General features: G+C 51.6%; 6 protein-coding genes across 6 annotated transcripts; 3 read left to right on the top strand and 3 right to left on the bottom strand.

Moving 5' to 3' along the window:
* The first annotated feature begins 6290 nt into the window (after positions 1 to 6290).
* On the top strand, positions 6291 to 6878 carry LOC135577992 (olfactory receptor 14J1-like). The gene has a single exon (XM_065048147.1). The coding sequence runs from the start codon at positions 6291 to 6293 to the stop codon at positions 6876 to 6878; it is 588 nt and encodes a 195-aa protein (XP_064904219.1).
* A 12509-nt stretch (positions 6879 to 19387) lies between these two features.
* LOC135577991 (olfactory receptor 14A16-like) lies at positions 19388 to 20344 on the bottom strand. Its single transcript, XM_065048146.1, has one exon. It carries the CDS (start codon positions 20342 to 20344, stop codon positions 19388 to 19390), a length of 957 nt encoding a protein of 318 aa, XP_064904218.1.
* Positions 20345 to 32307: 11963 nt separating this feature from the next.
* LOC135577990 (olfactory receptor 14J1-like) lies at positions 32308 to 44330 on the top strand (the record flags this gene model as incomplete). Its single annotated transcript, XM_065048145.1, has 3 exons — positions 32308 to 32949; positions 43643 to 43696; positions 44211 to 44330. Coding segments are annotated over 3 exons (816 nt in total), but the record flags the coding sequence as incomplete, so codon positions are not given.
* An 867-nt stretch (positions 44331 to 45197) lies between these two features.
* Positions 45198 to 46130, bottom strand: LOC135577989 (olfactory receptor 14A16-like). Its single transcript, XM_065048144.1, has one exon. The coding sequence runs from the start codon at positions 46128 to 46130 to the stop codon at positions 45198 to 45200; it is 933 nt and encodes a 310-aa protein (XP_064904216.1).
* An 11769-nt stretch (positions 46131 to 57899) lies between these two features.
* LOC135577988 (olfactory receptor 14J1-like) lies at positions 57900 to 62755 on the top strand (the record flags this gene model as incomplete). Its single annotated transcript, XM_065048143.1, has 2 exons — positions 57900 to 58361; positions 62297 to 62755. Coding segments are annotated over 2 exons (921 nt in total), but the record flags the coding sequence as incomplete, so codon positions are not given.
* Positions 62756 to 66022: 3267 nt separating this feature from the next.
* Positions 66023 to 66904, bottom strand: LOC135577978 (olfactory receptor 14J1-like; the record flags this gene model as incomplete). The annotated part of the gene is made up of 1 exon (XM_065048133.1): positions 66023 to 66904. A coding segment is annotated over one exon (882 nt), but the record flags the coding sequence as incomplete, so codon positions are not given.
* Positions 66905 to 70037: the final 3133 nt, after the last annotated feature.

Genomic DNA, 70037 nt, shown 5'->3' with positions numbered 1-70037 from the left:
TGGCAAACGTCAGCCTTTGTGTCCCCAGGTGATGGACACTGCTCATGTGCCTCTGCAGAGAGTGGCAGGAGCTGGATCCCCTTCTCGGGATAGACTCCTTCCAGGAGAGACACAGACACAGGGGGAACTCATCAGGGCTTTACGGCGTTTCACTGGGCATCAGTTTTGACATATTGGGTGCTGTCCTGTGACTGCCCTTTCTGCACAAATTATCGTAAAAACACAACCAGTTAAAGCAACAGCACTCGACATAAAACCCACCCCCAAACACAAAACACCCACACTGACCACAGGAAAAGCCTTGAAAAACATTGGAGAAAGATCTACCAGGTCCCAGGGGTCAGGGCTCAGCCATTCTGGTGATGAACAAGCATCAAGGGCTGACATGGCATCAGAGCCACCTCCACATGGTCCTCACCACCTGGAACCAGTGTCTCCAAGTCTTTCCTTCAGCAGCCTCCAGGGACAGGGACCTGCACTGGTTGTTTCCTTCACAGCTGTGTCAGTGATGGCCCTTCATGGGGTCCAAACACCCTCAGAAACTTGGGGTTTGCTTCTGCCTTTCACTTCATTGGAGGTTTGTTCAGTTTCAGTAGCTGCAGTTCAGAATTACGACACCAGAGGGCTCACTAACATCTAATATGCTCTTACAAACCAAGGCTCTGTGCATCATTATCCTAAAGGCTTCAAGTCTGGTGTGGATGATTAGAGAGATTTCAGGAATAGGCAAACAGAGAGCATTTCCATAATAAATAGCAATACAGCCAAATTTATTCTATTTCCATCCCTGCTTGCCCTTCCCTCCCTTTCCAGAACAGGTGGTATGAGTAGCCTCCAGTTCATATCGATGTGTTGCATCTCCTGATGAAGATTGAGTATGTCAGAAAAGTATGTAACTAAATCACCATGTGAGTGAGGAGACAGGCCAGGACACCTCAAGAGGAGTCACACTCCTCTGGACCAAGAGGTGGGTGTTCCTGGCAATCTCAGGTGCCACAGCACAGAGACACTTCTGTTCAGGAGCTGGTCAAGTGACCCATCTCCTGTTCTGTAACAGTGTCTGAGTTTGCTCAGGTCACCCCTGACTTGAGCCCCATCCACTGCTGGGTGTTCTCCAGACTCCTGCCTTCAGGAACAAAGGCCCAGGAGACCTTGCTGGTGAAGATGGAGGCAAAGAAGCCATGAAGAACCTCAGTCCTGTGTGATTCTACTCTTACGAAGTTCAGCAGCAGGACAACGTTCACCCTGTCTATTCTCTTACTGCAAGTGAAGCTCTGTCAGCTCATCTTGCTGCCATTCCCGTGCAGGTATCAAGTCCAGGGCAGCTTTGTCATCATCCCCCCATCCATGGACAAGGTTTCTAAATTCCTCCTTTGCAGCTCCCCCTGCTTCCACCTCCTGTGTGCTGCCTTTGTGCCCTGGAGCTCCATCAGTTCAGAGGAGCAGCCTCATGAGATAAATGCTTCTGTTCATGGGTACTTGGAGAGATCATTCTAGTGCTTGGAGCAGGCTGTCCTGTAAGGATTATCAGATTTCCTGTGCTCCTTCATCCTTCAGATCTACTTCCATGGCACCACTTTGCTCACCATCCCCCAGTATGTCCAAGTCTTCTCCTCTGGAGCCCACCAGCCTGTGCTCTGCTGCTGGCCTTCCTCCCTCCCCTCTGGTGCCTGGGACCCCACTGTGTCCTGCTCATGACAGCCAAGGTGGACACTTATGTTCACATCCCTCACCAGGGTTTCATTGTTTTCCAGTTCCAGATCCAGGTGAGAATCACCCTTGTTGGCCAACCAGGCAGCCATGTCAAGCACTTGGCCCAAGATCCTCTGGACTGTTGGTACATGCAGCTCTGCCTGACCAGTGAATGTCAGAGCAATTACAGTTCCTCATAGGAACGTACTCATTGACTGGAAACTTCCTCAGGTTACTGACAGAAGATCTTTTCCATTTCTTCTCCATGATCAAGTAGTTTGTAACACTCTGTTACCCTGTACTGGGCTTACATGGCAAAGTCTTGGAACTGGGGGTGAGTGTGGCTGTGCTACAGTTGTCACCTCTCTGAGAAGACAACAGGAGTTTGACCAATGTCAGACAGAGCTGATTTCAGCTGCTCCAAGATGGACCCAGTCCTTGCCAAATCTGAGCCACTCAGTGATGCTGGCAGCACCTCTGGGATATTGTATTTGAGAAAGGGTAAAAAACGCTGCACAACAGCAGGTGGGAGAGAGGAGGGAGGAAATGGGAGAGAAAAGCACTGCAGACACCAAGGTCATATCCCATAGGACCCAAGCAGGTCCCTCAGCAGGCCAAATCCTGCTCTCCTGAAATCCTGCTCTTGGCCTTGTTCTCATCTCCCAGGAGCCTCAGCTCCACTTTCCATCCCTGACTGTTCCATCCTGACCAACTCTTTCTGGTTTGTAAGTGTGAAGTCCCACAGGGCACCTCACCCCACTGACTCCTCAGTCACCCGTGTCAAGAAGATGTTGTCAATGGGTTCCAAACCCTCCTGGATGGCTGGTACCTTGCCGATATTGGGATATCTCAGGTCTGCCACGAGGACATGGCCTGGAAACATGAGGCTTCTTTTATTTGTCTGAAGGAGGCCTCATCTCATTCCTCTTCCTCATCAGTGAGTGTATAGGTGTCCAGTCACCTCGACATTGCCCATGTTGTTCTACCCTCTCATGCTGACTCCTCAACCTTCAGCTGACATTGTCTGTCCCCAGGCAGAGCTTCACGCATTCCTGCTGGTCTCTCATATGAAGGGAAACTTCAAAGTCCAGACCTTTGGCACTATGAGTATCAGACGCCCAAGGCCCCACAGTTTCTCCAGAAGATGGTATTTGTAGTGCCCTTCAACTCCACATCCTGGTATCTTGGGAGAGACACCCTTATCAGGATAAGCCGTCTGCATGCAAACATTATGAGCTGAACAAATGGAGCTTCAGTCAAGGGAGAGTGCAGACCTTGAGAAAATCTGGTGTTCGCCCATCAAAAAACTCTAAAGATTTAAAAAGGGAAGTGACCAGTTCTGTATAGGGGCAGGAGAACAACCCCATCCATCAGGACAGAGCAGGACCTGACACGCTGAGCAGTGACCCTGAGGAGAAGGGCCTGGGCACTACAAGGTCCCCACACCAGCCCGTGGTGCACGCTCACCATGAACAAGGCAGCTGCACACGGGGCTGCATGAGGAGGAGCGTGGGGACCCAGACACCTGCAGTTCTCATCCCATTCGGTTCAGCACTGGTGTGACCCACACACACGGGTGTGTGCCAGTGTGCGGCTTCCCAGTTTGGAGCAGCAGGGAGGAACTGCAGAGTGCAGGGCTGTGCCAAGGCAGGTTCAGCACCTTGTGCACATGGTGTGGGGTGCTGAGGGACCTGGGCTGCTTTGGCCCAGCAGCACTGGGGAGGCTGCAGCAGTGCAGGAGTAGCCTGAGAGTGCTTGAAGGGCGGTTTCAGAGGTGGTGGAGGTTTTCTGCATAGGGGGAAAGTGCTTGAGAAAGAAATAATGGCCCAAAGTGCAGCTGGGGAGGTCCAGGCTGGACATGAGCAGAAAGGAATGTGATGGAAGGGCAGTGCTGTGGGGGAGCAGGTCAGCAGAGGGAGTCTGCATCAGCCCAAGGCTTTGTGCTTCAAGGACCAGCTGGGGAGGATGGAGAGATCTCAGCAAAGGAAGGAAGATGCTCAGACAGGAGCAAGGTGGGGCAGCAGGGGGGATGTCTCCAGCCTGCAGGGACAGAGGTGCAGGGGATGCCACAGCACAGGCTGTCGTGGAGATGATCAAGGGATGTAAAGAGGCTGAAAGCCCCACCAGACATGAGCTCCTTCTCCCCTTGGCTCTGGCTGTTGTCTGCACCTCTGATGCCTGTGAGGAGACACCTTGTCCTTGCAGCACAGGGGCCTCATGGCCTCCTTGTCCCCAGCCAGGAACCTGGGAGGGGTGGGACCATAGTCCTGCCCTTGGCCTTGCACAGCCCCACATCACACTGTCCCAGGAAGGGCCCTGGGCAACGTGGGAGGGACAGGATCTGTCTTCCTAGGGCTGGGGATCAGAGCTTGGCCCTTTGGTTAATGAAACACATCCAGGTTTACTGGTTATCAGAGAGAACTTCACCTTGCTTTTCCTGACCTGTCATTCTGCCTCCAGTTTTCTTCTCTAACCAGATCCTAGGAACAGTTTCTCAGTTGTGTCCCTCAGTGTGACCCGTTAACGCTACAAGAAACTTTGGAGTTTACATCTGACTTTGACTTCTTGAGAAGTTTCTTCAGCTTCCCCTCAGGGTCTGAGGTCCATGGACTCAGCACCAAACCCACCAGAGGGGTCATTAAAGCGCCTTGGGCTGCTCCTGTTCTGCTGAGCTGGGCTGGGCTCCTGGGACACAGGGAGCTCATGGCAGCGGCAGCGCTGCAGAGAGACAGCTCTGCCCAGGAGCAGCTCCTCTGCACACGCAGCAGGGCTGAGGGCTCTGCCTGGGGATCTCAGGAGACGAGCAAGGCAGAGAGAGATTAAAGGTGGTCAGGACTGGGAGGATGACTGAGAGCTCCCTGGAGGAGAAACCTTTGCAGCCCTTGCCATGGTAAGTCTCTGGGTGCGGGGCAGTGCAGCTGTAGCTCCTGGAGGCATCTCCTGAAACTGGCACAGGCACAGCTTGTGGGGTCTGTAGGGACGCGGCTCTTGTCAGGCCATGTTGAACAGCTGTGAAGGCGGGTGAGCACCCAGGGGTGCCCAGGGCTGTCCTGCAGAGCAGGGTCCCTGCACCCCAGGGCTGTGCCGGGCAGGGACTCTGCTGCCTGCCAGGGTCAGCGCTCAGCCTGCCCGGGAGATCCCATGGCAGCAGCTGTGGGTGGAAGGAGTGACCCCCGGCAGGGCAGGCAGGGAGCTTGTGGGGTTGAAGGGGGCTGTGTGGGTCAGGGCTGCTCAGAGCTCCAGATCCCCCCACAGACATGGCAGAGGGTCCTTCTGAACAACAACATCAACACATGAACAGCTGCAAGGGAAAGAGTCTGTGCTTTCAGTTTTCCACTCTTGGTTGGCTGGTTGTGCAGTGGGAGATGGGGATTTATTTCTCTCTTTGGAGCAGACACTGAGACCCCAGTTCTCGTTAGGACTGGTCTGAGCTGCTCCTGAGCCCCTGCACACACAGAGCTGCCCCTGGGCAGTGCCAGGAGGTGTGAGCAGGACAGAGCTGAGCACACAGCGGGTGGGACGGGGTCTGTGACACTGACAGGGAGCAGAGCAGGGACAGAGACACAGCTGCAGGCAGCACAGACATGGGCAGGGAGAAGGAGCTCCTACCAGATATGCCAGGGACGGGATTTAGGAAACCCCTGCCATCCTCTGCAGTGCAGACACATTTCCCAGTGCAACCCCTGGTCTCCTCTCCTCCCCAGCAGACCCTCTGCCCCAAAGCCATGGGGTCCAGGTCACGAGTCTCCACCTCAGCAGCTGGACCTCCAGGTGAAGGGTTCCTGGAACGTGGTACTCAAAAAAGGTGCTAAAAGTACTTGCTCTACAGTGTCATTATGTGAGTGGCAGCAGCACAGTCGGGTCAGGAGAATGTTCCACAGCATGCCCGTCTGCCTTTATGTCCTTGCTTTATTTTCTGGTAGCACTGCAGTGTTCTTCCCTGTTTCTCCACCTGTCCCTGGTGCTCTTGCTCTCTGGGGTTGGGGTGGGAGTGTGGGTCACTTCTTGTTCTGATACCAACCCAGGGGCTCTTGCCCCAGACTTGCGTCCATGGAAACCAGATGCCCAAGCTGCATTTTAAACTGTGATGAGCTTTTTTCTCAGCTGGTAGAAAGAGAGAATGAGATGAAACATCCTTCTATCAGGGAAGAGGTTTTCATTGCGAAACAGCATGTTTACTTTCCTCAGAGAAGTCCCTCTAACTTGTCACTGTCTTTTCTCCTTGCACAGGTCCTCATGCCCACAGGCAGCCAATGTCCAACAGCAGCTCCATCACCCAGTTCCTCCTCCTGCCGTTCACAGACACACGGGAGCTGCAGCTCTTGCACTTCTGGCTCTTCCTGGGCATCTACCTGGCTGCCCTCCTGGGCAACGGCCTCATCATCACCACCATAGCCTGGGACCAGCACCTCCACACCCCCATGTACTTCTTCCTGCTCAACCTCGCCCTCCTCGACCTGGGCTCCATCTCCACCATTGTCCCCAAGTCCATGGCCAACTCTCTGTGGGACTCCAGTGACATTTCCTATGCAGGATGTGCTGCACAGATCTTTCTGTTTGTCTTTTTAGCTTCAGCAGAGTTTTATCTTCTCACGGTCATGTCGTACGACCGCTACGTTGCCATCTGCAAACCCCTGCACTACGGGACCCTCCTGGGCAGCAGAGCTTGTGTCCACATGGCAGCAGCTGCCTGGGCCACTGGGTTTCTCAATGCTCTGCTGCACACGGCCAATACATTTTCACTGCCCCTGTGCAAGGGCAATGCCCTGGGCCAGTTCTTCTGTGAAATCCCCCAGATCCTCAAGCTCTCCTGCTCACACTCCTACCTCAGGGAACTTGGGCTTATTGTGGTCAACGTGTGTTTATTTTTCATGTGTTTTGTGCTCATTGTGGTGTCCTATGTGCAGATCTTGAGGGCCGTGCTGAGGATCCCCTCTGAGCAGGGACGGCACAAAGCCTTTTCCACCTGCCTCCCTCACCTGGCCGTGGTCTCCCTGTTTGTCAGCACTGCCATATTTGCCCACCTGAAGCCCCCCTCCATCTCCTCCCCATCCCTGGATCTGGTTGTGTCTGTTCTGTACTCAGTGGTTCCTCCAGCAGTGAACCCCCTCATCTACAGCATGAGGAACCAGGAGCTCAAGGATGCCTTGTGGAAACTCATATCTTACAATTTCCTGAAGTATTAAACTACCCATCTGCTTCTACGTAGGAGTTTTAGAGTAACTAATTACAGGCCCAGCCTGTCATCTGGATTTTCTGTTGTTGTTGGTAGTTTTTCTATTGTGATAATGTTGTTGTCATCCCATTTCTTAATTCACTGTCTGCTTTTCTTTTATAACCACTGGCTGTGTAAATGAGGAGCCGTGCTCTCCTTGTCTCTAAACAAAATAAAGGGTTCTTTAGTGACTTGTTTTTCACTATATCCTTCCTGAAAAGTCTTATGGAACTGCAGGGACAGTTCTTGTGTTCATGGGAGGAGGAAAAGAGTCCATCCTGGCAGCCCTGCCAGGGAGCAGCAGCGCTTGTTCTTCCAGAGCTGTTCTGGTTCCACTCCCACACTATCCTTCTCATCCCTGGTGTTGGTGCAAGGCCTGAGTGCTCTGGCAGCTTGGTCACCGTCCTGCTGTGTGTCAGTGCTGTGGGCGCAGGCAGGGACAGGCAATGGGCACTGCTGTGACAGAGCTGGACCCAGAACAGCCTTTCCAGATAGAAAGGTGATCTCCTATGGGCAGTACATGACGGTTTATGTCTTCAAGCATATGAGTACAAAAGTGTCCCACAGATTCAGACACCAGGGTACAGCTGAACAGTGTGTGTGTGCAGGGCTGGCACTCAGCAGTGTCCTCTCACAGCCAGGCTCCTGCCAGAGACCTGCAGGACCAGCAGAGCAGGGGCTGGGCTGTGCCCCTGTGCACTGGACACCCCAGGGAAGCTGCCCCAGGGCATCGTCATGGACGGGCCCCTCACAACCACCATTTCTAGCTCTGGCCTCTCTCCCGCACTCACATAGGTTGCTCTTCCCTCCACGGAGGGACACGGAATGAGTAGCTCAGAAGTCCATGTCTGCATTGTTCTGATGAGATGTGAGCATGCACATCATGGATGTGAGATGAGATGAACCCAGGTGAACACTAACAAGATCAGCTATTCCTGGGGGTTCCATGAAGGTCTGTGGGACAGTGTCTCAAGGTCACTTCACGATGGGAGTAACAGCCCATGGGAAACCACCCACTGGGATCTTCTTCCTTGAACCGAGGTCCCCGTGTCCATTCCTCATGATGTGGGACATTTCAGACGTGTGCAGAGCAGGGTGACCCACCACAGGGCTGAGGTGTCTCCCATCATTTGGGAGTGGCAACAGGAGGCCAGACAGACACTGTGACTCCTGCTTCTGTGTAAAAGGGAAAGACTCTGTCTCTGAGCATCCCTGGGTGCATAAGAATTCCTGAGACTGGCTCTGATGGAACCCTGGCATTTCTGTGTGTGACTCCAGGAACAACTCCAGTGGCCCAGTGAGATTCATCTCAGCTGCTGGGACGGCTCATTGCAAGTGCTCCTGTCTGCTACATCACCCTTGCCCATGATTCTGGATTGTGCTTTCAAAAGTGACAGCAGAATCAGAGAAGTTCTGAGGTCCTTGGGAAAGGAAGATGTCAAACCCATCTTCAAGAAGGGCCTGAAAGAGGATTTGAAGAATTAAGGGCTGGTCAGCCTACCTCTGTCCCTGGGAAGGGGATAGGCGGCATCTTCCTGCACCAGTTTCCGGGAACCTGAAGGACAAGGAAGGCATTGCTGAACCAAAATGAGCGGAAAACCCACTGAGTCCCAAGAAATGCTCTGGACCCATTCCAGAGCTTTAGGGCCCCAGGAAAGAGCTCAGTGACAGTGCAGCCCATCCAGTTGCATCTGTGTCCCTCACTGAGCAGCACAACCAGTGTGCAGTCACCCCATGGTCCTGCAGCCAACCTGCTCTGCAGAGCATCAGTGCCAGGCTGGGGCCCTGTGGGGAGCACAGGATGGGGCCAGGAGCACCAGAGCAGATCAGAGGAGGGATGGGGGAGATCAGAAAGGAGCTGACCTGGGCTGGAAATTGCCTTGGGGAGAAAACTGCTGGTGTTCAGCTGCCCCAAGATAACACCCAGAGTTAAGGGTGCAGGGCCAGAAGTCCTTGCTGTCCTGGTGCTTCACCAGGCCTGGGAAGTAGCTGGAGAAGGATTGGTGTCCCCCACATGCCATCTCTTAGTGCATTTTACCTCCTAAAGGGTGGCATGGAAAGCAAGTCTGGGACCCTGTGTCCGGACTTGCACTGAAGAAAGTATTCACCCAGAAGCCACACCATTTTGCTCTGGTACTTCAGTCCTGGTGCTCATCACATGTCCTTGAGACAAACTTATGCACCCCTCTTGTCAACCTTACCCCAAAAGTCACCCCTAGACAAGGTTCCTGAGCTGGGGCGGAGCTGGAGAACTGGGGTCCAGCTGTGACCAGAGGAAGGACAAGGCCTGTCCTGGGTCCTCTAAAGGGCTGGCAGCCTCTGTGATCTCCACCAGAAAAGGCAGCGTGCAGGAAACTATAGACGATCCCCATGCCCATTGGAGGCCCTTAGGAAGAGTTCCTCTCTCCAAATATCCAACCCAGCTTGCTGCTGCATGAACAACCAGGAGAAACTGCCCCTGGACCCTCATGCCAGACCCCATATCCTCCACCCATACAGGCAGTGCTCTCCCCCTTGTCACTGAGGTGGTTCCAGGGGACAAAATGGGAAGAGATGTTGGGTGGGGATATGGTGTCCTTCAGTGCTCCTCATGGTACCTCCTGCTGGGCTTTGTGCCACTGGTCACAACCCTCTGAGCCTGGATGTTCAGCCAAATCTCAGTGGTGCTAAACAGGAACATGCCCATGAGCACACTGGGCTGCACTGGGAGGAGCGTGGCCACCCAGACAAGGGCAGTTATTGCCCATCGTGACTCAGCACTGGTGTGGTCACATCTGGAGCCGTGTGTCCCAGTGTGAGGTTCCCCATTCTGGAGGAACGGGAGGAGCTGTCGTATGGCCAGAGAAAGTCTGGGTCATGTGTGGAGATGTTGAGAGACCCAAACTTCTTTAGCCTGGTGAAGGGGAGCCTGTGGAAACGTGCTGGTTTTACTGAAATTGAGTTAATTTTCTTCATGCATTTTGAACCTCTCTCCTTCACAGCCAGTACAGTCTTTTGTTTAGATTTACAATGAGAATAATGAGATAACGCTGCTTCTTCCCTGGGATAGAGTTCATTTTGTCTTTTAGCAGCTTTACAGTGTTTGCCATTTGCTATGAAAGGAATGCCAGAACTCACTGATATCTTGGCTGTTGTCAGGAAAACCAAGGACTTTTTTTGGCCATCCAGCTGCGGATGCAGATTGGCAGGAGAAGACACAGACAGGACAGCACCTGGATTGACATGCATGCTGATCAATGAAATATTCCCTATGATTAGCGCCATGCTCAGTCTAAAGCTGCAGCCAGCTTTTAGGGCTTGTTACATCTGTTACTTTGGGTTTTCCAGCTGGTTTGGTCAGTTCCATTCAGAAGTTTCATTCTGTCAGGAGTTCGATGTCCATTCGGCCTTTTGCCGTTCTGCCATTTTGCCGTTGGCCTTTGGGCCTTTCTGCCTGTTGCCCTTTTGCTCTCTCTTGCCGGGATGGGCTGTTCAGGACCAAGGTGCTCCCTTCTGCAGGACTGGCTGCTCCGTGTGACTGGAGTTACATGGGGCATTGCACTGAGTATATTTTCTTAATTTAATTTATCTATTGATATTTAATTAACCTGAACTATTGTCAGTGAAACCAAGGACTTCTTTGGAGTGCAGCTGCAGGATCAAATTGTCAGGAGAGGGCACAGACAGGACAGCACCTTTATTCCCTACCATTAGTGTCATGCTCAGTATAAAGCTGGAGATGCCTTTTCCAGCCAGTTAGTTTTGGTTTTCCGGCTACACTGGTTAGCTCTGTTCAGAAGTTCCATTGTATCGGGAGTTCAGTGTTAGTTCAGTTTTACGATGTTTTGCTGTTTTTCAGTTGGCCTTTGGGTCTCTCTGCCTTTGGCACTTGTACTTTTTCTTGCTGGGAGCAGCTGTTCAGGACCAGGGTGATCTCTTCTTTTGGGCTGTCTGTTCAGCACAACTGGAGTTATATGTGACATTGCACTGAGTATCATATATTTTATCATATATTTGTGTATTTTAGTATAAGCATATTAGCAGTAGTAGTATATTATTTTTATTATATTTATTGTCTTATTATTTTTTTCTAAAAACCCACAAGTTTCTCCCTTCCCTTTCAATTCTCTCCCTCATCGCACTTGGGGACTGGGAGCAGGATGTGAGTAAGTCTCAAGGTCTTAGTTGGTGGTTATGGTAAAAACATGACAAGAAAGAGCAGTAGTAGCTTCAGAAATCTTGAAAATCACTTTCCAAGAGCATGGCACTTTTTTTTTTTTTTTTTTTTGGGTAGTGGGAAACAGCATGAGAAAGGAAAACCATCAGAAACTGCAGCTCTGGATGTCCAGAGTGGAGCTCAGGATAAAGAAATGTCATTCTGAGCGCAGTGCTGTGGTCATTCAGAGGGACTCTGGATCAGCCATGACTTTGTGTTTCAAGGACAGCTGGTGAGGATGGAGAGACAGCAGCACAGGTGGGGACACACTGGGCTGAGAACAAGGTGGGGAAGTGCATGGGGTGTCTGCAGCCTGTGGGGAAACAGCCACAGGCCTGGGACAGTGCAGGATGGACTGTGATGGAGATGGCCAAGGGCACTGGCAAGGCTGGATGTCCCTGAAAGAGCCAAGGTCTTTGTCCCCTTGGCTATGGCTGATGTCACTGCCAGCGAGGCCAAAGAGGAGACACATAGCTGTCATGGCCATGGCACCCCATTGCCTCCTTGCACCCCTTAGGGAGTGTTACACTATTGTCCTGCACTGGGCATCGCACTCCCCACAGCCCCAGGAAGAACCTGAGCCACCTGTGAGGGACAGGATCTCCCTTCCCAGGGGCAGGGGCTCAAGGCTTGGCCATTGTCCTTCATCAGACAAACCAAGGGCTTTCTCAGCATCAGAGCTGCTGCACTTTGCCTTTGCCTGATGCAATCACTGCCTCCAATTATCTGCTCTAACGAGTCCCTGGGGAGGCTTTGTCAGGAACAGCCCTCAGTGGGGCCCATTAATGCTTCAAGGTACTTTGGAGATTGTTCTGACTTGGACTTCTTGAGCAGATTCTTCAGCCTGTCCTTGGTATCTGAGGTTCATGGACTCAGCACCAAATACACCATGGGGCTCATTAAAACACAGAAAGCCCTAACGAGCAATGCTTCTTTCTTTAATTTCATTCAAATCTTCCAGACTTGTAGAACTAACTGGAGAGGTTTCAATGGGACACTTGCTGATGAAGGTTTCAAAGAAGATTTCATAAAGGAGGGTTTTTTCTTTCCAGGGTGTTTTCTATCATTTTTCAGCATATGGAAGAAGTGACAGCAGCATTCCACACTGGACATTGATCCCGAGGGTCTCCTGAAGACATCTGGACAGGCAGGAGGACAGTCCTTGAGGCTGGACACTGTATGGACAACCTGGCTCCTCACCCCCACCCCCAGTCTGCCGGTTCCCTCATTGGCCACCACAGATTGCATCACTTTTCCTACATCAGTTTAATAAACAGCAAAACACTTTCCTCAGCTGTGTGTGTAAGCTGGATCTGATGAGGTCCAGCATCCACAAGGGACACCCACACAAGAACTGGTTTAGACAGAGAGATAGGAGAGGATAGAAATAAACACAGTGAACGTGTTGACTGCCATGTTAATTAGAGCTCTGAAGAATGGGGCAAGTTTGTAACTCCCTGAAGCTCAAAGCAGAAACCAGACAGTTGAGAGGCCACTGAATGACCAAAGAGCAAGTGGAGGAGAAACCTGAGAGCACTGGGAAGGGCAAACGTCCAGACAGTGCTGGAAAGTTGTCCTTGGGCAGGGACATTTAATCAGGAGAGGTGGGAAATCCTGAATGACGAGGGAGATGAAATACTAGAGTGTTGGTAATAGAAGTACAGGGGAAGACCAGTATTTCTTCTCCAATCCTTAGTACACTTCCAGACAGACATCAGTCATCAGCTGTCTCACCATAAACAGCCAGGGCCATTTTAGGGCCCCAGTGTACCTGAGGTGCTGGCCTGGGATTGGCATCTCTCACACAGGACCTGGGGAGACCAGAGCACCTTGCAGTGCAGGTGGAGCCTGGGCAGGGGTTCCCGGGGCATCTACACTGGCACCAGGTGTTTGTGTCCCTGGAGCTGAAGACATTTGTGTCCTAAACCGATGCCCTGTTCTGGAGAACTCTTTCCTTTCCAAAGAAAAGAAACTCCCCTACAAAGACGTTAGAATAAATAAATAAATAAATAAATAAATAAATAAATAAATAAATCGGTAAATCAGTAAATAAATAAATAAATCAGTAACTAACTAACTAACTAACTAACTAAATACTTAAATACATAAATACATACATGAATACATACATGAATAAATAGAAAGAAAGAAAGAAAGAAAGAAACAAACAAACAAACAAAGAAACAAAGAAACAAAGAAAGAAACAAAGAAAGAAAAAGAAGGTTGACACATTCCTTTGCTTTGGATCTTTGTCTTCAATTCTTCTTATTTTAATATCCATTGATATCAACTGGCATCTGATGGGCCTGCAGGCATGAACCAAGATCATGTTGTGTCTTGCACAGCGCCCCATGCCCTCTGAACCTTCCCTGCCCAGGACTCCTCACACGTTGCCCAGAGCGAGTCACACTGAGGGGTTGGCTGGTTCACTGGCTGAGATGTTGGTTTAGATGGTCACCTACAGCACAGGTGGATCCTGCCCCATCATCGCCTGCTCTGCTCCAGTCTGAAACAGAGCCCAACATCACAATGGGATCATGAGAGAACTGAGGTTGAAGGGACCTCAGGAGTCTGCAGTTCAACCTGTCACCAACTGGGTCACACCAAGGTGTTCAAGCCTTGATTAAATCAGAGCTTTAGCAGGACTAGAGAAGTGATCATCCCTTTGTACTGGGCACTGGTGAGGCTGCACCTTGAATCCTGGGGTCAGTTTTAGGCCCCTTATGACAAGGAAGACATTGAGGTGCTGGAGAGAGTTCAGAGGAGGTGACAAGGCTGGTGAAGGGTCTGGAGCACCACTCTGACGAGGAGCGGTTGAGGGAGCTGGGGCTGTTCAGCCTTGAGAACAGGAGGCTGAGGGGAGACCTTATTACTCTCTACAGCTGCCTGAAAGGAGGTTTTATCATGGTGGGTGTTGGTCTCTTCTACCAAGTAGCAAGTGATAGGACAAGAGGAAATGGCCTCAAGTTGCACATGGGGAGGTTTAGATTGGATATGAGGAAAAAATTCTTCAGGGAAAGGGTTTTGAAGCAATGGAGCAGACTGCCCAGTGAGGTTGTGGAGTCCCCATCACGGAAGGTGTTTGAAACACAGATAGATGGGGCTCTTAGGGACATGGTTTAGTGCCAGATTTAGGTTATAGTTGAACTCGATGATCTTAAGGGTCTCTTCCAACCACAATTATTCCATGATTCCATGATAAGTCAGTCATTTTTGCTATTTTCTTTCTCAGAGGACCATGCAGCCTCCCTGAGAGCCAGGACTTTTCTGAGGTGTTGGAGAGATGTCTCACGGTCACACCAGCCAGTTCCACCAGCACCTGTCTGTCCCTTCCCAGACCAAACCTTTTCTCCATATCCCAACCTTCCAGGCGAGTTTCTGGGACACAGCAAATGCTGTGCTGGTCTTCTGGGCTTGTTCAGAGAGAGCAGCTTGCCAACATGTTGATGGGCTCTCTGTGCACCTCAAAGCTTTCCTGACCATTTTTCTCCAAGCTCCAGTTGCACCCAACCTTTCTGGTCCTTAAGCTTTACATGATGGGATTGAGCAGGGATGTGGGGAAGGTGTAGAAAAAAGGCTTTGTCAAACTGTCTTGCGAGGGCTGTTCTGGGCATCCCACAGTCCAGGATGGGGCTGCTGTAGAAACCAGTGGCACAGGTGAGGTGAGAGGTCCAGGAGGAGAAGGCCTTGTGCCTGTCTACACTGGGGTAGAGCAGTGATGCATTCATGGGATGCCCATGTGAATAGGAAGGGGACAAATGGCTCTAGGGGACAAAATGCCTTCCAGCCAGTGCTTTACCCATCGCACATACACCATCCAGGCCATGAGCTGCAGCTTCTCCAGGAGATGCTGTGGGACACGGTGTCAAAGGCTTTACTGCAGTCTAAGGACACAACACCCACAGCCCGTGTGGCGGATTCACTGCCCACGACAGACTTTCCCTCATCTGCTCAGCCGGTCACCTTGTCACAGAAGAGATCAGGGTGGTCAAGCAGGACCTGCCTTTCATCCAGCCATGCTGATTGGGCCCGATTGCTCGTCTGGTCTGTGTGACCTCACAGTCTTTTCCCAGCCGTGTTCCTGCTGTTGGCCAATCCCCTGCAGAGGCAGAAGTGACCTCACAGTCCCCTCCACAGCCATTGGCTTCCTACTGGACTATGAGTTCCTGAGACACATGTGACCACATGACATCGTACTCACCATCACCCTCCTTGTGGTCCAGTGTGTGAGCAGATCAAACTAAGCTGCTTTCATAAAATGTATCCAATAGATTTCCTATCAAGGGTTTGAGTGGAGAAATGTTCCTCAGAGGAGCTGCTGTATTTACTCTGGGGCATTTTACATCTCTGCTTCTGCTTCTGATTTTTTCTTCTCCTTCCTCTGTCTATTCTGACGTGAAAGAGCTCTCCAAGGAAAAGATTCATGGAATCCTACAATAACGCAGGTTGGAAGAGACCCCTGAACACCATCTCTGTCCCACTGACCTTTATGGCACCCCAAGGAATAGCTGATGGCATTTGTGCTCATTTGGGTTCATCTCACCACATGCACACAGTGGACATGCACATGATGTGTATGTTTACAACTCATCTGCACAATGAAAACATGGACTTTTGACCTAGTATTTCATAGAATCATAGAATGTCCTGAGTTGGAAGGACCCACAGGATCATCGAGTCCAACTCCTGTCCCTGCACAGGACACCCCACAGGTCACCCCGTGTGTCTGAGGACGTTGTCCAGTCTCTTCTTGAACACTGTCAGGTTGGGGCCTTGACACCTCCCTGGGGAGCCTGTTCAGTGTCCAGCACCTCTGGGGAAGAACCGTTTCCTCATGTGCAACAGACCCTCCCCTGGCACATATTTCTTCTGTTCCCTTGGGTTCTCTCACTGGTCACCAGTGAGAAGAGATCAATAACTTCTCTTCCTTCTCCCTTTGTGAGGAAGCTGTAGCCACCATGAGGTCTCCTTTGAGTCATTTCTTCAGCTCTGATGCTCAGAAACCCCTTAGTTTGCTTTCTGAAGCAGAAAGGAGGAGCCATGAGCTCCAGGCAATGGGAAGGGGGATCCTGTCCCTCACACACGGCTCAGGGCTCTTCCTGGGACCGTGGGATGTGGGTGTGCAAGGCCCAGGGAAGGACAACACTGGGACAACAACTTCCAGCTTCCCCATGGGGCTGCAAGGAGGCACCGAGGCCCCAGTGCCATGAGGACAACATGTCTTGTCCTGGGCCTCAGTGGCAGAGACAACTGCCCTGGCCAAGGGGACACAGACCTGGGTTCTGTGGGTCCCTTCCAGCCTTACAGCGCCCTTTGCCATCTCCACCACAGGCTGTTCTACACGGTGCTACCCCTGCCCCTCTTTCCCTGCAGGCTGCAGACACCCATCTCGCTTCCCCACCTGCTCTCACCCAGCATTTCTGCACCTTCACTGATGTGTCTGCACCCTCACTGGCTGCTCTTTGGCACACAAACCATGGGTTGATCCAGCTCCCTCTGGGTCACCTCTTGCCCCACAGCACTGCTCTTACAGTGACATTTCTTCCTCCTGATAACCAGTCTCCACTTCCCCATCTGCACTTGGTGGCTTTGGTTTTTCTCTGATGCTTTTTCCCACTACTTGAGAAAGCTTCACCACCTCAGAAACTGCCCATCAAGCAGAGATCCCAACCTGTTACTCTTCTAGTCGTCTTGCAGTTGACCAGAGAGAAGTAACCTCACCATGATCTCCTAAATCCCATGAGTGCTGCTGGCCTTTCAGCTTCTCTGATACACACGACCATGTCCCTGCTGATGTCCCGTCATGTTCTCAGGTGGGATGGATGTGACAACCTGTCTCCAAGATCTCTTCCTGGGTAGGATCTGTCATACTTAGACTGAGGTTCTTTCCCAGCCAGGTCCCTGCTGCTGGGCTGTCACCTCCAGAGACAGAACTGACCTCACTGTCCCCTTCACAGTCACAGGATTCTGACTGGATTATGAGTGTCTGAGACACATGTAACCTCATAATACCACAACCATCCATTCCCCCTCCTTAGCACCCAGGACCTGACAAAGACAGAAGCACATTCCTATACCTGCCCCTCTTTCCCACAGGCTGTAGACACCCATCTCACTTCCTCACCTTGTTCAAATTTGTCAAATATATTTCCTACTCACAATGTAAGTGAAAAGCACTCCTCACTGGAACTGCTTTTTTTTTATGTTAACACCTTCTATATCTCTATACCTATTCTCTATCCTGAAACCTCTCCAAGGCAAAAATTCTGTCAAACCACAGAATAACTCAGGTTTGCAGAGAGCCCTTGTCTCACTCTTCTTGTCTCACTCTCCTGCTCAGGGTGAACCAGGTGAGGCTGCTCAAGGCCTCCACCCAGGTTTGCATCATCCTCAAAGGCACTGAAAGTGCTCTCTGATACATCATAGAAGGGGAGAATAAAGATGTTCAACAGTGTTGTCCAAGTGCTGGTCACTGAGAGATGACACCAGTATCTGGCTGCACGGAGGACTTTGTACCACTGGTGATATTTGGGCTTGATGGTTCAGCCAACTTCCCACCCAGCATCCACTTCGTGAGCCCCATCAGCACCACTCTGGCCAGAAGGAGACCATGGCTGAGCCTTGCAAACACCCGGTACACAACATGCCTTTCCTTCCCCTCTCCATTTGGGTTCAGCAATCCCTTCCTTGTCCTTCACATTCCTGGAAATGGCTGCAGGAGGCTTGTCCCATCCCCTTCCCAGGGAGGGAGGTAGGGTGGCCAGACTGTTATTCTCCCCATTCCTGTTTGTGCTCTTCTTGAAGATGGGACTGAGTTCTGCATTTTTTAAGGACCCCAGAACCTCTCTGGTTTCTAGGGCACTTTTGAGAGCACAATGTGGAATCAAGGGCAAGGGTGATGTAGCAGACAAGAGCACTTGCAGTGATCCTGTCCAAAGCAGCTGAGATGAATCTCACTGATCCAGGGGGGTTTGTTCCTGGAGTCACACACAGAAATGTCAGGGTTCTGTGAGGTGTCCACATCAGAGCTGGTCTCAGGACTCCTTATGCACCCAGGGATCTTCAGAGACAGAGTCTGTCCCTTTTACACACAGAGGCAGGAGTCACAGTGTCCCTCTGGCCTCCTGTTGCCACTCCAAAGAGACAGGAGACACCTCAGCCCTGTGGTGTGTCACCTGCTCTGCACTCATCTGAGATGTCCAACCCCATGAGAAATGGACACGGAGACCTCAGATCAAGGATGCATATCCCAGTGCTGCATTCAGGTGGTTTCCCAATGTGATGTGACCTCAAGCCACTCTCTGTGCCACAGACCTTCATGGAGCCCCAAGGAATAGTTGATGGTGTTTATGCTCGCTCACGTTCATGTCACCTCACGTACATGATGTGTGTGCTCGCATCTCATCTGTACAAAGCAAACAGGGACTGCTGAACTATTAATTGCATGTCCATCCATGGAGGGAAGAACAACCTCTGTGGGTGAGAAGCCAGTGCTGTGAATGGTAGTTGTGAAGGGCCAGTTGATGATGATTGACTTGAGGCTCCTTCTATGGGGTGTCCAGTGCACAGGGGCACAGCCCAGCCCCTGCTCTGCTGGTCCTGCAGGTCTCTGGCAGGAGCCTTGCTGTGAGAGGACACTGCTGTGTGCCAGCCCTGCACACACACAATATTCAACTGTAAACTATTGGTTGCATCTGCGGCCACTTTTGTGGGAATGTTCTTGAGATAAACTTTGTAAGAAGACATAAACCTCTGGACCTGCCCTGAGGAGATCACGTTTCTATCTGGAAAGGCTGTTGTGAGGCCAGCTCTGTCACAGCAGTGCCCATTGCCTGTCCCTGCCTGTGCCCACAGCACTGACACACAGCAGGACGGTGACCAAGCTGCCAGAGCACTCAGGCCTTGCACCAGCACCAGGGATGAGAAGGAGAGTGTGGGAGTGGAACCAGAACAGCTCTGGAAGAACAGGCGCTGCTGCTCCCTGGCAGGGCTGCCAGGATGGACTCTTCTCCCTCCTCCCATGCACACAGGAACTGTCCCTGCAGCTCCAAAAGGCCTTGGGGGAATAATATCAGTGAAAAAAATGTCACTGCAGAGCCCTTTTTTTTGTTTAAATAAACAGAGAGAATAGCTGCATAATTATACAGCCAGTGGGTTTGAAAAGAAAAGCAGACAATGAATTAGAAAGGGGATGACAAATATATCATGATTTATTAAAAAATAAATACCACCAACACACACACAGAATCTGGGCCTCTAATGAGTTACATTAAAGCTGTTATCTGTTAAAGGGTGGATGACGGACACTTTATTATTTTTGAAATGCCTCCAGTGATTAGTTTCCTCAGGGCATCCTTGACCTCCTTGTTCCTCATGCTGTAGATAAGGGGATTCAATGTTGGAGGTATCAGTGAGTATAGAACAGACACCACCAGGTCCAAGGACGGGAAGGAGATGAAGGGGGGCTTCAGGTAGGCAAAAAAAGAGGTGCTGACAAACAGAGTAACCACGGCCAGGTGAGGGAGGCAGGTGGAAAAGGCTTTGTGCCGTCCCTGCTCAGAGGGGATCCTCAACACAGCCCTGAAGATCTGCACATAGGACACCACAATGAAAATAAAACACATAAAAAATAAACAGCCACTAACCACAAGAAGCCCAAGTTCCCTGAGGTAGGAGTGTGAGCAGGAGAGCTTGAGGATCTGGGGGATTTCACAGAAGAACTGGCCCAGGGCATTGCCCTTGCACAGGGGCAGTGAAAATGTATTGGCCGTGTGCAGCAGAGAATAGAGGAACCCAGTGGCCCAGGCAGCTGCTGCCATGTGGACACAAGCTCTGCTGCCCAGGAGGGTCCCGTAGTGCAGGGGTTTGCAGATGGCAACATAGCGGTCGTACGACATGATGGTGAGGAGCCAATATTCTGCTGAAGCTAAAAAGAGAAACAGGAACACTTGGGCAGCACATCCTGTGTAGGAGATGGCCCTGGTGTTCCAGAGGGAATTGGCCATGGACTTGGGGACAATGGTGGAGATGGAGCCCAGGTCAAGGAGGGCGAGGTTGAGCAGGAAGAAGTACATGGGGGTGTGGAGGTGCTGGTCCCAGGCTATGGTGGTGATGATGAGGCCGTTGCCCAGGAGGGCAGCCAGGTAGATGCCCAGGAAGAGCCAGAAGTGCAAGAGCTGCAGCTCCCGTGTGTCTGTGAACGGCAGGAGGAGGAACTGGCTGATGGAGCTGCTGTTGGACATTTGCTGCCTCTGGGCATGAGGACCTGTCATAGGAGGAAAAGATAGTGAAGGTATAGATGAGGCTTCTCTGGGAATCATCAAAACCATTTCCCACAGACCCTCCCACCCTGACACACAAAGAGACACTTTTCTTTTTCCAGGAGAACGTCCTGGCTGAGCCCTCGTTGGTGCTTGATGAGTGTGCAATGAAGAGCAGGGTCTCTGCCCAGGGGCTCCTGAGGAGTCAGCCTGGCCCTGTGTGATCGGGTGGGCAGGGGCCAGTCCTGGGGTTCAGCTTTGTCAGCTGGAACCGCTCCTGGTGCAGAAGGGACTGTCAGCATCTGTACCCCCAGGCCTGAGAAACTGAGTTGGAGAGGTTTGGCGTTTCTACAGCTCCTTCTCCCCTCCCACCCTGGGGAGTGTTGTTGGGTGTCAGAAACCCTCAGCATTTCTGCTGCACTCAGGGAGAACAGAGCGAGTCCTGCGAGACCAGAGGGTGCCTGTGGGTCAGTGCAGAGTGAGGGCAGCTGCTCTGTCCCTCTGTCTTGCTCCAGCTGCCCTGGGCTGGCACCTTTCTGAGATGGAGGCTGATCACACTCCCATGTTACCCTGAAAAGCCACCAGGCACTGCTGAGAGCAGAGGGATCCACCTCAGACCATGACAGGTCTCACCCTTTCCTAAGGTCTCAGCACCCAACGTTTAGCCCCGGACACACACAGCTCATTCCCCAGCCCCACAGACTGCATTGCCCACAGCCCACAGGTCAGAGCAAAGCTGGGACACGTGTGCCCATGGACACACCTGCAGGAAAGGACCCACAAGCTCAGGCTGTGACTCTGCAGCTGAAACTGCCATCCCCAGAGAGCCTGACAGCAAGAACAAGATCCCAACAGCAGTGACCCAGAGCAGGGGAGCAAGAAGGACAATGCGGTGAGGGTGGGTGTGAGAGAGGCCAGGGCAGAGGCAGCCGGGCACTCAGACAGCGTCACCCTTCCCCAGCTGTGCAGCACCTCCCAGACACCAACACTGCCGGGCAGCTGCTCTCAGCCCCTGTGCTCTGCAGAGGAACTGGAGCTCTGGCTGCACAGGAGCTGCTTCATGCCTTGGAGCCCCCGGCCCTGAGGGCAGAGGCTTTGCTGGGTGGGACAGGAGGCCAGGGGGCTGCTCACAGGAGGATCTGCACTGCAGAGGGTCACAGGCACTTTTCTCTGTTCTGCCTCCCATAACCATTCCGGGTTTGGTTTCCTCTCATTTCTGATCATTTCCCTGCTGCCTGGAGATTCTCCCCTGGGAGGTGTTTCCCTGTCCATGTCTCTTCCCTGTCAGTGCTCACAGACCATCCCACCCTCTGTGCCCTCCCCCTGGCCCTACAGATCCTGCCTGTTCACAGGGCACTGCCTGGGGGCATCTTCCTGTCTGCAGGCTGGAAAACAGGACAGGTCAGACTAAGGCTGACGGGTCCAGCCAAGGTGATGCAGGTGCTGTGCACAGGCAGAGGGGTGGTGAAGGGATGTCATGAGCCTTCTGGCAGATGGACTGATCACTCAGAGCTGCAGTTCAGGAGTCTCAGTGACTTGTTTAAGCATGAGAGCTCATGTTCATTTTATCCTTTCCTGCACCCCCCACCCCTTGGGAGAGGAAACTGAAAAGACAGGCTCAGGAAAGCTCCTTATCTGTCTGGCAATCCTTGCATTGATCTTGTCATTGAGGCATCCACCTGGAAAAATGCTGAGGGTGATCTGGAGCTGTGAGCAACCCTGATCCACACAGCACCCTCTCCACAGCAGAAGGACCCTGTCATTTTGGGTGCCACTCCTTCCCCACACAGCTTCTCCCCACAGCACCGTGGGGCTCTCCCGGGCAGGCTGAGCGCTGACCCTGGCAGGCGGCAGAGTCCCTGCCCGGCACAGCCCTGGGGTGCAGGGACCCTGCTCTGCAGGACAGCCCTGGGCACCCCTGCCTGCACATCTACATTTACACCCCACAGCCATCCTGGGGAGAACGCAGCATTCACGTCTTGTCACTGAAAGTGCAGAAGGCAATCCCTGCTCTGCAGCACATCCTCCCCTCTGATCAGAGAACCTCTGAGAGCTGTACTTACATCTCTCGCAGGCTCTGCAATGTGACAGCTTTCTGAGATCCTACCAAGATTTGCAGATGCAATGCCCTGTAGCCACAGGCTTCATATCTGAGAGGATTTCATTTCCAGTGAACTCTCAGCATCCTCCACCCCAGACTGCGTTTCCCTCTCTGTGCCTGGCTCCTGTGCCCTCGGTGCTGCAGGCAGAGCCCTCAGCCCTGCTGCGTGTGCAGAGGAGCTGCTCCTGGGCAGAGCTGTCTCTCTGCAGCGCTGCCGCTGCCATGAGCTCCCTGTGTCCCAGGAGCCCAGCCCAGCCCAGCAGCACAGGAGCAGCCCTTGATGTCCCTTTCTCTGTCCCCTCTGGGCTCCTCCAGGTGTCCCTGGGGATCCAGGGGCACATCCTTTGAAACAACCTGAAGTAATCAGTGATGTTGATTCTCTCTCCTCTGAAGAGACACATCATTGTGTTCTTTGTATTAAACAATGAATTAGTATGAGAATCAACTTTTCTTGTCCCATCATTGGACAGGACACCAGGAATATTACAGCAAAGGATGTAATTCCTCCAAGCCAGGGGAGGAATATCTTCAGTTGAATGAGTTTAGGCATTTTATTCTGGTTTTATACTCCCAGGTATAGAGAGACACTCATCATTCTCTGGCCATGTCATGTCTGTGCTCTGATTCAAAGCCTTTGCACACATGGGCTCTTGGACACTTGGTACCAGGTTTCTTGTGGCAGGTCAGAGCTGGGCTGGTGCCACAGCTGGGGTGGCTCAGCCCAGATGTGAGGCAATGTCCTCAGCCAGGGACCTGACTGGGGGAGCTGGAGCTGTCAGTGCTGCAGACAGAGCTGTGACACGGATGGAATGAACTGCCAGGCAGGGTGGCAGGAGTGAGTTCATCTGGTCTGCAAGGACAGCAGCCTCCAAGCACAGCAACAGCCCAGGTCAGAACTCAGTCTTGACCTGTAAGGCAATTGAAGGGCCCCATAATGAGCTGTTACTACTGCAGGAACAGTTAAAGGAGAAACAAAGACACTGTGTGAACACTAATGAATATAATAAGAGGTGAGAATCCCTGTGTCCTCTCGTTCTCCCTCTTCACCAGCAAGGTCTCTGAGATCTCTGTGGCTGGAGTCAGAACAACCAGCAGTGGATGGGGATCAAGTCAGGGGTCACTGGAACTAACACAATCCTCTCCAGTCTATGGGACAGCAGGGGCAGCATCCCAGGAGCTGGGACAGCAGGACGATGTCACAGTGAGGCCACTCTCCCCCATCTTGGAAAGCTCATGGAGACTGGGGGCACTCCCTGACCACTGGCAGCTCTCACACAGTGTGTGCACTTTTCAAAATGGCCAATGGGTGAGCAGGGAACTAAGGGCTGTGCCCCAGAGCATGTCCACTGGGACCCCATTTCTGGGTGTCTGGAAGAGAAGGTGACGGGGTTTGCCCAGGGCAGGTTGTGCCTGTCCATCCTCTTTGCTTTCTGTGAGGAAAGGACAGGGTTGTGGACGTGGGGTAACAACAACGGTCTGATACGTGAATGTCAGCAAGGCATTCAGTGTCATCTCCTGTAGTATTCTTGTGTCCAAGGTAGGATATTATGGTCTGTGTTAGTGTGTAAGTAGATGGGTAAAAAGCCAACTGACCAAGATGTGTCTGGATCAAGCCTGAGTAATCTGGTCTGACCCTGCTTTGAGCAGGAGGTTGGTCAAGACACCTCCCGAGGTCCCTTTGAGCCTGAATGATGCTGTCCATTCATCCCCTTCATGTTTTCAAATTAGGGAGAACGCTCAAGTTCTCCCAGACCACAGAAGTAATTCACATGAGGTGCAGGGCTGCTTTACAGGTGCCCTCAAAGAGTCCTGACCACATCTTTTCCATCCTTTTTCTTTTGCCCTGAGCCAAGATCTTATTTTTTGTTGTCCTAATGCCTCTCCAGAAAGAACAGCCTGTGTTGTTAACCCTTTCAGAGCAGGTTGCTCAAGAGGTGTCAGCATCCATGTACAGAGTCTGCACATCAGCCAGGCACAAATCCATCATTATAGAAATGGAGACGAAGCACTTGACCAGCTCCTTGGACCGAGCAATTGGCACAACTTGTCTGCTGAGATTCCAGGGAACACCGGAACTTTAAGAACCGAGAAGTTTTAGTCCTCGCTGAGCATCCTGGTTCATCTCCTGACCCATGTGGTTCTTCAGGCTGTGAAGAGAATCATAACCAGCCATTGGACTGGGCTAGTTCCATTTTACATGGTGCCAAACAGGGCAGATGAAGGGGGCTTATAACTCCAATCTCTGCTGCACGGCTGGGACTTCAGAGATTAGAAATGTAGGGAACAATGTATTGTAAGTGCACACCACATAAAGATTCTGTCTTCCTTTGTGCCTTTTCACTAACCTGGGATCTGTTCCTTGGCTTTCATTGGCTAAAAAGGAAGCAACTTCCACATGCCACCTGTCTCTCACACCAGACAAAGAAAGGAGAAAATGGATGGAAGAGGGATGATTTGGGAGCAATTCTGACCAACAGGTCTATTCTTTCAATTATAAGAAAGGTGGAAGTGAGAGAAAGCACTGTTCCAAGAACTTCATACAAGAGGCCAACTACTGAGATGCAATAAGTATTTTGAGAAGTGAGAATGACTGCTGGGAGGGAAATTAAAGAGCTTTAATTCATCAACATAACCAAGAATACGGAGTATTCTGTTACTGTTACTAGTGACAGCACCACTGTTCACAAACATCCTTCAGAGCATCTCCATTATTCCTGGGCTCCAAAGCTCATCCTGCTCAGAGTTTGACAGGATTGCTGCAAACCCCTGTGACCCAAATATCTACAACTGTCTCTGCTCAACAGCCTTTTACCCCAGGAAGGGGAAAACTGCCAATGCAGACACCAACCCAGTGCCCAACCTGCCTGGAGAGCCAGGACAGTTGTGCCACACAACAGCAGCCTCTGAGGGAAGCTGGAGGTGATGGAGCTGAAATGGTTTCACCCAAATCATAGAATCATAGAATCATTTAGGCTGGAAAAGACCCTTAAGAACATGAAGTCTAACCATAAGTCAAACATCGCCAAGACCACCACTAAACCATGTCCCAAAGTGACACATCTGCACATCTTTTAAACACCTCCAGCAATGGAAGCTCCAATGCTGAGCTGGCAGGACACCACTGGCTGCAGTTGGACATAAGATACTGGTCATGGCTGTGAGTTCAGCCCTCGCTGGCAGAATGTCTCACACCCTCACTGAGGAGGGCAGGGGGCTGGGAGATGGGAGCACGTTTCAGTTTCCAGATCCCAGCACAGAGCCCAAACCATCCTGCTCTTGGACTGTGGATCCCACTTCCTGAGACGCAAAGCTGGTGGCCTTCTGAGGATAATCATGTTAAAAGGCATGAATAATCCTTCAGGTGTTTGTGTAATTTGTCTAGGAATGTCAGTCGTATATGCTTATATTTACAGATTTGTAAAATAGTACACTGCATCTCTGGTAGCCCCTCTGGCAATGACAATTAAATAGGTATTTGCACTATAAGGCTCCATACCCCATCCACAAGCACACATCTAAGTGGTTCAGATGACCGGTGGTCTGGCAAACGTCACCCTTTGTGTCCCCAGGTGATGGACACTGCTCATGTGCCTCTGCAGAGAGTGGCAGGAGCTGGATCCCCTTCTCGGGACAGACTCCTTCCAGGAGAGACACAGACACAGGGGGAACTCATCAGGGCTTTACGGCATTTCACTGGGCATCAGTTTTGACATATTGGGTGCTTTCCTGTGACTGCCCTTTCTGCACAAATGATCATACAAACACAACCATTTAGTGAGACATGGTCATAAAGGGGCTGTTATGGACAAGAAATGTAACCATGAACTCTGGAGAGAGTGAGGAAGTTCATAATAAGCACCAGGAAGAACCAAGAAGCTCGAGGCCTCTTCTGAAGAGCGGGAGGCCTGAGCAGCCGTGATTGGCCATTGTAGGTGTGGGAGAGGGTCAGGGCATGTCAGGGAGAAGCAATGAGATGGCTGATGGCTTCAGTGAACCCTTCCAGCCATGTCTGAGCCCAGAAATGGAAAGCAGTTGATGTCTGCAGGTGGAGGAGGAACAGGAGGAAGATCTTCCTGGGAATACGGAAGGAAGAAAGGCCTCTCTTGGGCTAATCATGTGTGGCAGTGCCATTTGCATGCTGTGGGCATGGCTGTGCCTGGGAGATGGGGAACGGCTGCTGCTGGGGTGGCTGTGCTCACTCATGGCCCATGAGCTGACCCTGCTCTGCTCCTCTCTTACACTGCCCACACTTGGATGGTCCTCAGGAATCATCCTGAGCCTGGTGGATCCATGAACCATGAGCCTGGTGGATCCATGGCTATGGATCCAAATAGGGGATTCAAGCAAGTGTGAGATAGGCACATTGAGGTGATTGGTGACCATTGCCAGGTGTATGAAAGAAGCTGGATGAGTTGTGAGGAGCTCACAGGCATTTCCAACTCCACAGAAAACCAGAACCTTGCAGTTAAAGCAACAGCACTTGACATAAAACCCACCCCAAAACACAAAACACTCACCCTGACCACAGGAAAAGCCTTGAAAAACATTGGAGAAAGATCTACCAGGTCCCAGGGGTCAGGGCTCAGCCATTCTGGTGATGAACAAGCATCAAGGGCTGACATGGCATCAGAGCCACCTCCACATGGCCCTCACCACCTGGAACCAGTGTCTCCAAGTCTTTCCTTCAGCAGCCTCCAGGGACAGGGACCTGCACTGGTTGTTTCCTTCACAGCTGTGTCAGTGATGGCCCTTCATGGGGTCCAAACACCCTCAGAAACTTGGGGTTTGCTTCTGCCTTTCACTTCACTAGAGGTTTGTTCATTCTTTCAGTATCTGCAGTTCAGGATCATGGCAGCAGAGGGCTCACTAACATCTAAAATGCTCTTACAAGCCAAGGCTCTGTGCATCATTATCCTAAAGGCTTCGAGTCTGGTGTGGATGATTAGAGAAATTTCAGGAATAGCCAAACAGAGAGCATTTCCATCATAAATAGCAATAAAGCCAAATTTATTCTATTTCCATCCCTGCTTGCCTTTCCCTCCCTTTCCAGAACAGGTGGTATCAGCAGCCTCCAGTTCATATTGATGTGTTGCATCTCCTGATAAAGATTGAATATGTCAGAAAAGTGCGTAACTAAATCACCATGTGAATCAGGAGACAGGCCAGGACACATCAGGAGAAGTCACACTCCTCTGGACCAAGAGGTGGGTGTTCCTGGCAATCTCAGGTGCCACAGCACAGCGATACTTGTGTTCAGGAGCTGGTTAAGCGACCCATCTCCTGTTCTGTAACGGTGTCTGAGTTTGCTCAGGTCACTCCTGACTTGAGCCCCATCCACTGCTGGGTGTTCTCCAGACTCCTGCCTTCAGGAACAAAGTCCCAGGAGACCTTGCTGGTGAAGATGGAGGCAAAGAAGCCATGAAGAACCTCAGTCCCGTCTGATTCTACTCTTACAAAGTTCAGCAGCAGGCCCACATTCTCCCTGTCTCTTCTTCTACTGCAAGAGAAGCTCCATCAGCTCATCTTGCTGCCCTTCAGGTACAGGTATCAAGTCCAGGGCAGCTTTGTCATCATCCCCACATCCATGGACAAGGTTTCTAAATTCCTCCTTTGCAGCTTCCCCTGCTCCCACCTCCTGTTTGCTGCCTTTGTGCCCTGCAGCTCCATGAGTTCAGGCAAATAGTCTCATGAGATGAATGGTTCTTTTCACAAGTATTTGAAGAGATCATTCTTGTGCTTGGAGCAGGCTGTCCTGTAAGGCTGATCAGATTTCCTGAGCTCCTTCACCCTTCTGATCTGCTTCCCATGGCACCACTTGAATCAGCACCCCCAGTTTGACAAAGTCTTCTCCTCTGGAGCCCACCAGCCTGTGCTCTGCTGCTGGCCTTCCTCCCTCCCCAGTGGTGCCTGGGACCCCACTGCTTCCTGGTCACAACAGCCAAAGTGGACACTGATGTTCACATCCCTCACCAGCCCTTCCTTGTTTCCCAGTTCCAGATCCTGGTGAGAAAAAGCACTGCAGACACCAAGGTCATATCCCATAGGACCCAAGCAGGTCCCTCAGCAGGCCAAATCCTGCTCTCCTGAAATCCTGCTCTTGGCCTTGTGATCATCTCCCAGGAGCCTCAGCTCTACTTTCCCATCCCTGACTGTTCCATCCTGACCAACTCTTTCTGGTTTTTAAGTGTGAAGTGCACCTCACCCCACTGACTCCTCAGTCACCGATGTCAAGAAGATGTTGTCAATGGGTTCCAAACCCTCCTGGATGGCCGGTACCTTGCCAATATTGGGATATCTCAGGTCTGCCACGAGGACATGGCCTGGAAACATGAGGCTTCTTTCATTTGTCTGAAGGAGCCCTCGTCTCATTCCTCTTCCTCATCAGTGAGTCTGTACCTGATGTCCAGTCACCACAACATTGTCCGTGTTGTTCTGCCCTCTCATGCTGACTCCTCAACCTTCAGCTGACATTGTCTGTCCCCAGGCAGACCTCCACACATTCTTGCTGGTCTCCCACATGAAGGGAAGCTATCCCTTTGACTCCAGACCTCTGGCATTATGAGCACCAGACACCCAAGACCCAACTGTTTCCCCAGGAGATGATATTTATAGTGTCCTCATGCTGTCATGTTGGCAGAGACACCCTCATCAGGATAAGCCATCTGATGCAAACTTTAATAGCTGAGCAAATGGAGCTTCAGTCAAGGGAGAGTCCAGACCTTTTGAATATCTAATATTCGTCCATCAGAAATCTCTGATTTTTGATAAGATGAAATGTCGAATTCTCAGTGACCCTGAGGAGAAGGGCCTGGGCACTACAAGGTCCCCACACCAGCCCGTGGTGCACGCTCACCATGAACAAGGCAGCTGCACACGGGGCTGCATGAGGAGGAGCGTGGGGACCCAGACACCTGCAGTTCTCATCCCATTCGGTTCAGCACTGGTGTGACCCACACACACGGGTGTGTGCCAGTGTGCGGCTTCCCAGTTTGGAGCAGCAGGGAGGAACTGGAGAGTGCAGGGCTGTGCCAAGGCAGGTTCAGCACCTTGTGCACATGGTGTGGGGTGCTGAGGGACCTGGGCTGCTTTGGCCCAGCAGCGCTGGGGAGGCTGCAGCAGTGCAGGAGTAGCCTGAGAGTGCTTGAAGGGCGGTTTCAGAGATGGTGGAGGTTTTCTGCATAGTGGGAAAGAGCTTGAGAAAGAAATAATGGCCCAAAGTGCAGCTGGGGAGGTCCAGGCTGGACATGGGCAGAAAGGAATGTGATGGAAGGGCAGTGCTGTGGGGGAGCAGGTCATCAGAGGGAGTCTGCATCAGCCCAAGGCTTTGTGCTTCAAGGACCAGCTGGGGAGGATGGAGAGATCTCAGCAAAGGAAGGAAGATGCTCAGACAGGAGCAAGGTGGGGCAGCAGGGGGGATGTCTCCAGCCTGCAGGGACAGAGGTGCAGGGGATGCCACAGCACAGGACAGGCTGTCGTGGAGATGATCACGGGATGTAAAGAGGCTGAAAGCCCCACCAGACATGAGCTCCTTCTCCCCTTGGCTATGGCTGTTGTCTGCACCTCTGAGGCCTGTGAGGAGACACCTTGTCCTTGCTGCACAGGGGCCTCATGGCTCCTTGTCCCCAGCCAGGAACCTGGGAGGGGTGGGACCATAGTCCTGCCCTTGGCCTTGCACAGCCCCACATCACACTGTCCCAGGAAGGGCCCTGGGCAACGTGGGAGGGACAGGATCTGCCTTCCCAGGGTTGGGGGTCAGGGCTTAGTTCTTTGGTTAATGAAACACATCCAGGTTTACGCAGCATCAGAGAGACCTTTACTTTGCTTTTCCTGACCTGTCATCACTGCCTCCAGTTTTCTGCTCTAACCGAACTCTGGGGTCAGTTCTTCAGCTGTGTCCCTCAGTGGGACCCGTTAACATTACAAGAAACTTTGTAGTTTACATCTGACTTTGACTTCTTCAGAGGTTTCTTCAACCTCCAGGGTCTGAGGTCCATGGACTCAGCACCAAACCCACCAGAGGGGTCATTAAAGCGCCTTGGGCTGCTCCTGTGCTGCTGAGCTGGGCTGGGCTCCTGGGACACAGGGAGCTCATGGCAGCGGCAGCGCTGCAGAGAGACAGCTCTGCCCAGGAGCAGCTCCTCTGCACACGCAGCAGGGCTGAGGGCTCTGCCTGCCTGGGGATCTCAGGAGACGAGCAAGGCAGAGAGAGATTAAAGGTGGTCAGGACTGGGAGGATGACTGAGAGCTCACTGGAGGAGAAACCTTTGCAGCCCTTGCCATGGTAAGTCTCTGGGTGCAGGGCAGTGCAGCTGTAGCTCCTGGAGGCATCTCCTGAAACCGGCACAGGCACAGCTTGTGGGGTCTGTAAGGACGGGGCTCTTGTCAGGCCATGTTGAACAGCTGTGAAGCCGGGTGAGCACCCAGGGGTGCCCAGGGCTGTCCTGCAGAGCAGGGTCCCTGCACCCCAGGGCTGTGCCGGGCAGGGACTCTGCCGCCTGCCAGGGTCAGCGCTCAGCCTGCCCGGGAGATCCCATGGCAGCAGCTGTGGGTGGAAGGAGCGACCCCCGGCAGGGCAGGCAGGGAGCTTGTGGGGTTGAAGGGGGCTGTGTGGGTCAGGGCTGCTCAGAGCTCCAGATCCCCCCACAGACATGGCAGAGGGTCCTTCTGAACAACAACATCAAGACAGGAACAGCTGCAAGGGAAGGAGTCTGTGCTTTCAGTTTTCCACTCTTGCTCGTCTGGGTGTGCAGTGGGAGATGGGGATTTATTTCTCTCTTTGGAGCAGACACTGAGACCCCAGTTCTCAATAGGACTTGTCTGAGCTGCTCCTGAGCCCCTGCACACACAGAGCTGCCCCTGGGCAGTGCCAGGAGGTGTGAGCAGGACAGAGCTGAGCACACAGCGGGTGGGACGGGGTCTGTGACACTGACAGGGAGCAGACCAGGGACAGACACACAGCTGCAGGCAGCACAGACATGGGCAGGGAGAGTTAACTGCTACCAGAAATGCTGGGACAGGATTTAGGAACCTCTCTCACATGCTCTCGATTGCAGACACATTTCCCAGTGCAACCCCTGGTCTCCTCTCCTCCCCAGCAGACCCTCTGCCCCAAAGCCATGGGGTCCAGGTCACGAGTCTCCACCTCAGCAGCTGGACCTCCAGGTGAAGGGTTCCTGCAAAGTGGTACACAATAAAGGTGCTAAAAGTACTTGCTCTACAGTGTCTTTATGTGAGTGGCAGCAGCACAGCCGGGTCAGGAGAAGGTTCCACAGCATGCCCGTCTGCCTTTCTGTCCTTGCTTTATTTTCTGGTAGCACTGCAGTGTTCTTCCCTGTTTCTCCACCTGTCCCTGGTGCTCTTGCTCTGTGGGGTTGGTGTGCGATTGTCGGTCACTTATTGTTCTGACACCAACTCAGGGGGTCTTGCCCCAGAGCTGTGTTGATGGAAACCAGATGCCCAAGCTGCATTTTAAACTGTGATGAAATGTTTTTCCCACTTCGTAGACAGAGAGAATGAGCTGAAACATCCCTCCATCAGGGAGGGGGTTTTCCATGAGAAACAACATATTTTCCCCAGAGAAGTCTCCCCTAACTTGTCACTGTCTTTTCCTCCTTTCACAGGTCGTCATGCCCACAGGCAGCCAATGTCCAACAGCAGCTCCATCACCCAGTTCCTCCTCCTGCCGTTCACAGACACACGGGAGCTGCAGCTCTTGCACTTCTGGCTCTTCCTGGGCATCTACCTGGCTGCCCTCCTGGGCAACGGCCTCATCATCACCACCATAGCCTGGGACCAGCACCTCCACACCCCCATGTACTTCTTCCTGCTCAACCTCTCCCTCATTGACCTGGGCTCCATCTCCACCACTGTCCCCAAGTCCATGTCAAATTCCCTCTGGGACACCAGAGCCATTTCCTATTCAGGTTGTGCTGTGCAGGTCTTTCTGTTTTTGTTTTTCATTTCAGCAGAGTTTTATCTCCTCACCGTCATGTCGTACGACCGCTACGTTGCCATCTGCAAACCCCTGCACTACGGGACCCTCCTGGGCAGCAGAGCTTGTGTCCACATGGCAGCAGCTGCCTGGGCCACTGGGTTTCTCAATGCTCTGCTGCACACAGCCAATACATTTTCACTGCCCCTGTGCAAGGGCAATGCCCTGGGCCAGTTCTTCTGTGAAATCCCCCAGATCCTCAAGCTCTCCTGCTCACACTCCTACCTCAGGGAACTTGGGCTTCTTGTGGTCAGTGCCTGTTTAGGTTTTATTTGTTTTGTGTTCATTGTGGTGTCCTATGTGCAGATCTTGAGGGCCGTGCTGAGGATCCCCTCTGAGCAGGGACGGCACAAAGCCTTTTCCACCTGCCTCCCTCACCTGGCTGTGGTCTCCCTGTTCCTCAGCACTGTCATGTTTGCCTACCTGAAGCCCCCCTCCATCTCCTCCCCATCCCTGGACCTGCTGGTGTCTGTTCTGTACTCGGTGGTGCCTCCAGCAGTGAACCCCCTCATCTACAGCATGAGGAACCAGGAGCTCAAGGATGCCCTCTGGAAACTCATATCTTAGTTTTTTCTGAAGCAATAAATTGCCCATCTGCTTCTACTTAGCAGGTTTAATGTAACTAGTTACACGTCCAGCCTCTCATCTCTATTTTCTGTTGTTATTGACATTGGTTTTTATGTGATAATGTTGTCATCCCCTTTCTAAATCACTGTCTGCTTTTATTTTATAACCACTGGTTGTGTAAATGAGGAGCCTTGATCTGTGTGTATTTAAACAAAATAAAGGGTTCTGTAGGACACTGTATCACTATGTCCGTCACTATATCCTTCCTGCAAGGCCTTTTGGAGCTGCAGGGACAGTTTCTGTGATGGAAGGAGAAGAAAAGAGTCCATCATGGCAGCCCTGCCAGGGAGCAGCAGCGCTTGTTCTTCCAGAGCTGTTCTGGTTCCACTCCCACACTCTCCTTCTCATCCCTGGTGTTGGTGCAAGGCCTGAGTGCTCTGGCAGCTTGGTCACCGTCCTGCTGTGTGTCAGTGCTGTGAGCGCAGGCAGGGACAGGCAATGGGCACTGCTGTGACAGAGCTGGCCCCAGAACAGCCTTTCCAGATAGAAAGGTGATCTCCTACGGGCAGGGACTGAAGGTTTAATTCTTCTTACAGAGATTCTCTCAAGAATATGCACAAGAAAGTGACCCACAGATGAAATATCAGGGTACATCTGAACAGTGTGTGTGTGCAGGGCTGGCACACAGCAGTGTCCTCTCACAGCCAGGCTCCTGCCAGAGACCTGCAGGACCAGCAGAGCAGGGGCTGGGCTGTGCCCCTGTGCACTGGACACCCCATAGAAGGAGCCTCAGGTCAGTCATCATGGAGCTGCCCCCTCACAACCACCATTTCCAGCACTGGCCTCTCACCCACAGAGGTTGTTCTTCCCTCCACAGAGGGACCCTGAATGAGTCCATGTTTACTTTGTACAGATGAGATGTGAGCATGCACATCATGTATGTCAGGTGACATGAACGCGACTGAGCACAAACACCATCAGCTATTCCTTGGTGTTCCATCAAGACCTGTGGCACAGACAAGGTCTTGTGGTCAGTTCATGTTGGGAGAATCACCCCATGGGAAATCACCTGAATGCAGGACTGGGTTGTGCTTCCTTGAACTGAGGTCCCTGTGCCCATTCCTCGTGATGTGGGACATCTCAGATGGGTGCAGAACTGGTGACACACCACAGTGCTGAGGTGCCTCCCATCCTTTGGGAGTGGCAACAGGAGGCCAGAAGGACACTGTGACTCCTGCCTCTGTGTGTAAAAGGGACAGACTCTGTCTCTCATCATCCCTGGATGCATGAGGAGTCCATGAGGCCAGCTCAGGTGTGGACACCTGACAGAACCTTGTCACTTCTGTGTGTCACTCCATTAACAAACCCCACTGGATAAGTAAGATTCATCTCAGCTGCCCTGGACAGGCTCTTTGCAAGTGCTCCTGTCTGCTGCGTCACCCTTGCCCGTGATTCAAGATTATGCTCTCAAAAGTGCCATAGAAACCTGAATGTTTCTTGGGTCTTTAGAAAACGCAGACCTCAAACTCATCTTCAGGAAGAGCAGGAATAGGAACTAGGAGAATAACAGGCTGGCCACCCTACCTCCCTCCCTGGGAAGGGGATGGGACAAGCCTCCTGCAGCCATTTCCAGGAATGTGAAGGACAAGGAAGGGATTGCTGAACCCAAATGGACAGGGGAAGGAAAGGCATGTTGTGTACAGGGTGTTTGCAAGGCTCAGCCATGGTCTCCTTCTGGCCAGAGTGGTGCTGATGGGGCTCAAGAAGCGGGTGCTGGGTGGGAAGTTGGCTGAACCATCAAGCCCAAATATCATCAGTGGTACAAAGTCCTCTGTGCAGCCAGATACTGGTGTCATCTCTCAGTGACCAACACTTTGGGCCAACACTGTTGAACATCTTTATTCTCCCCTTCTATGATGTAACCGAGTGTGCTTTCAGTGCCTTTGAGGATGATGCAAACCTGGGTGGAGGCCTTGAGCAACCTCACCTGGTTCACCCTGCCCTGAGCAGGAGAGTGAGACAAGATGAGTGAGACAAGGGCTCTCTGCAAACCTGAGTTATTCTGTGATTTGGAATAATTTTTGCCTTGGAGAGGTTTCTGGAGAGAGAATAGGTAGAAAAATAGTAAAAAGACAATGCAAAAGAGGAGATATATAAGGTGTTAACATAAATACAGCATTTCCAGTGAGGAGTGCTTTTCACCCACATTGCTAGTAGAAAATATATTTGACAAATTTGAACAAGGTGAGGAAGCAAGATGGGTGTCTGCAGCCTGCAGGGAAAGAGGGGCAGGGGTAGCACCGTGTAGAACAGCCTGTGGTGGAGATGGCAAAGGGCGCTGTAAGGCTGGAAGGGACCCACAGAACCCAGGTCTGTGTCCCCTTGGCCAGGGCAGTTGTCTCTGCCACTGAGGCCCAGGACAAGACATGTTGTCCTCATGGCACTGGGGCCTCGGTGCCTCCTTGCAGCCCCATGGGGAAGCTGGAAGTTGTTGTCCCAGTGTTGTCCTTCCCTGGGCCTTGCACACCCACATCCCACGGTCCCAGGAAGAGCCCTGAGCCGTGTGTGAGGGACAGGATCCCCCTTCCCATTGCCTGGAGCTCAGGGCTTCTCCTTTCTGCTTCAGAAAGCAAACCAAGGGGTTTCTGAGCATCAGAGCTGAAGAAAAGACTCAAAGGAGACCTCATGGTGGCTACAGCTTCCTCACAAGGGGAGAAGGAGGGGAAGGTACTGATCTCTTCTCTGTGGTGACCAATGAGAATACCCAAGGGAATGGCAGGAAGATGTGCCAGGAGAGGTTTAGTTTGGACATGAGGAAAAGGTTCTTCCCCCAGAGGTGCTGGACACTGAACAGGCTCCCCAGGGAGGTGTCACGGCCCCAACCTGACAGTGTTCAAGAAGAGATTGGACAACGTCCTCAGAAACACAGGGTGACCTGTGGGGTGTCCTGTGCAGGGACAGGAGTTGGACTCCATGATCCTTGTGGGTCCCTTCCAACTCAGGACATTCTATGATTGTATGAAATACTAGGTCAAAAGTCCATGTTTTCATTGTACAGATGAGATGTAAACACACACATCATGTGCATGTCCAGTGTGTGCATGTGGTGAGATGAACCCAAGGGAGCACAAATGCCATCAGCTGTTCCTTGGGCTGCCATAAAGGTCAGTGGGACAGAGATGGTGTTCAGGGGCCTCTTCCAACCTGCGTTATTGTAGGATTCCATGAATCTTTTCCTTGGAGAGCTCTTTCACGTCAGAATAGACAGAAGAAGAAGAACAAAAAATCACAGGCAGAAGCAGAGGTATAAAATGAGTAAATACAGAGTAAATCCAGCAGCTCCTCTGAGGAACGTTTCTCCACTCAAACCCTTGACAGGAAATCTATTGGATAAATTTGATGAAAGCAGCTCAGTTTGATCTGCTCACACACTGGACCACAAGGAGGGTGATGGTGGGTACGATGTCGTGTGGTCACTTGTGTCTCAGGAACTCATAGTCCAGCAGGAACCAATGGCTGTGGAGGGCACTGTGAGGTCACTTGTGCCTCTGCAGGGGATTGGCCAACAGCAGGAACAGGGCTGGGAAAGGACTGTGAGGTCACACAGACGAGACGAGCAATCGCGCCCAATCAGCATGGCTTGATGAAAGGCAGGTCCTGCTTGACCACCCTGATCTCTTCTGTGACAAGGTGACCGGCTGAGCAGATGAGGGAAAGTCTGTCGTGGGCAGTGAATCCGCCACACGGGCTGTGGGTGTTGTGTCCTTAGACTGCAGTAAAGCCTTTGACACCGTGTCCCACAGCATCTCCTGGAGAAGCTGCAGCTCATGGCCTGGATGGTGTATCTGTGATGGGTAAAGAACTGTCTGGAAGGCATTTTGTGCCCTGGAGCCATTTGTCCCCTTCCTGTTCACATGGGCATCGCATGATTGCATCACTGCTCTCTGTCCCAGTGTAGACAGGCACAAGGCCTTCTCCTCCTGGACCTCTCACCAATGCCACTGTTTTCTCCAGCACCCTCATCCTTGACTGTGGGATGCCCAGAACAGCCCTCCTAAGACAGTTTGGCAAAGCCTTTTTTCTACACCTTCCCCACATCCCTGCTCAATCCCCTCATCCACAGCCTAAGGACCAGATAGGTTGGGAACAAGTGGGACATTGAGAAAAAAAGGTCAGAAAAGCTTTGAGGTGCAGAGAGAGCCCATCAACATGTTGGCCTGCTGTTCCCTTCTGAACAGGCCCAGAAGACCAGCACAGCATTTGCTGTGTCCCAGAAACTCGCCTGGAAGGTTGGGATACGGAGAAAAGGTTTGGTCTGGGAAGGACAGACAGGAGCTGGTGGAACTGGCTGGTGTGACCGTGAGACGTCTCTCCAACACCTCAGAAAAGTCCTGGCTCTCAGGGAGGCTGCATGGTCCTCTGAGAAAGAAAATAGCAAAAATGACTTATCATGGAATCATAGAATAATTGTGGCTGGAAGAGACCCTTAAGATCATCGAGTCCAACCATAACCTAAATCTGGCACTAAACCATGTCCCTAAGAACCTCTTCTGTATGTCTTTTAAACATCTTCAGCGATGGTGACTCCACAACCTCACTGGGCAGTCTGCTCCATTGCTTCAAAACGCTTTCCCTGAAGAATTTTTTCCTCATATCCAATCTAAACCTCCCCGTGTGCAACTTGAGGCCATTTCCTCTTGTCCTATCACTTGCTACTTGGGACAAGAGACCAACACCCACCATGATAAAACCTCCTTTCAGGCAGCTGTAGAGAGTAATAAGGTCTCTCCTCAGCCTCCTGTTCTCAAGGCTGAACAGCCCCAGCTCCCTCAACCGCTCCTCGTCAGACTGGTGCTCCAGACCCTTCACCAGCCTTGTCACCCTCCTCTGAACTCTCTCCAGCACCTCAATGTCTTCCTTGCCATGAGGGGCCTAAAACTGACCCCAGGATCCAAGGTGCAGCCTCACCAGTCCCAGTACAAAGGGATGATCACTCCTCTAGTCCTGCTAAAGCTCTGATTGAATCAAGGCTTGAACACCTTGGTGTGACCCAGTTGGTGACAGGTTGGGCTGCAGACTCCCGAGGTCCCTTCAACCTCAGTTCTCTCATGATCCCATTGTGATGTTGGGCTCTGTTTCAGACTGGAGCAGAGCAGGCGATGATGGGGCAGGATCCACCTGTGCTGTAGGTGACCATCTAAACCAACATCTCAGCCAGGGAACCAGCCAACCCCTCAGTGTGACTCGCTCTGGGCAACGTGTGAGGAGTCCTGGGCACGGAAGGTTCAGAGGGCATGGGGCGCTGTGCAAGACACAACATGATTTTGGCTTCATGCCTGCAGGCCCATCAGATGTCAGTTGATGTCAATGGATATTAAAATAAGAAGAACTGAAGACAAAGATCCAAAGCAAAGGAGCGTGTCAACCTTCTTTTTCTTTCTTTGTTTCTTTGTTTCTTTCTTTGTTTCTTTGTTTGTTTGTTTGTTTATTTCTTTTTCTTTCTTTCTTTCCTTATTTCTATTTATTACTGTATGTATTTATGTATTTATTTACGTATTTAATTATTTATGTATTTAAGTATTTAAGTATTTATTTACTTATTTACTTACTTACATACTTATTTATTTACTTATTTATTTAGTTAGTTATTTACTTACTGATTTATTTATTTGTTTGTTTGTTTGTTTGTTTGTCTGTTTGTTTGTTTGTTTATTTATTCATTTTAAAGTCTTTGTAGGGGAGTCTCTTTTCTTTGGAAAGGAAAGAGTTCTCCAGAACTGGGCATGGGTTTAGGACACAAATGTCTTCAGCTCCAGGGACACAAACACCTGGTGCCAGTGTAGATGCCCCGGGAACCCCTGCCCAGGCTCCACCTGCACTGCAAGGTGCTCTGGTCTCCCCAGGTCCTGTGTGAGAGATGCCAATCCCAGGCCAGCACCTCAGGTACACTGGGCCCCTAAAATGGCCCTGGCTGTTTATGGTGAGACAGCTGATGACTGATGTCTGTCTGGAAACGTCAACTATTTTGCTGTTGCTTTTTTGTTTTGGGATTTTTGTTTGTTTGGTTCATTGGTTGGTTTGGGGTTTGGTTTTGGTTGTTGTTCTTGGTTGGTTGGTTTGGTTTTTGTTTTGCTTTTGTTTTGTGGGTGGTTTTGTTTATTTTGTTTGGTTTGTTATTTTCTTTGATTGGAGATCTTTGTTTAGTTGTTTTTTTAACATATTAAAATTTAAAAGAAAAAAGCCAAAAAGGGAATTATGGGGAAGTTTAATAAGAGAAGGAGAAGAAATATTGGTCTTCCCCTGTACTTCTATTACCAACACTCTAGTATTTCATCTCCCTCGTCAATCAGGAGTTCCCGCCTCTCCTGATTAAATGTCCCTGTCCAAGGACAACTTTCCAGCACTGTCTGGACGTTTGCCCTTCCCAGTGCTCTCAGGTTTCTCCTCCACTTGCTCTTTGGTCATTCAGTGGCCTCTCAGCTGTCTGGTTTCCGCTTTGAGCTTCAGGGAGTTACAAACTTGCCCCATTCTTCAGAGCTCTAATTAACATGGCAGTCAACACGTTCATTGTGTTTATTTCTATCCTCTCCTATCTCTCTGTCTAAACCAGTTCTTGTGTGGGTGTCCCTTGTGGATGCTGGACCTCACCAGATCCACTTACACACACAGCTGAGGAAAGTGTTTTGCTGTTTATTAAACTGATGTAGGAAAAGTGATGCAATCTGTGGTGGCCAATGAGGGAACCGGCAGACTGGGGGTGGGGGTGAGGAGCCAGGTTGTCCATACAGTGTCCAGCCTCAAGGACTGTTCTCCTGCCTGTCCAGATGTCTTCAGGAGACCCTCGGGATCAATGTCCAGTGTAGAATGCTGCTGTCACTTCTTCCATACACTGAAAAATGACAGAAAACACCCTGGAAAGAAAAAACCCTCCTTTATGAAATCTTCTTTGAAATCTTCATCAGCAAGTGTCCCATTGAAACCTCTCCAGTTAGTTCTACAAGTCTGGAAGATTTGAAGAATATTAGGGAAAGAAACATCGCTCGTTAGGGCTTTCTGTGTTTTAATGAGCCCCATGGCGTATTTGGTGCTGAGTCCATGAACCTCAGATACCAAGGACAGGCTGAAGAATCTGCTCAAGAAGTCCAAGCCAGAACAAACTCCAAAGTACCTTGAAGCATTAATGGCCCCACTGAGGGCTGTTCCTGACAAAGCCTCCCCAGGGACTCGTTAGAGCAGATAATTGGAGGCAGTGATTGCATCAGGCAAAGGCAAAGTGCAGCAGCTCTGATGCTGAGAAAGCCCTTGGTTTGTCTGATGAAGGACAATGGCCAAGCCTTGAGCCCCTGCCCCTGGGAAGGGAGATCCTGTCCCTCACGTGTGGCTCAGGGCTCTTCCTGGGGCTGTGGGGAGTGCGATGCCCAGTGCAGGGCAATGGTGTGACACCTCCTGGCCTGCATGGGGGTGCAAGGAGGCAATGGGGAGCCATGGCCATGACAACCATGTGTCTCTTCTTAGGCCTCAGTGGCAGGGACATCAGCCATAGCCAAGGGGACAAAGACCTTGGCTCTTTCAGGGACATCCAGCCTTGCCAGTGCCCTTGGCCATCTCCACCACAGTCCATCCTGCACTGTCCCAGGCCTGTGGCTGTTTCCCCACAGGCTGCAGACACCCCATGCGCTTCCCCACCTTGTTCTCAGCCCAGTGTGTCCCCACCTGTGCTGCTGTCTCTCCATCCTCACCAGCTGTTCTTGAAACACAAAGTCATGGCTGATCCAGAGTCCTTCTGAATGACCACAGCACTGTGCTCAGAATGACATTTCTTTATCCTGAGCTCCACTCTGGACATCCAGAGCTGCAGTTTCTGATGGTTTTCCTTTCTCACGCTGTTCCCTCTACCAAAAATAGTAAAATAAAATAAAATAAAAGGTGTCATCTTGGAAAGTGATTTTCAGGATTTCTGAAGCTAGTGCTGCCCTTTCTTGTCATGGTCACCATTTTGTCACCTTTCTTGTCACAGCCACCAACCAAGACCATGAGAGCTGCTCACATCCTGTTCCCAGTCCCCAAGTGGGATAAGGGAGAGAACTGAATGGGAAGGGAGAAACATGTGGATTTAGAAAAAAAAAAAAAAAAATAAGACAATAAAAATAATAAAAGTAACACACTACTTATAATAATATACTTATATTATTTCTATTTACATAAAGTAAAATATATGATACTCAGTGTAATCCCCCACAGAACTCCAGTTGTGCTGAACAGGCAGCCCAAAAGAAGAGAGCACCCTGGTCCTGAACAGCTGATCCCAGCAAGAGAAAGTACAAGTGCCAAAGGCAGAGAGGCCCAAGGGCCAACTGAAAAACAGCAAAACATCATAAAACTGAACTAACACTGAACTCCCAATAGAATGGAACTTCTGAACAGAGCTAACCAGTGTAGCCGGAAAACCAAAACTAACTGGCTGGAAAAGGCATCTCCAGCTTTATACTGAGCATGACACTAATGGTATGGAATAGCTCATTGATTGACCTGCATGTCAATCAAGGTGCTGTCCTGTCTGTGCCCTCTCCTGCCAATTTGCACCTGCAGCTGGACTCCAAAGAAGTCCTTGGTTTCACTGACAATAGTCCAGGTAAATTAAATAGAAATAGATAAATTAAATTAAGAAAATATACTCAGTGCCATCCCCCGTGTAACTCCAGTCACACGGAGCAGCCAGTCCTGCAGAAGGGAGCACCTTGGTCCTGAACAGCCCATGCAGGCAAGAGAGAGCAAAAGGGCAACAGGCAGAAAGGCCCAAAGGCCAACGGCAAAATGGCAGAACGGCAAAAGGTCGAACGGACATCGAACTCCTGACAGAGTTAAACTTCTGAATGGAACTGACCAAACCAGCTGGAAAACCCAAAGTAACGGATGTAACAAGCCCTAAAAGCCGGCTCCAGCTTTAGACTGAGCATGGCGCTAATCATAGGGAATATTTCATTGATCAGCCTGCATGTCAATCCAGGTGCTGTCCTGTCTGTGTCCCCTCCTGCCAATTTCCATCTGTGTCTGGATGGCCAAAGAAGTCCTTGGTTTCCTTGACAACAGCCAAGATCTCAGTGAGTTCTGACATTCCTTTCATAGCAAATGGAAAACACTGTAAAGCTGCTAAAAGGAAAAATTAACTGTATTCCAGGGAAGAAACAGCGTTATCACACTATTCTCATAGTAAATCTAAACAAAAGACTGTACTAGTTGTGAAGGAGAGAGGTTCAAAATGCATGAAGAAAATTAACTCAATTTCAGTAAAACCAGCACGTTTCCTCAGTCTCCCCTTCACCAGGCTAAAGAAGTTTGGGTCTCTCAGCATCTCCACACATGACCCAGATTTTCTCTGGCCACACGGCAGCTCCTCCCGTTCCTCCAGAATGGGGAACCTCACACTGGGACACACGGCTCCAGATGTGACCACACCAGTGCTGAGTCACGATGGGCAATAACTGCCCTTGTCTGGGTGGCCACGCTCCTCCCAGTGCAGCCCAATGTGCTCATGGGCATGTTCCTGTTTAGCACCACTGAGAACTGGCTGAACATCCAGGCTCAGAGGGTTGTGACCAGTGGCACAAAGCCCAGCAGGAGGTACCATGAGGAGCACTGAAGGACACCATATCCCCACCCAACATCTCTTCCCATTTTGTGTCCCCTGGAACCACCTCAGTGACAAGGGAGAGAGCACTGCCTGTATGGGTGGAGGAGATGGGGTCTGGAATGAGGGTCCAGGGGCAGTTTCTCCTGGTTGTTCATGCAGTAACAAGCTGGGCTGGGGGGATGGTCTCCAGTTTCCTGCACGCTGCCTTTTCTGGTGGAGATCACAGAGGCTGCCAGTCCTTTAGAGGACCCAGGACAGGCCTTGTCCTTCCTCTGGTCACAGCTGGACCTCAGTTCTCCAGTACAGCCCCAGCTCAGGAGCCTTGTCTAGGGGTGGCTTTTGGGGTAAGGTTGACAAGAGGGGTGCATAAGTTTGTCTCAAGGACATGTGATGAGCACCACGACTGAGGTAACAGAGCAAAATGGTGTGGCTTCTGGGTGAATACTTTCTGCAGTGCAAGTCCGGACACAGGGTCCCAGACTTGCTTTCCATGCCACCCTTTAGGAGGGAAAATGCACTAAGAGATGTCACGTGGGGGACACCAATCCTTCTCCAGCTACTTCCCAGGCCTGGTGATGCACCAGGACAGCAAGGACTTCTGGCCCTGCACCCTTAACTCTGGGTGTTATCTTGGGGCAGCTGAACAACAGCATTTTTCTCTCCAAGGCAATTTCCAGCCCAGGTCAGCTCCTGTCTGATCTCCCCCATCCCTCCTCTGATCTGCTCTGGTGCTCCTGGCCCCATCCTGTGCTCCCCACAGGGCCCCATCCTGGCACTGATGCTCTGCAGAGCAGGTTGGCTGCAGGACCATGGGGTGACTGCACACTGGTTGTGCTGCTCAGTGAGGGACACAGATGCAACTGGCTGGGCTGCACTGTCACTGAGCTCTTTCCTGGGGGTCTAAAGCTCTGGAATGGGTTCAGAGCATTTCTTTTGACTCACTGGGCTTTCCACTCATTTGGGTTCAGCAATCCCTTCCTTGTCCTTCAGGTTCCCGGAAACTGGTGCAGGAAGACGCTGCCTATCCCCTTCCCAGGGACAGAGGTAGGCTGACCAGCCCTTAGTTCTTCAAATCTTCCTTCAGGCCCTTCTTGAAGATGGGCTTGACATCTTCCTTCCCCAAGGACCTCAGGACTTCTCTGATTTTGCTGTCACTTTGGAAAGCACAATCCAGAATCATGGGCAAGGGTGACGTAGCAGACTGGAGCACTTGCGATGAGCCGTCCCAGCAGCTGAGATGAATCTCACTGGGCCACTGGGGTTGTTCCTGGAGTCACACACAGAAATGCCAGGGTTCCAACAAAGCTGGCCTCGTGGACTCCTTATGCACCCAGGGATGTTCAGAGACAGAGTCTGTCCCTTTTACTTACAGAGACAGGAATCACATTGTACCTCTGGCCTCCTGTTGCTACCCCAAAGGGATTGGAAGCACCTCAGCCCCACATCATGAGGAATGGACACGGGGACCTCAGTTCAAGGAAGAAGATCCCAGTGGGTGGTTTCCCATGGGCTGTTACTCCCAATGTGAAGTGACCTCGAGACACTGTCTGTCCCGCAGGCCGTCATGGAACTCCCAGGAGTAGCTGATGGTGTTTCTGCTCACTCAGGTTCATGCCATCTCATGCACATGATGTGCATGCTCACATCTCATATGTACAATGCAAACATGGACTGCTGACCTGCTCATTCCGTGTCCCTCCATGGAGGGAAGAACAACCTCAGAGAGCTGGGGAGAGAGGTCAGTGCTGGAAATGGTAGTTGTGAAGGGCCAGTCGATGATGATTGACCTGAGGCTCCTTCTATGGGGTGTCCAGTGCACAGGGGCACAGCCCAGCCCCTGCTCTGCTGGTCCTGCAGGTCTCTGGCAGGAGCCTGACTGTGAGAGGACACTGCTGTGTGCCAGCCCTGCACACACACACTGTTCAGCTGTACCCTGGTGTCTGAATCTGTGGGACACCTTTGTACTCATATGCTTGAAGACATAAACCATCATGTACTGCCCATAGGAGATCACCTTTGTATCTGGAAAGGCTGTTGTGAGGCCAGCTCTGTCACAGCAGTGCCCATTGCCTGTCCCTGCCTGCGCCCACAGCACTGACACACAGCAGGATGGTGACCAAGCTGCCAGAGCACTCAGGCCTTGCACCCACACCAGGGATGAGAAGGAGAGTGTGGGAGTGGAACCAGAACAGCTCTGGAAGAACAAGCGTTGCTGCTCCCTGGCAGTGCTGCCATGATGGACTCTTTTCCCCTCCTCCCATGAACACAGGAACTGTCCCGTCCCTGCAGTTCCATAAGACCTTGCAGGAAGGATATAGTGAAAAACAAGTCACTAAAGAACCCTTTATTCTTTTTAGAGACAAGGAGAGCACTGCTGCTCATTTAAGAGGAAAACAGTTATAAAAGAAAAGCCAGCAGTGAATTAGAAAGGGGTTGACAACATTATCACAAGAAGAAAACAACCAACAACAACAGAAAATCCAGTTGACAGGCTGGGCTTGTAATTAGCTACATTAAAACTCCTGTATAGAAGAAGATGGCCAGTTTATTGCTTCAGAAAACAGAGGGATATGAGTTTGCACAGGGCATCCTTGAGCTCCTGGTTCCTCATGCTGTAGATGAGGGGGTTCACTGCTGGAGGCACCACTGAGTACAGAACTGACACCACCAGGTCCAGGGATGGGGAGGAAATGGATGAGGGTTTCAGGTCAGCAAATATGCCAGTGCTGAGGAACAGAGAGACCACGGCCAGGTGAGGGAGGCAGGTGGAAAAGGCTTTGTGCCGTCCCTGCTCAGAGGGGATCCTCAGCACGGCCCTCAAGATCTGCACATAGGACACCACAATGAACACAAAACAGCCAAATGCTAAACAGACGCTGACCACAAGAAGCCCAAGTTCCCTGAGGTAGGAGAGTGAGCAGGAGAGCTTGAGGATCTGGGGGATTTCGCAGAAGAACTGGCCCAGGGCATTGCCCTTGCACAGGGGCAGTGAAAATGTATTGGCCGTGTGCAGCAGAGCATTGAGAAACCCAGTGGCCCAGGCAGCTGCTGCCATGTGGACACAAGCTCTGCTGCCCAGGAGGGTCCCGTAGTGCAGGGGTTTGCAGATGGCAACGTAGCGGTCGTAGGACATGACGGTGAGGAGACAATATTCTGCTGTGATCAAGAAGAGAAACAAAAAGAGCTGTGTCGCACATCCCAAGTATGAGATGGCCCTGGAATGCCAGAGGGAATTATTCATGGACTTGGGGAGAATGGTGGAGATGGTGCCCATGTCAAGGAGGGCGAGGTTGAGCAGGAAGAAGTACATGGGGGTGTGGAGGTGCTGGTCCCAGGCTATGGTGGTGATGATGAGGCCGTTGCCCAGGAGGGCAGCCAGGTAGATGCCCAGGAAGAGCCAGAAGTGCAAGAGCTGCAGCTCCCGTGTGTCTGTGAACGGCAGGAGGAGGAACTGGGTGATGGAGCTACTGTTGGACATTTGCTTTTCCTGAGCATGGGGCGCTGTCATGAGGAGAAAAAAGACAGTGAGAAGCCAGGGAAGAGTTCTGCGACAAAAATGATACCAAGTCCCATAGACCCTCCCCTGTCACACACAGACACCCTTTTCTTTTCCTAGGAGAACTTTCTCCAGCACTGTGGCTGGAGCCCTGTTCGGTGCTGGAAAATGTGCAACCAAGAGCAGGGCCTCTGCCCATGGGCTCTCGATAAGTCAGCCCAGCTCTGCAGAAGTGGGGCCACAGGAACAGTGGGGACTGTCCTGGTTCTGCTAACACAGAAGGGCTGTCAGCACTTGCTTTCCCAGTGATAAGGAACAGAGATGGTGAAGGTAGTTTGGGCTTTCCAGGATTTTTACATCTCTCTCCATATTCACTGCAGAGCACCCTCAGCATTTCTGCTGCACTCAGGGAGAACAGAGCGAGTCCTGCGAGACCAGAGGATGCCTGTGGGTCAGTGCAGAGTGAGGGCAGCTGCTCTGTCCCTCTGTCTTGCTCCAGCTGCCCTGGGCTGGCACCTTTCTGAGATGGGGGCTGATCACACTCCCATGTTACCCTGAAAAGCCACCAGGCACTGCTGAGAGCAGAGGGATCCACCTCAGACCATGACAGGTCTCACCCTTTCCTAAGGTCTCAGCACCCAACGTTTAGCCCAGGACACACACAGCTCATTCCCCAGCCCCACAGACTGCATTGCCCACACCCCACAGGTCAGAGCAAAGCTGGGACACGTGTGCACATGGACACACCTGCAGGAAAGGACCCACAAGCTCAGGCTGTGACTCTGCAGCTGAAACTGCCATCCCCAGAGAGCCTGGGAGGTGTTTCCCTGTCCATGTCTCTTCCCTGTCAGTGCTCACAGACCATCCCACCCTCTGTGCCCTCCCCCTGGCCCTACAGATCCTGCCTGTTCACAGGGCACTGCCTGGGGGCATCTTCCTGTTTGCAGGCTGGAAAACAGGACAGGTCAGACTAAGGCTGACGGGTCCAGCCAAGGTGATGCAGGTGCTGTGCACAGGCAGAGGGGTGGGGAAGGGATGTCAGGAGCCTTCTGGCAGATGTACTGATCACTCAGAGTTGCAGTTCAGGAGTCTCAGTGACGTGTTTAAGCATGAGAGCTCATTTTCATTTTACCCTTTCCTGCACCCCCACCCCTTGGGAGAGGAAACTCAAAAGACAGGCTCAGGAAAGCTCCTTATCTGTCTGGCAATCCTTGCATTGATCTTGTCATTGAGGCATCCACCTGGAAAAATGCTGGGGGTGATCTGGAGCTGTGAGCAGCCCTGATCCACACAGCACCCTCTCCACAGCAGAAGGACCCTGTCATTTTGGGTGCCACTCCTTCCCCACACAGCTTCTCCCCACAGCACCGTGGGGCTCTCCCGGGCAGGCTGAGCGCTGACCCTGGCAGGCGGCAGAGTCCCTGCCCGGCACAGCCCTGGGGTGCAGGGACCCTGCTCTGCAGGACAGCCCTGGGCACCCCTGCCTGCACATTTACATTTACACCCCACAGCCACCCTGGGGAGAACGCAGCATTCACGTCTTGTCACTCTGACAGTGCAGAAGGCAATCCCTGCTCTGCAGCACATCCTCTCCTCTGATCAGAGAATCTCTGAGAGCTGTACTTACATCTCTCACAGGCTCTGCAATGTGACAGCTTTCTGAGATCCTACCAAGATTTGCAGATGCAATGCCCTGCAGCCACAGGCTTCATATCTGAAAGGATTTCATTTCCAGTGAACTCTCAGCATCCTCCCAGCCCAGACTGCGTTTCCCTCTCTGTGCCTGTCTCCTGAGCCCTCGGTGCTGCAGGCAGAGCCCTCAGCCCTGCTGCGTGTGCAGAGGAGCTGCTCCTGGGCAGAGCTGTCTCTCTGCAGCGCTGCCGCTGCCATGAGCTCCCTGTGTCCCAGGAGCCCAGCCCAGCCCAGCAGCACAGGAGCAGCCCTTGATGTCCCTTTCTCTGTCCCCTCTGGGCTCCTCCAGGTGTCCCTGGGGATCCAGGGGCACATCCTTTGAAACAACCTGAAGTAATCAGTGATGTTGATTCTCTCTCCTCTGAAGAGACACATCATTGTGTTCTTTGTATTAAACAATGAATTAGTATGAGAATCAACTTTTCTTGTCCCATCATTGGACAGGACACCAGGAATATTACAGCAAAGGATGTAATTCCTCCAAGCCAGGGGAGGAATATCTTCAGTTGAATGAGTTTAGGCATTTTATTCTGGTTTTATACTCCCAGGTATAGAGAGACATTCATCAGTCTCTGGCCATGTCATGTCTGTGCTCTGCAGCAAAGCCTTTGCACACATGGGCTCTTGGACACTTGGTACCAGGTTTCTTGTGGCAGGTCAGAGCTGGGCTGGTGCCACAGCTGGGGTGGCTCAGCCCAGATGTGAGGCAATGTCCTCAGCCAGGGACCTGACTGGGGGAGCTGGAGCTGTCAGTGCTGCAGACAGAGCTGTGACACGGATGGAATGAACTGCCAGGCAGGGTGGCAGGAGTGAGTTCATCTGGTCTGCAAGGACAGCAGCCTCCAAGCACAGCAACAGCCCAGGTCAGAACTCAGTCCAGACCTGTAAGGCAATTGAAGGGCCCCATAATGAGCTGTTACTACTGCAGGAACAGTTAAAGGAGAAACAAAGACACTGTGTGGACACTAATGAATATAATAAGAGGTGAGAATCCCTGTGTCCTCTCGTTCTCCCTCTTCACCAGCAAGGTCTCTGAGATCTCTGTGGCTGGAGTCAGAACAACCAGCAGTGGATGGGGATCAAGTCAGGGGTCACTGGAACTAACACAATCCTCTCCAGTCTATGGGACAGCAGGGGCAGCATCCCAGGAGCTGGGACAGCAGGACGATGTCACAGTGAGGCCACTCTCCCCCATCTTGGAAAGCTCATGGAGACTGGGGGCACTCCCTGACCACTGGCAGCTCTCACACAGTGTGTGCACTTTTCAAAATGGCCAGTGGGTGAGCAGGGGAACTAAGGGCTGTGCCCCAGAGCATGTCCACTGGGACCCCATTTCTGGGTGTCTGGAAGAGAAGGTGACGGGGTTTGCCCAGGGCAGGTTGTGCCTGTCCATCCTCTTTGCTTTCTGTGAGGAAAGGACAGGGTTGTGGACGTGGGGTAACAACAATGGTCTGATACATGAATGTCAGCAAGGCATTCAGTGTCATCTCCTGTAGTATTCTTGTGTCCAAGGTAGGATATTATGGTCTGTGTTAGTGTGTAAGTAGATGGGTAAAAAGCCAACTGACCAAGATGTGTCTGGATCAAGCCTGAGTAATCTGGTCTGACCCTGCTTTGAGCAGGAGGTTGGTCAAGACACCTCCCGAGGTCCCTTTGAGCCTGAATGATGCTGTCCATTCATCCCCTTCATGTTTTCAAATTAGGGAGAACGCTCAAGTTCTCCCAGACCACAGAAGTAATTCACATGAGGTGCAGGGCTGCTTTACAGGTGCCCTCAAAGAGTCCTGACCACATCTTTTCCATCCTTTTTCTTTTGCCCTGAGCCAAGATCTTATTTTTTGTTGTCCTAATGCCTCTCCAGAAAGAACAGCCTGTGTTGTTAACCCTTTCAGAGCAGGTTGCTCAAGAGGTGTCAGCATCCATGTACAGAGTCTGCACATCAGCCAGGCACAAATCCATCATTATAGAAATGGAGACGAAGCACTTGACCAGCTCCTTGCAGCGAGCAATTGGCACAACTTGTCTGCTGAGATTCCAGGGAACACCGGAACTTTAAGAACCGAGAAGTTTTAGTCCTCGCTGAGCATCCTGGTTCATCTCCTGACCCATGTGGTTCTTCAGGCTGTGAAGAGAATCATAACCAGCCATTGGACTGGGCTAGTTCCATTTTACATGGTGCCAAACAGGGCAGATGAAGGGGGCTTATAACTCCAATCTCTGCTGCACGGCTGGGACTTCAGAGATTAGAAATGTAGGGAACAATGTATTGTAAGTGCACACCACATAAAGATTCTGTCTTCCTTTGTGCCTTTTCACTAACCTGGGATCTGTTCCTTGGCTTTCATTGGCTAAAAAGGAAGCAACTTCCACATGCCACCTGTCTCTCACACCAGACAAAGAAAGGAGAAAATGGATGGAAGAGGGATGATTTGGGAGCAATTCTGACCAACAGGTCTATTCTTTCAATTATAAGAAAGGTGGAAGTGAGAGAAAGCACTGTTCCAAGAACTTCATACAAGAGGCCAACTACTGAGATGCAATAAGTATTTTGAGAAGTGAGAATGACTGCTGGGAGGGAAATTAAAGAGCTTTAATTCATCAACATAACCAAGAATACGGAGTATTCTGTTACTGTTACTAGTGACAGCACCACTGTTCACAAACATCTTCAGAGCATCTCCATTATTCCTGGGCTCCAAAGCTCATCCTGCTCAGAGTTTGACAGGATTGCTGCAAACCCCTGTGACCCAAATATCTACAACTGTCTCTGCTCAACAGCCTTTTACCCCAGAAGGGGAAAACTGCCAATGCAGACACCAACCCAGTGCCCAACCTGCCTGGAGAGCCAGGACAGTTGTGCCACACAACAGCAGCCTCTGAGGGAAGCCGGAGGTGATGGAGCTGAAATGGTTTCACCCAAATCATAGAATCATAGAATCATTTAGGCTGGAAAAGACCCTTAAGAACATGAAGTCTAACCATAAGTCAAACATCGCCAAGACCACCACTAAACCATGTCCCAAAGTGACACATCTGCACATCTTTTAAACACCTCCAGCAATGGAAGCTCCAATCCTGAGCTGGCAGGACACCACTGGCTGCAGTTGGACATAAGATACTGGTCATGGCTGTGAGTTCAGCCCTCGCTGGCAGAATGTCTCACACCCTCACTGAGGAGGGCAGGGGGCTGGGAGATGGGAGCACGTTTCAGTTTCCAGATCCCAGCACAGAGCCCAAACCATCCTGCTCTTGGACTGTGGATCCCACTTCCTGAGACGCAAAGCTGGTGGCCTTCTGAGGATAATCATGTTAAAAGGCATGAATAATCCTTCAGGTGTTTGTGTAATTTGTCTAGGAATGTCAGTCGTATATGCTTATATTTACAGATTTGTAAAATAGTACACTGCATCTCTGGTAGCCCCTCTGGCAATGACAATTAAATAGGTATTTGCACTATAAGGCTCCATACCCCATCCACAAGCACACATCTAAGTGGTTCAGATGACCGGTGGTCTGGCAAACGTCACCCTTTGTGTCCCCAGGTGATGGACACTGCTCATGTGCCTCTGCAGAGAGTGGCAGGAGCTGGATCCCCTTCTCGGGACAGACTCCTTCCAGGAGAGACACAGACACAGGGGGAACTCAACAGGGCTTTACGGCATTTCACTGGGCATCAGTTTTGACATATTGGGTGCTTTCCTGTGACTGCCCTTTCTGCACAAATGATCATACAAACACAACCATTTAGTGAGACATGGTCATAAAGGGCTGTTATGGACAAGAAATGTAACCATGAACTCTGGAGAGAGTGAGGAAGTTCATAATAAGCACCAGGAAGAACCAAGAAGCTCGAGGCCTCTTCTGAAGAGCGGGAGGCCTGAGCAGCCATGATTGGCCATTGTAGGTGTGGGAGAGGGTCAGGGCATGTCAGGGAGAAGCAATGAGATGGCTGATGGCTTCAGTGAACCCTTCCAGCCATGTCTGAGCCCAGAAATGGAAAGCAGTTGATGTCTGCAGGTGGAGGAGGAACAGGAGGAAGATCTTCCTGGGAATACGGAAGAAAGGCCTCTCTTGGGCTAATCATGTATGGCAGTGCCATTTGCATGCTGTGGGCATGGCTGTGCCTGGGAGATGGGGAACGGCTGCTGCTGGGGTGGCTGTGCTCAGTCATGGCCCATGAGCTGACCCTGCTCTGCTCCTCTCTTACACTGCCCACACTTGGATGGACCTCAGGAATCATCCATGAACCTGGTGGATCCATGAACCTCCTGCAGTGATGGGTATGGATCCAAACAGAGGATTCAAGCAAGTGTGGGATTGGGACATTGAGGTGACTGGTGACCATTGCCAGGTGTATGAAAGAAGCTGTATGAGTTGTGATTTGCTCACAGGCATTTCCAACTCCACAGAAAAGCAGAGCCTTGCAGTTAAAGCAACAGCACTTGACATAAACACCACCCCCAAAACACAAAACACTCATAATGACCACAGGAAAAGCCTTGAAAAACATTGGAGAAAAATCTACCAGGTCCCAGGGGCCAGGGCTCAGCCATTCTGGTGATGAACAAGCATCAAGGGCTGACATGGCACCAGAGCCACCTCCACATGGTCCTCACCACCTGGAACCAGTGTCTCCAAGTCTTTCCTTCAGCAGCCTCCAGGGACAGGGACCTGCACTGGTTGTTTCCTTCACAGCTGTGTCAGTGATGGCCCTTCATGGGGTCCAAACACCCTCAGAAACTTGGGGTTTGCTTCTATCTTTCACTTCATTGGAGGTTTGTTCAGTTACAGTAGCTGCAGTTCAGAACTACGACACCAGAGGGCTCACTAACATCTAAAAATGCTCTTACAAACCAAGGCTCTGTGCATCATTTTCCTAAAGGCTTCAAGTCTGGTGTGGATGATTAGAGAAATTTCAGGAATAGCCAAACAGAGAGCATTTCCATAATAAACAGCAATAAAGCCAAATTTATTCTATTTCATACCCTGCTCTCCCTTCCCTCCCTTTCCAGAACAGGTGGTATCAGCAGCCTCCAGTTCATATCGATGTGTTGCATCTCCTGATAAAGACTGAATATGTCAGAAAAGTGTGTAACTAAATCACCATGTGAGTGAGGAGACAGGCCAGGACAGCTCAAGAGGAGTCACACTCCTCTGGACCAAGAGGTGGGTGTTCCTGGCAATCTCAGGTGCCACAGCACAGCGATACTTGTGTTCAGGAGCTGGTCAAGTGACCCATCTCCTGTTCTGTAACGGTGTCTGAGTTTGCTCAGGTCACCCCTGACTTGAGCCCCATCCACTGCTGGGTGTTCTCCAGACTCCTGCCTTCAGGAACAAAGTCCCAGGAGACCTTGCTGGTGAAGATGGAGGCAAAGAAGCCATGAAGAACCTCAGTCCCGTCTGATTCTACTCTTATGAAGTTCAGCAGCAGGCCCACGTTCACCCTGTCTATTCTCTTACTGCAAGTGAAGCTCTGTCAGCTCATCTTGCTGCCCTTCCCGTGCAGGTATCAAGTCGAGGGCAGCTTTGTCATCATCCCCACATCCATGGACAAGGTTTTTCAATTCCTCCTTTGCAGCTTCCCCTGCTCCCACCTCCCGTGTGCGGCCTTTTGCCCTGGAGCTCCATCAGTGCAGAGGAGCAGCCTTCACAAGATAATTGCTTCTGTTCATGGGTACTTGGAGAGATCATTCTTGTGCTTGGAGCAGGATGTCCTGTAAGGATTATCAGATTTCCTGAGCTCCTTCACCCTTCAGATCTACTTCCATGTCACCACTTTGCCCACAATCCCCTATTATGTCCAAGTCTTCTCCTCTGGAGCCCACCAGCCTGTGCTCTGCTGCTGGCCTTCCTCCCTCCCCTCTGGTGCCTGGGACCCCACTGTGTCCTGGTCACGACAGCCAAGGTGGACACTGATGTTCACATCCCTCACCAGGGTTTCCTTGTTTCCCAGTTCCAGATCCTGGTGAGAAAAAGCACTGCAGACACCAAGGTCATATCCCATAGGACCCATGTAGATCCCTCAGCAGGCCAAATCCTGCTCTCCTGAAAGCCTGCTCTTGGCCTTGTTCTCATCTCCCAGGAGCCTCAGCTCCACTTTCCCATCCCTGACTGTTCCATCCTGACCAACTCTTTCTGGTTTGTAAGTGTGAAGTCCCACAGGGCACCTCACCCCACTGACTCCTCAGTCACCCGTGTCAAGAAGATGTTGTCAATGGGTTCCAAACCCTCCTGGATGGCCGGTACCTTGGAGATATTGGAATATCTCAGATCTGCCACGAGGACACGGCCTGGAAACATGAGGCTTCTTTCATTTGTCTGAAGGAGGCCTCATCTCATTCCTCTTCCTCATCAGTGAGTCTGTACCTGACGTGCACTCACCACAACTCTGCCCATGTTGTTCTGCCCTCTCATGCTGACTCCTCAACGTTCAGCTGACATTGTCTGTCCATAGGCAGAGCTCCACACATTCCTGCTGGTCTCTCATATGAAGGGAAACTTCAAAGTCCAGACCTTTGGCACTATGAGTATCAGACGCCCAAGGCCCCACAGTTTCTGCAGGAGATGGTATTTGTAGTGCCCTTCAACTCCACATCCTGGTATCTTGGGAGAGACACCCTTATCAGGATAAGCCGTCTGCATGCAAACATTATGAGCTGAACAAATGGAGCTTCAGTCAAGGGAGAGTGCAGACCTTGAGAAAATCTGGTGTTCACCCATCAGAAAGCTCTAAAGATTTAAAAAGGGAAGTGACCAGTTCTGTATCGGGGCAGGAGAACAACCCCATCCATCAGGACAGAGCAGGACCTGACACGCTGAGCAGTGACCCTGAGGAGAAGGGCCTGGGCACTACAAGGTCCCCACACCAGCCCGTGGTGCACGCTCACCATGAACAAGGCAGCTGCACACGGGGCTGCATGAGGAGGAGCGTGGGGACGCAGACACCTGCAGTTCTCATCCCATTCGGTTCAGCACTGGTGTGACCCACACACACGGGTGTGTGCCAGTGTGCGGCTTCCCAGTTTGGAGCAGCAGGGAGGAACTGGAGAGTGCAGGGCTGTGCCAAGGCAGGTTCAGCACCTTGTGCACATGGTGTGGGGTGCTGAGGGACCCGGGCTGCTTTGGCCCAGCAGCGCTGGGGAGGCTGCAGGAGTGCAGGAGTAGCCTGAGAGTGCTTGAAGGGCGGTTTCAGAGATGGTGGAGGTTTTCTGCATAGGGGGAAAGAGCTTGAGAAAGAAATAATGGCCCAAAGTGCAGCTGGGGAGGTCCCGGCTGGACATGAGCAGAAAGGAATGTGATGGAAGGGCAGTGCTGTGGGGGAGCAGGTCAGCAGAGGGAGTCTGCATCAGCCCAAGGCTTTGTGCTTCAAGGACCAGCTGGGGAGGATGGAGAGATCTCAGCAAAGGAAGGAAGATGCTCAGACAAGAGCAAGGTGGGGCAGCAGGGGGGATGTCTCCAGCCTGCAGGGACAGAGGTGCAGGGGATGTCACAGCACAGGACAGGCTGTCGTGGAGATGATCACGGGATGTAAAGAGGCTGAAAGCCTCACCAGACATGAGCTCCTTCTCCCCTTGGCTGTGGCTGTTGTCTGCACCTCTGATGCCTGTGAGGAGACACCTTGTCCTTGCAGCACAGGGGCCTCATGGCCTCCTTGTCCCCAGCCAGGAACCTGGGAGGTGTGGGACCATAGTCCTGCCCTTGGCCTTGCACAGCCCCACATCACACTGTCCCAGGAAGGGCCCTGGGCAACGTGGGAGGGACAGGATCTGACTTCCCAGGGTTGGGGGTCAGGGCTTAGTTCTTTGGTTAATGAAACACATCCAGGTTTACGCAGCATCAGAGAGACCTTTACTTTGCTTTTCCTGACCTGTCATCATTGCCTCCAGTTTTCTGCTCTAACCGAACTCTGGGGTCAGTTCTTCAGCTGTGTCCCTCAGTGGGACCCATTAACATTACAAGAAACTTTGGAGTTTACATCTGACTTTGACTTCTTGAGAAGTTTCTTCAGCTTCCCCTCAGGGTCTGAGGTTCATGGACTCAGCACCAAACCCACCAGAGGGGTCATTAAAGTGCCTGGGGCTCCTCCTGTGCTGCTGAGCTGGGCTGGGCTCCTGGGACACAGGGAGCTCATGGCAGCGGCAGCGCTGCAGAGAGACAGCTCTGCCCAGGAGCAGCTCCTCTGCACACGCAGCAGGGCTGAGGGCTCTGCCTGGGGATCTCAGGAGACGAGCAAGGCAGAGAGAGATTAAAGGTGGTCAGGACTGGAGGATGACTGAGAGCTCACTGGAGGAGAAACCTTTGCAGCCCTTGCCATGGTAAGTCTCTGGGTGCAGGGCAGTGCAGCTGTAGCTCCTGGAGGCAACTCCTGAAACTGGCACAGGCACAGCTTGTGGGGTCTGTAGGGACGCGGCTCTTGTCAGGCCATGTTGAACAGCTGTGAAGCCGGGTGAGCACCCAGGGGTGCCCAGGGCTGTCCTGCAGAGCAGGGTCCCTGCACCCCAGGGCTGTGCCGGGCAGGGACTCTGCCGCCTGCCAGGGTCAGCGCTCAGCCTGCCCGGGAGATCCCATGGCAGCAGCTGTGGGTGGAAGGAGCGACCCCCGGCAGGGCAGGCAGGGAGCTTGTGGGGTTGAAGGGGGCTGTGTGGGTCAGGGCTGCTCAGAGCTCCAGATCCCCCCACAGACATGGCAGAGGGTCCTTCTGAACAACGACATTGATACAGCAACAGCTGCAAGGGAAGGAGTCTGTGCTTCCAGTTTTCCACTCTTGTTCGTCTGGGTGTGCAGTGGGAGATGGGGATTTATTTCTCTCTTTGGAGCAGACACTGAGACCCCAGTTCTCGTCAGGACTGGTCTGAGCTGCTCCTGAGCCCCTGCACACACAGAGCTGTCCCTGGGCAGTGCCAGGAGGTGTGAGCAGGACAGAGCTGAGCACACAGCGGGTGGGACGGGGTCTGTGACACTGACAGGGAGCAGACCAGGGAGAGAGACACAGCTGCAGGCAGCACAGACATGGGCAGGGAGAGGGAGATCGACCAGAAATGCTGGGGATGGGATTCAGGCCCCCCTGCCATACCCTGCAGTGCAGACACATTTCCCAGTGCAACCCCTGGTCTCCTCTCCTCCCCAGCAGACCCTCTGCCCCAAAGCCATGGGGTCCAGGTCACGAGTCTCCACCTCAGCAGCTGGACCTCCAGGTGAAGGGTTCCTGGAACGTGGTACACAAAAAAGGTGCTAAAAGTACTTGCTCTCCAGTGTCACTATGTGAGTGGCAGCAGCACAGCCGGGTCAGTAGAAGGTCCACAGCATGCCCGTCTGCCTTTCTGTCCTTGCTTTATTTTCTGGTAGCTCTGCAGTGTTCTTCCCTGTTTCTCCACCTGTCCCTGGTGCTCTTGCTCTCTGGGATTGGGGTGGGAGTGTGGGTCAGTTTTTGTTCTGACACCAATTCAGTGGATCTTGCCTCACGGGTGTGTTCATGGAAACCAGATGCCGAAGCTGCATTTTAAATTGTGATCAACTGTTTTTCTCAATTGGTAGAAAGAGAGAATGAGCTGAAACATCCCTCCATCAGGGAGGGGGTTTTCCATGAGAAACAGCCTGTTTATTTTCCTTAGAGAAGACTCCCCTAACTTGTCACTGTCCTTTCCTCCTTTCACAGGTCCTCATGCCCACAGGCAGCAAATGTCCAACAGCAGCTCCATCACCCAGTTCCTCCTCCTGCCGTTCACAGACACACGGGAGCTGCAGCTCTTGCACTTCTGGCTCTTCCTGGGCATCTACCTGGCTGCCCTCCTGGGCAACGGCCTCATCATCACCACCATAGCCTGGGACCAGCACCTCCACACCCCCATGTACTTCTTCCTGCTCAACCTCGCCCTCATCGACCTGGGCTCCATCTCCACCATTGTCCCCAAGTCCATGGCCAATTCCCTCTGGGATTCCAGGGCCGTCTCATACTTGGGATGTGCGACACAGCTCTTTTTGTTTCTCTTCTTAATCACAGCAGAGTATTGTCTCCTCACTGTCATGTCGTACGACCGCTACGTTGCCATCTGCAAACCCCTGCACTACGGGACCCTCCTGGGCAGCAGAGCTTGTGTCCACATGGCAGCAGCTGCCTGGGCCACTGGGTTTCTCAATGCTCTGCTGCACACGGCCAATACATTTTCACTGCCCCTGTGCAAGGGCAATGCCCTGGGCCAGTTCTTCTGTGAAATCCCCCAGATCCTCAAGCTCTCCTGCTCACACTCCTACCTCAGGGAACTTGGGCTTATGGTGGTTAGTGCCTGTTTAGTTTTCATGTGTTTTGTTTTCATTGTGGTGTCCTATGTGCAGATCTTTAGGGCCGTGCTGAGGATCCCCTCTGAGCAGGGACGGCACAAAGCCCTTTCCACCTGCCTCCCTCACCTGGCCGTGCTCTCCCTGTTCCTCAGCACTGCCATGTTTGCCCACCTGAAGCCCCCCTCCATTTCTTCCCCATCCCTGGACCTGGTGGTGTCTGTTCTGTACTCTTTGGTGCCTCCAGCAGTGAACCCCCTCATCTACAGTATGAGGAACCAGGAGCTCAAGGATGCCCTGAGGAAACTCATATCTTAGTGTTTTCTGAAGCACTAAACTGCCCATCTGCTTCTACACAGGAGTTTTAATGTAGCTAATTACAGGCTCAACCTGTCATCTGGATTTTCTGTTGTTATTAGTTGTTTTCTTATTGCGACGATGTTTTCAGCCGCTTTCTAATCCACTGACTGCTTTTCTTTTATAGCCACTGGCTGTTTAAATGAGGAACAGTACACTTCTTGTCTCTAAACAAAATAAAGATTCCTGTAGTGACTTGTTTTTCACTATATCCTTCCCGCAAGGCCTTTTTGCATGTTCAGGTACATTTCCTGTGATGGGTGGAAGGGAAAAGAGTCCATCCTGGCAGCCCTGCCAGGGAGCAGCAGCGCTTGTTCTTCCAGAGCTGTTCTGGTTCCACTCCCACACTCTCCTTCTCATCCCTGGTGTTGGCGCAAGGCCTGAGTGCTCTGGCAGCTTGGTCACCGTCCTGCTGTGTGTCAGTGCTGTGGGCGCAGGCAGGGACAGGCAATGGGCACTGCTGTGACAGAGCTGGCCTCAGTAACAGTACTTGCACAAGGTAATGTGATCTTCTTTGGGTGGTGCATGATGGTTTATATCTTCTTGCAATGTTTCTCTCAAGCTTATTCCTACAGAATTGGCCACAGATGAAACACCCGTGTGCAGCTGAACAGTGTGTGTGTGCAGGGCTGGCACACAGCAGTGTCCTCTCACAGCCAGGCTCCTGCCAGAGACCTGCAGGACCAGCAGAGCAGGGGCTGGGCTGTGCCCCTGTGCACTGGACACCCATAGAAGGAGCCTCAGGTCAATCACCATGGACTGGCCCCTCACAACCACCATTTCCATCACTGGCCTCTCACCCCAGCTCAGAGTTCTTTGTCCCTCCATGGAATTACACAGAATGAGTAGGTGAGAGGTTCATGTTTGCATTGCACAGATGAGATGTGACCATGCACATCATGTACGTGAGGTGACATGAACCTGAGTCAGCAAAAACACCATCCTACAATTGCTAACCTAAAATATGTAAATCTTCTCAGTTTTGGTCAGTCTGCTGCTTGAACAAAGATGGAAGTGACATTTTAGACACCTAATCAGAACCTGCAAAGAATACTGTCCTTGCAGCGCAGACACTCTGGATCCTGCACAATTAGCTGAGTCTTGTTCTAACATCTGTCTCAAGACGGTTACATAAAGTGTCCTTTAGCTGAGCTTTGCTCCTTTTACACTCATTATAATACTAAAATACGCATCCCCAGGATGGGAGCCCCAGGCTCAGCCCGGGACCCTCTCTCAACAAGCGTCTGTAGTGGTAAAATGATTATGTAACCAATATGCCAATGTGTAAGCACTTGGCTCTTTAGGACTGCCGGGAGGGTGTGAATGTAGGGATAAGATTTGTATATAATAGATGTTCCTTCTCTATCTGTTGTGCTGGTTTCATTCCAGCACCCAGACTTGCACAACTCTGGAATAAACAAGATCTCATCTCTGGGTGTGGGATTGGCTTTGCACTTGAGGTAGCGAATTCACCATGAGAACCAGGAAGAAGGAAAACAATAAGAAATAAAAGAGGTAGGAGAGGACATAGAAAAGGTTTCAACATTTCACATTCCTGTCAAGAATGCTTCTCCTCTCAGATCTTTAGCAGGAAATAGATTTGATGAGTTTGACAAAACAAGCATAATTTTATCTAGTCAGGTCGTGGCACATATAGGAGGGGGATGGATGGGTGTGGGATTATGATGGCAGTTGAGTCTCCGAAACTCATAATTGAGTGGAAAGACTTAGGCTGTGAAGGGGACAGTGAGGTCAGTTCTGTGTCTGGAGGTGATAGCCCAGCAGCAGGGACATGGCTGGGAAAGAACCTCTGCTCAAGTGCCCACAGGTCTTACCCAGGAAGAGAGACGGGTTGTCATGTCCATCCCACCGGAGGACATGACGGGACATCGGCAGGGACACGGTCGTGTGTGTCAGAGAAGCTGAAAGGCCAGCAGCACTCATGGGATTTAGAAGATCATGGTGAGGTGACTTCTCTCTGGTCAGGTAAAAGACCACAAGAAGCCTAATGGGTTGGGTTCCCTGCATGAAGGGCAGTTTATGAGATGGTTGATCTTTTCTTGATAGTGGGAAGAAGCAGGAAAGAGAAAAAAGAAGTCTACTTGGAAGGTGAGGAATGGATATGAGGAGGAAGAAATGTGACTGGAAGGGCAGTGCTGTGGGGCAAGAGGTGACCCAGAGGGAGCTGGATCAGCCCATGGTTTGTGTTCCAAAGAGCAGCCAGTGAGGCTGCAGAGACATCACTGAAGGTGCAGAAATGCTGGGTGAGAGCAGGTGGGGAAGTGAGATGGGTGTCTGCAGCCTGCAGGGAAAGAGGGGCAGGGGTAGCACCGTGTAGAACAGCCTGTGGTGGAGATGGCAAAGGGCGCTGTAAGGCTGGAAGGGACCCACAGAACCCAGGTCTGTGTCCCCTTGGCCAGGGCAGTTGTCTCTGCCACTGAGGCCCAGGACAAGACATGTTGTCCTCATGGCACTGGGGCCTCGGTGCCTCCTTGCAGCCCCATGGGGAAGCTGGAAGTTGTTGTCCCAGTGTTGTCCTTCCCTGGGCCTTGCACACCCACATCCCACGGTCCCAGGAAGAGCCCTGAGCCGTGTGTGAGGAACAGGATCCCCCTTCCCATTGCCTGGAGGTCATGGCTCCTCCTTTCTGCTTCAGAAAGCAAACCAAGGGGTTTCTGAGCATCAGAGCTGAAGAAAAGACTCAAAGGAGACCTCATGGTGGCTACAGCTTCCTCACAAGGGGAGAAGGAGGGGAAGATACTGATCTCTTCTCTGTGGTGACCAATGGTAGAAACCAAGGGAATGGAAGAAGCATGTGCCAGGGGAGGGTCAGGTTGGACATGAGGAAGAGGTTCTTCCCCCTGAGGTGCTGGACACTGAACAGGCTCCCCAGGTAGGTGTCATGGCCCCAACCTGACAGTGTTCAAGAAGAGACTGGACAACGTCCTCAGACACACGGGGTGACCTGTGGGGTGTCCTGTGCAGGGACAGGAGTTGGACTCCATGATCCGTGTGGGTCCTTCCAACTCAGGACATTCTATGATTCTATGAAACACTAGGTCAAAAGTCCATGTTTTCATTGTGCAGATGAGTTGTAAACATACACATCATGTGCATGTCCAGTGTGTGCATGTGGTGAGATGAACCCAAGTGAACACAAATCCATCAGCTATTCCTTGGGGTGCCATAAAGGTCAGTGGGACAGAGATGGTGTTCAGGGTTCTCTTCCAACCTGTGTTATTGTAGGATTCCATGAATCTTTTCCTTGGAGAGCTCTTTCACGTCAGAATAGACAGAGGAAGGAGAACAAAAGCAGAGGCAGAAGCAGAGATATAAAATGTCCCAGAGTAAATACAGCAGCTCCTCTGAGGAACGTTTCTCCACTCAAACCCGTGATAGGAAATCTATTGGATACATTTGATGAAAGCAGCTTAGTTTGATCTGCTCACACACTGGACCACAAGGAGGGTGATGGTGGGTATAATGCCATGTGGTCACTTGTGTCTCAGGAACTCATAGTCCAGTAGGAACCAATGGCTGTGGAGGGCACTGTGAGGTCACTTCTGCCTCTGCAGGGGATTGGCCAACAGCAGGAACAGGGCTGGGAAAGGACTGTGAGGTCACACACACGAGACGAGCAATCGGGCCCAATCAGCATGGCTGGATGAAAGGCAGGTCCTGCTTGACCACCCTGATCTCTTCTGTGACAAGGTGACCGGCTGAGCAGATGAGGGAAAGTCTGTCGTGGGCAGTGAATCCGCCACACGGGCTGTGGGTGTTGTGTCCTTAGACTGCAGTAAAGCCTTTGACACCGTGTCCCACAGCATCTCCTGGAGAAGCTGCAGCTCGTGGCCTGGATGGTGTATGTGCCATGGGTAAAGAACTGGATGGAGGGCTGCGCCAAAAGAATTGTGGTGAACAGAGGCAAATCCAGTTGGCGTCTGGTCACAAGTGGTGTCCCCAGTGCTCAGTATTTGACTCACTTCTATTTAATCCCTATCAGTGATGTGGATGAGGGAATTGCGTGCACCCTCATTAAGTTTGCAGATGACACCAGGCTGGGTGGGAGTGTTGATCTGCTGGAGGGTGGGAAGGCCATGCAGGGGGATCTGGACCCGCTGGATCATTGGGCTGAGGCCATTTGTATGAGGTTTGACCAGATCAAGGGCCGGGTCCTGCACTTGGGTTACAACATCCCCAGGCAGCGCTACAGGCTCAGGGAAGAGTCGCTGAAAAATTGCGTGGTGGAAAGGGATCTGTGGGTGTTGACTGACAGTAGCTGAACATGAGCCTGTGTGTGCCCAGATGGCCAAAAGGGCCACCAGCATCCTGGCTTGTAAAAGCAATGGTGTGGCCAGCAGGACTAGAGAAGTGATTGTACCGCTGTTCTCAGTGCTGGTGAGGCCACAGCTTCAATCCTGTGTTCAATTTTGGGCCCCTCTGCACAAGAAGGACATTGAGGCACTAGAGAGAGTGCAGAGGAGGTGACGAAGCTGCTGAGGGGCTGGAGCACAAGTGTGGTGAGGAGCAAATGAGGGACCTGGGGGTTCATCCTGGTGAACAGGAGGCTGAGGAGAGACCTCCTCGCTGTCCACAACTACCTGAAAGGAGCTTGGAGCATGGAGGGTGTTGGTCTCTTCTCATGACTAGCAAGTGATAGGACAAGAGGAAATGGCCTCAAATTGTGCCAGGGAAGGTTCAGATTGGATATTACAAAAAAATTCTTCATGGAAAGGGTTGTCAGGCATTGGAACAGGCTGCACAGGGCAGTGGTGGAGTCACCAGCCCTGCAGGGGTTTAAAAGGAGTTTATACGAGGTTCTTAAGGAAGATGGTTTAGTGCTCGAGTCAGGTTACGGTTCAACTCGATGATCCTGAGTGTCTCTTTCACCAGAAACGATTCTATGATTCTGTTATATCAACTGCATAATTCTTCTATCACTTCTTCTCAGTGCTCTTCACGTACCTGCCTCTTTACCTACAGTCCTGAAAGTTTTCTAATTAAGCACACAAGTCTTGAATACCAGATGTAAATGATGGAAGTGACATGGCTCTATCAGGCTGGTCTGATACCTGCCAGTCCAAGGCAAACACCTCAGGTACACGGGGCCTCTCGAGGTTTGCACTGGGTGCTTATAGTGGGACAATGGAGCTCAGCCCGAAAACCTGAGAACATCCCTCAAAACTGAAAACCAAACCAACCCAACAACAACAACAAAAAGAACAAAAATCCCCACACTCCATTTTTTAATCAGATGAAATAATTCAAAATTTCCAATAAAATGTCTGTGGAATTTCTATCCTGCCAAAATATGAATTTTCAGAATGTGTACGGACTGTGGGAGATGAAACGTTGGCCTTTCCCTGTGCTTGCAGTGCCAGGACTCTGTCTATCACTACGTGTATTTAATCCCCTGCACATCCAGGAGTTTCCACCTGTCCTCACCCAGCTCCCCGTGTCTGAACTCATCTCTTCAGAAGCCTGTCTGGACATTTGCACTTTCCATCGCTCCCCAGAGGTTCTTCACCTCTCACTCTTGGCTCATTCAGAGCCTCTCAGCTCTCACTCTGCTTTGAGCTTCAGGCAGGTCAAGTCTTTCAGCAGTTGCTCTCCTACTCCCTACAGGCAACTCTTGAGCTATGGCAATGGACCTCGCTGGAAACTGCTTAATTTAACCACAGAACTGAGAAACATCATTAAGTTCTATTGTGTTTTCTTTTTTTTTCTCCTTTTCTGTTTCCTCTAATTAAAAATTCCCCGGTGCCTGTTTACATCCAGTTCTCTAAGGAAACATGAAGCAATTCCTGCAAAGAAGCTGTAACAATCAGTGCAAACTTCAGTGCAGAATCTGATGTAAAGAAATGTGCTCTAAATCCCAGGGGCCAATGAGCAGAACAGGGAGTTTGGGGAGCTGGTTATAGATTTCCTGCTAACAGTTTGAGCAGAGAAACATTCTTCACAGAACTGCTCTGTTTATTTGACACCTTTGAGGTCTCCTCCTCTGCCTGTATTTTTATTTTCTTGTTCCTCCACCTCTTCCTTCTTCCAAAACGTTTCCAAGGGAAAGATTCCTGGAATCACAGAGCAACTCAGGTGTGAACATCATCTTGTCTCACTGTCCTGCTCAGGGCAGGGTGACCCAGGTGAGGTTGTCCAAGGCCTCTTCCCAGCCTTGCACCATCCACAAAGGAGCTGAAGGTTCACTGTGTCACATCATACAGGGGGAGAATAGAGACGTTCAACAGTGTTGGCCCAAGTGCTGGTCCCTGAGGGATTCCACTGTGTCCCCATCCCTGCACACAGTGAATGCTGCAGGTGAGGCCGCCCCAGCACAGAGCAGCGCGGGACAATCCCCTCCCTGCCTGGCTGGCCGTGCTGTGCTGGCTGCACCCAGGACACGGTCCCTCTTGGTTCCAGGGACGCTGGTGGCTCATGTTCAACTTGCTGTTGACCAGACCCTCAGATCCCTCTCTGCGGAGCTGCTCTGCAGCATCTCATCTCCCAGTCTGTATGTACAGACAGGGTTGGCGTGTCCCAGGTGCAAAATGGCACCCCTGAATATCTGACAGCATTGGCGCTCACTTCTATTCATCTCACCTCACATACATGATGTTCACACTGACATCTCATCTGTACAATGCAAACATTGACTTCTGACCTACTCATTCAGTGTCTTTTCAGGTAAGGACAAAGAACCTCTGTGAACTGGGGTGAGAGGTCCGGGCTGGAAATGAAGGCTGTGAGGAATTAGTCCATGATGATTGGGGCAGATTTGATGGGGTGTCCAGTGCACAGGGGCACAGCCCAGCCCCTGCTCTGCTGGTCCTGCAGGTCTCTGGCAGGAGCCTGGCTGTGAGAGGACACTGCTGTGTGCCAGCCCTGCACACGCACACTGTTCAGCTGTACAATGGTGTTTCATATAAAGGTCACTTTCTTGGGCATGTTCTTGAGATAATTTTTTTAAGAAGACATCAACCTTCAGATCCTGCCCTGAGGAGATCACCTTTCTATCTGGAAAGGCTGTTCTGGGGCCAGCTCTGTCACAGCAGTGCCCATTGCCTGTCCCTGCCTGTGCCCACAGCACTGACACACAGCAGGACGGTGACCAAGCTGCCAGAGCACTCAGGCCTTGCACCAACACCAGGGATGAGAAGGAGAGTGTGGGAGTGGAACCAGAACAGCTCTGGAAGAACAAGTGCTGCTGCTCCCTGGCAGGGCTGCCATGAGAGAGCTCTTTTCCCCTCCTCTCATGAACACAGGAACCATCCCTGGAGCTCTAAAAATGGGCTTGCAGGAAGAATATAGTGATAAACAAGTCACTAAAGAGCTTTTTATTTTGTTTAGAGACAAGGAGAGCACGGCTTCTCATTTACACAGCCAACAGTTATAAAAGAAAATCCAATAGTGAATTAGAAATGGGATGACAACATTATCACAATAAGAAAGCAACTAATAAAATCAAAAAATCCAGATGACAGGCTGGACCTGTAATTAGTTACATTAAAATGCCTATGTAGAACCAGATGGGAAATTTATTGCTTTAGAAAATACTAGGATATGAGTTTCCACAGGGCATCCTTGAGCTCCTGGTTCCTCATGCTGTAGATGAGGGGGTTCACTGCTGGAGGCACCACTGAGTACAGAACAGACACCACCAGGTCCAGGGATGGGGAGGATATGGAGGGGGGCTTCAGGTGGGCAAACATGGCAGTGCTGAGGAACAGGGAGACCACGGCCAGGTGAGGGAGGCAGGTGGAAAAGGCTTTGTGCCGTCCCTGCTCAGAGGGGATCCTCAGCACGGCCCTCAAGATCTGCACATAGGACACCACAATGAACACAAAACAGCCAAATGCTACTAATACACCAACCACAAGCAACCCAAGTTCCCTGAGGTAGGAGTGTGAGCAGGAGAGCTTGAGGATCTGGGGGATTTCACAGAAGAACTGGCCCAGGGCATTGCCATTGCACAGGGGCAGTGAAAATGTATTGGCCGTGTGCAGCAGAGCATTGAGAAACCCAGTGGCCCAGGCAGCTGCTGCCATGTGGACACAAGCTCTGCTGCCCAGGAGGGTCCCGTAGTGCAGGGGTTTGCAGATGGCAACGTAGCGGTCGTAGGACATGATGGTGAGAAGGTAAAACTCTGCTGAAACTAAAAAGACAAACAGAAAGAGTTGTGTAGCACACCCTCCATAGGAAATGACCTTGGTGTCCCACAGAGAGTTGGCCATGGACTTGGGGACAATGGTGGAGATGGAGCCCAGGTCGAGGAGGGCGAGGTTGAGCAGGAAGAAGTACATGGGGGTGTGGAGGTGCTGGTCCCAGGCTATGGTGGTGATGATGAGGCTGTTGCCCAGGAGGGCAGCCAGGTAGATGCCCAGGAAGAGCCAGAAGTGCAAGAGCTGCAGCTCCCGTGTGTCTGTGAACGGCAGGAGGAGGAACTGGGTGATGGAGCTGCTGTTGGACATTTGCTTTTCCTGAGCATGGGGCGCTGTCATGAGGAAAAAAAAGACAGTGAGAAGCCAGGGAAGAGTTCTGCGACAAAAATGATACCAAGTCCCATAGACCCTCCCCTGTCACACACAGACACCCTTTTCTTTTCCTAGGAGAACTTTCTCCAGCACGGTGGCTGCAGCCCTGCTTGGTGCTGGAAAATGTGCAACCAAGAGCAGGGACTCTGCCCATGGGCTCACGTTGAGTCAGCCCAGCTCTGCAGAAGTGGGGCCACAGGAACGGTGGGGACTGTCCTGGTTCTGCTAACACAGAAGGGCTGTCAGCACTTGCTTTCCCAGTGATAGGGAACAGAGATGGTGAAGGTAGTTTGGGCTTTCCAGGTTTTTTTACACCTCCCTCCATATTCATTGCGGAGTGTTGTTGGGTGTCAGAAACCCTCAGCATTTCTGCTGCACTCAAGGAGAACAGAGCGAGTCCTGCGAGACCAGAGGATGCCTGTGGGTCAGTGCAGAGTGAGGGCAGCTGCTCTGTCCCTCTGTCCTGCTCCAGCTGCCCTGGGCTGGCACCTTTCTGAGATGGGGGCTGATCACACTCCCATGTTACCCTGAAAAGCCACCAGGCGCTGCTGAGAGCAGAGGGATCCACCTCAGACCATGACAGCTCTCACCCTTTCCGAAGGTCTCAGCACCCAACGTTTAGCCTAGAACACACACAGCTCATTCCCCAGCCCCACAGACTGCATTGCCCACAGCCCACAGGTCAGAGCAAAGCTGGGACACGTGTGCCCATGGACACACCTGCAGGAAAGGACCCACAAGCTCAGGCTGTGACTCTGCAGCTGAAACTGCCATCCCCAGAGAGCCTGACAGCAAGAACAAGATCCCAACAGCAGTGACCCAGAGCAGGGGAGCAAGAAGGACAATGCGGTGAGGGTGGGTGTGAGAGAGGCCAGGGCAGAGGCAGCCGGGCACTCAGACAGCGTCACCCTTCCCCAGCTGTGCAGCACCTCCCAGACACCAACACTGCCGGGCAGCTGCTCTCAGCCCCTGTGCTCTGCAGAGGAACTGGAGCTCTGGCTGCACAGGAGCTGCTTCATGCCTTGGAGCCCCCGGCCCTGAGGGCAGAGGCTTTGCTGGGTGGGACAGGAGCCCAGGGGGCTGCTCACAGGAGGGATCTGCACTGCAGGGGATCACAGGCACTTTTCTCTCTTCTCCCTCCCATAACAGAGAGGTTTGGTTTCCTCTCATTTCTGATCATTTCCCTGCTGCCTGGAGATTCTCCCCTGGGAGGTGTTTCCCTGTCCATGTCTCTTCCCTGTCAGTGCTCACAGACCATCCCACCCTCTGTGCCCTCCCCCTGGCCCTACAGATCCTGCCTGTTCACAGGGCACTGCCTGGGGGCATCTTCCTGTTTGCAGGCTGGAAAACAGGACAGGTCAGACTAAGGCTGACGGGTCCAGCCAAGGTGATGCAGGTGCTGTGCACAGGCAGAGGGGTGGGGAAGGGATGTCATGAGCCTTCTGGCAGATGTACTGATCACTCAGAGTTGCAGTTCAGGAGTCTCAGTGACTTGTTTAAGCACCACATCTGCATATCTTTTAAACACCTCCCGCAATGGAAGCTCCAATCCTGAGCTGGCAGGACACCACTGGCTGCAGTTGGACATAAGATACTGGTCATGGCTGTGAGTTCAGCCCTCGCTGGCAGAATGTCTCACACCCTCACTGAGGAGGGCAGGGGGCTGGGAGATGGGAGCATGTTTCAGTTTCCCGATCCCAGCACAAAGCCCAAATCATCCTGCCCTTGGACTCTGGATCCCATTTCCTGAGATGTAAAGCTGGTGGCCTTCTGAGGATAATCATGTTAAAGGCATGAATAATCCTTCAGGTGTTTGTGTAACATGTCTAGGAATGTCAGTCGTATATGCTTATATTTACATATCTGTAAAATAGTACTCTGCATCTGTGGTCACCCCTCTGGCAACGACAATTAAATAGGCATTTGCACTATAAGGCTCCGTACCTCATCCACAAGCACACATCTAAGTGGTTCAGATGAAGGGTGTCTGGCAAACGTCACCCTTTGTGTCCCCAGGTGATGGACACTGCTCATGTGCCTCTGCAGAGAGTGGCAGGAGCTGGATCCCCTTCTCGGGACAGACTCCTTCCAGGAGAGACACAGACACAGGGGGAACTCATCAGGGCTTTACGGCATTTCACTCGGCATCAGCTTTGACATATTGGGTGCTGTCCTGTGACTGCCCTTTCTGCACAAATGATCATACAAAGACAACCATTTAGTGAGACATGGTCATAAAGGGGCTGTTATGGACAAGGAAGCTCACTGTGAACTCTGGAGAGAGCGAGGAAGTTCATAATAAGCACCAGGAAGAACCAAGAAGCTCGAGGCCTCTTCTGAAGAGCGGGAGGCCTGAGCATCCGTGATTGGCCATTGCAGGTGTGGGAGAGGGTCAGGGCATGTCAGGGAGAAGCAATGAGATGGCTGATGGCTTCAGTGAACCCTTCCAGCCATGTCTGAGCCCAGAAATGGAAAGCAGTTGATGTCTGCAGGTGGAGGAGGAACAGGAGGAAGATTTTCCTGGGAATACGGAAGGAAGAAAGGCCTCTCTTGGGCTAATCAGGTATGGCAGTGCCATTTGCATGCTGTGGGCATGGCTGTGCCTGGGAGATGGGGAACGGCTGCTGCTGGGGTGGCTGTGCTCAGTCATGGCCCACGAGCTGACCCTGCTCTGCTCCTCTCTTACACTGCCCACACTTGGATGGTCCTCAGGAATCATCCATGAGCCTGGTGGATCCATGAACCTCCTGGAGTGATGGGTATGGATCCAAACAGAGGATTCATGCAAGTGTGGGATTGGGACATTGAAGTGATTGATGACCATTGCCAGGTGTATGAAAGAAGCTGGATGAGTTGTGAGTTGGGTTGCAAACTGGCTTAAGGAGAGAAGCTAGAGAGTGGTAGTCAATGGTGCGGAGTCTAGTTGGAGGCCTCAGGGGTCAGTACTGGGGCCAATATTATTCAGTATATTCATTAACGATTTAGACGAGGGAATAGATTGTACTATCAGCAAGTTTGCTGATGACACCAAGCTGGG

This window comes from Columba livia, unplaced genomic scaffold, assembly GCF_036013475.1.
Source record: "Columba livia isolate bColLiv1 breed racing homer unplaced genomic scaffold, bColLiv1.pat.W.v2 Scaffold_206, whole genome shotgun sequence".
NCBI lineage: Eukaryota > Metazoa > Chordata > Aves > Columbiformes > Columbidae > Columba > Columba livia.
This window is presented reverse-complemented; position numbering and strand designations above follow the sequence as displayed.

Bases quoted from the DNA above. Each gene is read 5' to 3' on its own strand.
- LOC135577992 (XM_065048147.1), top strand. From the start codon at position 6,291: ATGTCGTACGACCGCTACGTTGCCATCTGCAAACCCCTGCACTACGGG.
- LOC135577991 (XM_065048146.1), bottom strand. From the start codon at position 20,344: ATGTCCAACAGCAGCTCCATCAGCCAGTTCCTCCTCCTGCCGTTCACA.
- LOC135577989 (XM_065048144.1), bottom strand. From the start codon at position 46,130: ATGTCCAACAGTAGCTCCATCACCCAGTTCCTCCTCCTGCCGTTCACA.